Source organism: Gastrolobium bilobum, unplaced genomic scaffold, assembly GCF_033153095.1.
Source record: "Gastrolobium bilobum isolate Gb01-03AN ecotype WA unplaced genomic scaffold, APGP_CSIRO_Gbil_v1 utg36875, whole genome shotgun sequence".
NCBI lineage: Eukaryota > Viridiplantae > Streptophyta > Magnoliopsida > Fabales > Fabaceae > Gastrolobium > Gastrolobium bilobum.
The window spans coordinates 14,557-86,645 of NW_026895557.1; the positions used below are offsets into that span (position 1 = coordinate 14,557).

Sequence of the window (72,089 nt, forward strand, 5' to 3'; positions counted from 1 at the left end):
TGTGTGATTTGGCCCAATACATATTGGCCAGCCCATATTGTATTTGGTCTGATAATTGGCGCCGTCTGAGGGAATCTTTCATTTAGAACCCACTCTTCTCTTAATTTAATAACATGGTTGATACCAGAAGCAAGTCCCAAAATGGCTCCAAAGGAAAGCGGAAGGAGATTCCAGCTTCTCGTGAAAAATCAACTTCGTCGGTGGCACCACTTTCCATTCATTCAGATAACCCACCGACGAACCAGCACTTGCTGGACCTTATCACACAGCAGAATAAAAGAATTTCCCAATAAAATCGAGATCTAGCTCGATTGAAAAAAGTACAAAAGGCTAAAGAAATAAATCAAGGAAAAGAAAAAGAGCCTGAGAATTAAATAAATCTTGAAAATTCTGGTGACAGTGAGCCGGTGCAGGAACATTCTACGGGCGACCCTGGACCTTCAAGTCACAAAAACAAAAAAAAGGCGAAGAGATGAAGGATACTAACGAGAATTCTCATGGGAATTCTAGGACAGTTTCTCGAATTCTCCACCCGTTTACTCTATGTATAATGAACATCCCAATCCTTAAAGATGTCAAAATTACAACTGAAAGTACAACGGGAAGGGAGATCCGCAGGAACATCTGGAACAATTCCAAACCAACATGATGGCACAAGATGTAGCTGAACTAATAGCATGTCAGTTGTTCCCAACAACCTTAAAAGAGACAACACTGAGGTGGAATTCCACGCTATCACCTAATTCAGTACATAGTTGGGAGGATTTAACCAGCCAATTTCTTATACGGTTTGCAACAAGCAAAGCGCAATACAAATCCACGCATGCGTTGAAAATAGTGCTACAAGGACCAAACGAAACATTGTGCGATTACCTCAACAGATTCTTTGATGAAGCACTCTTAGTTAAAGACTTGGATCCACAAGTCTCTTTACATCTCATTACTGAAGGACTACTAGAAGGCTCTTTTTCTATGTCGTTAGCCAAACAGCGACCACGTACCATTGAAGAATTGCGTGCGCGATCAGAAAAATTTATTAATCTAGAAGATTACAAGCGGTCACGTGAAAATTCCAATACCAAAGCAGACATGAACAACTTTGAAAGAGATGCCCAAAAGAATGTTCAACGAAAGTTCTGTGAAAAAAGAAAATGGGAAAGATATGACAATTATACTCCTTTAAACACATCCCAGAGACGAATTTTTAAAGAGGTATTTCAAACAGGTTATGTACGCGTTAACAAACCTTCCCCAATGAAAAAAGGAGTACAGCGCGATGATACCAAATTTTGTGAATTCCATAATGATACAGGGCATACAACTGATGAATGTTTCAATTTGAAAAATACCATCGAAACACTTATAAGAGCTGGTAAACTCCAGGAATTTATCTCCAGCTGCAGAGAATACAAGGCGCAAAGAAGACGCGATAGAAGTCCAGATCGCGATCAAAATCCTAATCAACAAAGGGCATACCCCATGAGGGATTACAATTCTGCCCGAAAAATGATCGTAGGAACGCGTGGGACGATGCTACTGACAGACGCCAAGGAACTCCACCGCGAAATAGACAGCGCACCGTGCAACAGCAACCGCATCAGTTACCCAATAATGAGGCAGGCGTGTTGGCCACCATCGCCAGTGGAACAGCAGGAGGAGGCGCGACCAGTTCCCAACGCAAAAAACATTTAAAATCTGTAATGACAGTGCGCGATCATGCTCGCCCCTCCATCTCTCGTGTCCAGAGGCAGGCCATAAGTTTTGACGATGATGATTATGGCGACATCATTCCAGACCACGATGACCTGTTAGTAATCTCATCTTGTATGGCTAATCTCCAAGTAAAACGTATTATGATTGATAATGGCAGTTCTGCTGATATTATTTTCTGGGATGCTTTCCGCGCGATGCACATCCCAGAAGAACATCTAATCCCTGGATGTTTAGATTTAATTGGTTTTGCTGGAGAGTGCATACAACCCAAAGGTACCATTGAAATGTGGGTAACCTTTGGGATCATGTCTCTGGCTCGTACTATTAAAGTACGGTTCTATGTCATTGAATATCCATCAGCATATAACTTTATCTTAGGAAGACCAACCATTTCCGCATTAAAGGCAATCATTTCTATGCCCCATCTTCTAATCAAATTCTAGGATTCGTCTGGTGCGGTAGTTGCCATTAGGGGTGATCAAAAAGCAGCGCGTAGCTGTTACAATACCAGCCTGCGAGCAAAAACTCCAGCCAAGCGCGACGAAAAAGGAAAAGCATCGGTCAATATGACTGATCTTGACATGCGCGAAGATTTGCGTGATACACGCCCTCAACCTGATGGCGAATTAGAAAGTCTCCAAATTGGACCGCTACCCGAAAACATTACTAAGATTGGACGACATCTACAGAAGTAGAAAAAAATGCATTGGTGGCGGTGCTGCTCAAGAATAAAGACCTCTTTGCATGGACAGCAGCCGACATGCCAGGAATAGACCCGAACGTAATATGCCACCATTTGACCTTGGATCCAAAGGCTAAACCCATCGCGCAGAAGAAGCGCAAAATATCCCCGGAGAAACAACAGGTGGTCGAAACTGAAGTAACAAAATTGCTTGATGCATGAGTGATTAGAGAAATCACTTACTCTACCTGGCTTTCTAACGTTGTCTTGGTCAGAAAAGCCAATGGGAAGTGGCGCATGTGTACGGATTACACAGACCTTAATATATATTGCCCAAAGGATTTTTATCATCTCCCCACCATTGACAAATTGGTTGATAACTCCGCGGGATATCAGATTCTATCCTTTATGGATGCTTATTCAGGGTACAACCAGATTCCCATATTTAAACCAGACGAGGAAGCCACAACCTTTATTACAGAAAAGGCCACTTATTGTTATAATATGATGCCATTTGGCCTTAAGAACGTTGGAGCCACGTATCAACGTATGATGAATAAAATCTTCAGCCAACAGATTGGCCAAATGCTCGAAGTATACATTGATGATATGATTGTCAAAATAATGACTACTTCACAGCACCCTCAAGATTTACAGTAGGTATTCCAACAAATTCGTGAATTTAGATTACGGCTTAATCCAGCCAAATGCGCGTTTGGAGTTCCTGCTGATAAATTCCTAGGATTCATGTTAACACATCGCGGTATAAAGGCCAATCCTGATAAATGTAAGGTCGTCCTCGATATAACATAAAGGAGTTACAGCAATTGACCGAAACAATAACTGCCTTAACTCGATTCCTTCCCGTTTCAGCACAAAAATCGTTACCAATGTTTAAACTGTTGCGAAAGCAAACAGATTTTAATTGGACTCCTGAGTGCGAAGCAGGGTTTGCGGCCATCAAGGAACATCTCGCTAAACCTCCTGTCTTAGTGAAACCTTAACCAGATGAACCTTTTGTTTTATACCTCTCAGTCAGCAATGAGGCCATTAGCGTCGTCTTATTGCGCGAGGATTCCTTGGAACAACAACCAATCTACTTTGTCAGCAAAGCCCTCCAAGGACCAGAGTTGCGCTATCAACAGATAGAAAAAGTGGCTTTCACGCTTATTCTAACATCACGACGTTTGCGCCATTACTTCCAGGGGCACACTATCAAAGTTCGAACAAATCAGCCCCTTCGACAAGTTCTAAGGCAGCCTGATCTGGCCGGTCGAATGATTTCTTGGTCAATAAAATTATCTGAATACGATATCGTTTATGAACCGCGTTAGACAATCAAAGCTCAAGTGCTAGCCGATTTCCTCGTTGAAATGACTCACTTACAACAGGCCAGGGCAAATGAGGATTGGACTATTTTCGTCGATGGATCCTCAAATGTTAAAGGAAGTGGCGCAGGAGCCATTGTGGAAAGCCATCAAAGCATAACAGTGGAACATTCTATCCACTTTGGGTTCAAAGCTTCAAACGACCAAGCTGAATATGAAGCAGTCCGCGTTGGACTCGCAATGGCAAAAGACTTGGGGGCAACAAGAATAATCCTCAAAAGTGATTCGCAACTAGTAGTTGCGCAGGAACAAGGGAATTACCAAGCAAAAAAGGCCTTAATGGTAAAATATCTCGAAAAGGTGAGGTTACTATTAGCAGATTTTGAAAGCTTCAAAATGGAGCACATCCCTAGAGAACAAAATTCGCGAGCAGATATTTTATCTAAATTAGCCAGCACAAAGGGACCAGAAAATAATAGATCAGTCATCCAGCAAAGCGTCCCCAATCCTAGCATCATAATGACCGTAACTAAACGAAAAACCCGTCCATCTCAGAGTGTGCGATCCATGATTGAGGATGATATGATGCCACCAGATGATGAAGAAACTTGGATGACACCAATTTGAAACTACTTGACTAAAGGAGTGGTGCCACCAGAACCCCGTCCGGCAAAGAAACTAGGGCGCAAGGCTTCATTCTATACTGTCATCAATAACCATATGTATAAAAAAGGATTTTCTTCCCCTTTGCTTAAATGCCTAGATCCCCAACAAGCTCGATATGTGATCTCTGAAGTTCATGAAGGGATTGGCGGACACCACATGGGAGGCAAATCCTTATCCCGAAAGCTGCTTCGAGCAGGATATTTTTGGCCCAGTATGGAAGAAGATTCTAAGCAACACGTGTGGCATTGTGTCAATTGTCAAGAGCACGCAGATTCGCACCATGGTCCCCCTGAGGAGTTGTCTTCAATGATATCCCCTTGGCCATTCTACCAATGGGGTATGGATATATTAGGACCATTCCCGATTGCAGTCGGGGGAGTGAAATGGTTACTAGTGGCGATAGACTATTTCTCCAAATGGATCGAGGCAGAAGCTTTAGCCACAATAACGGCCAATAAAATTCGCCGATTCTTTTATCGAAAAATCATATGTAGATTTGGCGTCCTTAATACCATTATAACTGATAATGGAACGCATTTTGTGGATAAAAAATTCAATCAAATACTGCAAGATTTGCACATCAAACACATACACTTTTGTTGAACATCCACAAACGAACAGCTTGGCAGAAGATGCAAACAGAGTCCTGAAACGAGGATTGGAAAGAAGATTAGAAGCAACTAAAGGAGATTAGCTGAACAATTGGACTATGTGTTGTGGGGTTACAGAACTACCCCACATTCAACTACTGGGGAAACCCCGTTCTGCATGGTTTATGGTAGTGAAGCCATGATTTCGGTTGAAATTGGAGAACCGTCATGGAGAATAATGTCCATAAATGAAGAAAGAAATTCGCAGGCATTACTGCATAACTTAGATGCAATTAATGAAATGCACAAAATTGCTCATGTCAAGGAGGCGGCATTAAAGCAAAGAATTGCAGCGCGCTATAACTTAAAAGTTATTAAGCGAAGCTTCGACGTAGGAGACTTAGTCCTATGAAGAGCAGACATAGGAAATAAGAACGCGCGACAAGGTAAACTAGCCGCAAATTGGGAAGGTCCATATCGCATCCAGAGCAAAACTGAAAAAGGTGCATATGTCATTGAGACGTTGTCTGGACTTACCATCCCGCGCACATGGAACACGGATAAGCTTAAGATATTTTATAGTTAAGTCTTTTCTGTTTGTGGAATAATTGTCTTTCCAAATTATCAAATAAAGATTGCGGATTTTTACATTATTAATATATACATTGCGCACATTCATACATGATTAATATATTCATCGCACATAAAAAATAAGTGAATATGATCAAACACGATCACACTTTCCTGAGCATAAAGGCGCAATACAACAAAGCGCGATGGATTCCAAGTGAAAGGATCCTATAAAAGGATCATCCAAGAAAAAGGATCCTATAAAAGGACCCTCCAAGTGAAAGGATCCTCCAAGAAAAAGGATCCTCTAAAAGGACCGTCCAAGTAAAGGGATCCTATAAAAGGACCCTCCAAGTGAAAGGATCCTATAAAAGAATCCTCCAAGAAAAAGGATCCTCTAAAAGGACCCTCCAAACAAAAGGATCCTCTAAAAGGATCCTCCAAGTAAAAGGAAGCTAACAAAACTCCCTCCAAAGTTCCAGCGCGATGATAAAAATGAAAGGAAGATAAAGCCTTAACTGGTTAAAACTTCCTCCAAAGCGCGACATTTCCGGTAAAATCAAGTGCAAACTAAAGCAACATCAAACTTCAGAGCATGCACAAAAGAAAGGTATGCAAAATATATACATTATGAATTATATCATAATGCAGGATACAATTATGGCTCTCAAGTACCATATGAGATACAAATCCTTGTTCCAGATACAGGAACAAGCCCACTGCATTTTCCAGACTGATACAAGCATCGCGCACTGAAAATCAGGAAAGAAAAACAATGATTTCCAAACACACACAAAGTTCCATAGCACGGTACTGGGGAGACACCCCAATATCCTCAGGAAAAGCTTCAAGGAAGAGAAGAAGGATGAGGAAGGTAATATTCCTCAAAGGTTATCAACTTTTGAAGAAATCTCATACGATTACACCCAAACGTCTTATGACGGTAAGGTACGCGGGGAGTATTTTTATCCCTTCATCTAAAGAAGATATAGCTACAACTATTCTATGAAATGATACATGCATGGTATCCAATCATAACACATGTTTCTGCAAGAAAGACAAGATATATTGGAGTCATCGCGTAGAAAGTCATCGTGCATACATAAAACATATATCTTTAAAACGAAATTAACATTGTTTAATACAAATTGGGACTAATTCCTTACAAACCGAAGACCAGATAAGACAAAGCATCACAGAAAATCAAATAGTCTGAATGGACATGTCTTGAGGACCCTCATTCACTTCTACGCGATCCTCACCTTCAATAGCTGGCCTTTGAAGGGTTGGTTCTTGCATAGATGGCACGATAGTCTCTGTATTCATAGCGCTGATTAACTCCACTAGAACTTCTTCATCCTCGTCATTCAGCGTCATTAGTAGGCCATCCTTGATGTAGTAAAAATAATGGGCGTTGTCCAACTTGGCTGTTGGGTTGAACAAACGCACTTTCTTCATGATATTAGTGTAGGTTTCCTCCGCTTCTTTCTCAAACAAACCTTGAAATTTCTTCACCTCATTGGTCAAGTGATTTTTTTCTTCTTCCCATCCATCAACATTTCCCTCCAGTTCCAAGACACGCTTGGATAACTCAATTTTTTCTGTCTTCAATTCTTGGTTGGCGGTTTTTATTTCCTTCAAATCTGTGTCCTTCTCCTCCAAATTCTGTTTCATCTTCGCCATATCATCCTCAGCCTTCTTTAATTTTTCTTCAAGCCTGCGCGCTGTTGCGTGATCTCACCCTTCAATTCATCAATGCGTCCTTTCAAGAAATCCACAGACCCTGCTACATAGAATATGTTACCACAAAGAGATTGATATCACATTTTAAAAGATACAAAGCGACAAATAGTTACTTACCAGGCACGGACATGATAAATTGATTCGCTATACTTAGCTTCGCAGACGTCCCCAACCATTTTTCCCTTGGTAGCGCTTCAATGCGCGAACCTATTTCTCTGCCCTTGGCAAACATCTCCTTATCGAACTCCCAGCCATCTCCGAAATAAATGAGGTCTGGGAAACCTACATTCATTTCCTCAAAAGTCCTCTTTTTCCCCTTCGTGGCACCTTCTACCTCCTTTTCAGGGGGGATAACATTCACGGGGGCAGTTGGAGGACCTGGAGATTTCATCAGTGACTTCATTCGCGCGTTGGCATCCTCACTTGATTCAGCAACAGTGATGGTAGCAGACATAGAAGGCTTGGTAGGAATGGAAGGACCGGCGTCCGCAGCACCGCGCATGGCCGCTATCTTCTCCAACCTACTTAAAGAAGCCGCCATTGAACTATCTGCAACAAATTGAAAAAGGAGTTCGTGTTAGATATATACAAAATCTATAACATAAACTACACAAAAATCTTTATACATAAACTCAACAAACGAATAAAGTTCTAAATTACCCAAAAAGGATCGAATATCATCATCAGTATATTCGTTCAAAATTGTATACGTGCTCAAAGAGCCTGTATCTGAAGCCTCACGCGCAATATTACTTAGCGCGGTCACAGTCTGCTGTTCCAGATCGCTCAAATCATCAAAATTATAAACCAAATTTTCCCCCTCAGCAGGATGCTCGGTCCAATACAAAGGAAGGATGTGAGTATTATCTTCTCCCAAGAAAAAGGGGTAGCACCTTCAGCAGGATAAATTTTGAAGTATTCTGTGGTCCACTTGTTAATCTTCCGGCAGTATGATTCACAAAACTTCACCTTACTTCTAAAAGACACCCAGCTTGAATGAGGCCCCATCACGCTAAACATGTATAAAAATGACTCTGGAGATTGAAAGAGATTATAGGCCTTGCAGACCATCTCGTATACCCTGATAAAATCCCAGCCATTTGGGGTCAACTGTGAGGGCGCCACGTTCAGATGCGCCAGCAACTTACAGACGAAAGATGAAAAAGGAAGGCGAACTTCTATTGACAAGAAAAAATAGGCATACATCATAAAGAAATGCCTGGCAGAACCTTCTGCGCGCGATGAGCAAACACGCTCGTTTTTCGGCACAACACCAATTTCCCACTGATCGTCAAAAGCTTGGTTAGGGTAATGTGGATGGCAACTCTTACTTGCGCTAGCTCTTCTGGCGAGCAGAATATAGAGGAAGTATCAAGCACTGTATCTGCTACCCAATTTAGGGATTTTTCATCCTGCAGATTACGCTTGACTGGAGATTCTCCTTCGGGATCAATATATAAAACTTTCTTTTTGGAATCGGGATTCAGTTTTTGCTTCTTCTTATCACCAGCACCACGTCTCGCCATAATTTCCTTGATTTGAGGGGAAACAAAATCTGATTCAGAAGAAGAAGAATCAGTAGAAGAAGACGAGTTAGAAGAAGCAGAGAAAACAAATGCAGATTTATAATCATCAAAATTCTTTTCTTAAAAGGATACTCTGCTGGATATATTACATTTAAAGGTAAGGGACTTGGACTCTCTCGACCGCGAGAATCTTGCGCGATGGGAGACGAAGTATCGCGCAATGTATTTGGAGAAGAGGGTATAGGGTTTACTGTATTTACAGATCTATCACTACATTCAGATTTTGAAGAAAAATCACTTGAAATCAAAATAGGACCAGTCATTTTAAAGGAAATCTTTGGGAACAACGACGAACTCTGTTGAGAAAGAGTTTTCGCATTTTCGCGATTCAAGGGTTCGCGAAGACGAACCAAGTCCAAACCGTCTACTAGCAGGAAAACGGCTATCATTTACAAAAATGTTAGAACAGGGAGTGGCACACTTGTCAGTAAGCCATACTTCCCTAGTTCCCAACGAGCTTGATCTAGGTAGTGATTTAGAGGGAGGACTGGACGAGCCAGACCGTTCGGTTAATCTGATGAAATTCACAAATTTGCGATTATCAGACATATCCCAAACATAAACAATGAAGCAGATGAGGTAATAAAGCAGGATGAAGAACATGCCTGAGATTTATACTTCGGATAAACTAACCACGAGCAGGACGTGTCAACACCGAAAAAGCAGAAGAAATCAGCAAGCACTAAGGAACAGAGGATCTCTCACAGTCTCAATGAAATATTTTCCCTCTAAACCGAAAAGCTTAGTACAAATATGAAAGGTTATGTCAAACGGATAGTTCGAAGGTCACAAAACGTGTTGTGGTAAACGGTTTTACAGGGACACGTGGAAAGAAGGTAAAACGTTTACACTTCAAAACCACCCACGCTTACCAGTAAACACCCACGTAATCTCCATAGCATTTAATGCTTCTGACTGTTAACGTCTAATCCACCGTTTTTAAGCGGCTAAAATCATGATGACACTTTAACATGATTACCGCAGCTATCAAAAAAAACATGCAAGATAGAAATATCGCACACAAACACATATATATACCTCACAACTTTGCCACATGACAAAACTGCAAGCTAGGGGGCAACTGATCTGGATAAAATATAGTAGGCCCATTAGAGGCCCAATAACATACAAGGAAGCCCAATATAATGAAGGATCCAGAGCAAAGCGCGATGGTCAACCTCACGCACAAGGCCAGGCGTGATGTCCCCATTGCGCATGGCAAGACGCGATGCTCCTATCGCGCATGAAACCGCCTTTTGATATAAGATCCATAAATAAGGAAGCTAACTTAAGAACCAAGGCAAGCTCACTGCACCTTTGAACTAATAAACAGAGGACAGCACCAGCTCGTCGCGACTTCATCAAGATAACCTGATACTAAGTAGATAAGGCTACTTAGGTCCTAGTCTGACCTGCAGCCCAAACATGGCCAATCAGAAGCCATACCGCCTTATGAAGCGGCATCATAACTGCTATATAAGAAGAGGGTACACACCCAGGTACATCTATCTATTTCATTATTCATATACATACACATGCCTCTGATACTGACTTAAGCATCAGAATGTTTTCGCAGGTACCCCCCATCTGGACTCACCGTGCTAGCAAAGGACAAAGGCATATTGTTCCTATACAACAACTCCAGGCCAAGATAAAGAACATCATCCCCGTTTCAATCGTGTGTGATTTGGTCTCATAAATATTATTAATAATTTGCTAACCAAGCTTCCTGCTATAAATATTGGGATGGATTGTTAAAGGAAGGCATCCCATGAAATCAGCTTAATATAGAAGAGAAAGCTGAGATTGGGTTCCAGAGATACCGCTAAAAAAGATTAGACAAGAAATGACCACAGTCTAAGATAAAAAAAGAGCACCGCAGAGAGCATAAATAAAAGTAAACCAGAAAGATAAGATTACTCTGACAATCAATTATCATACCCCCATCATCTGAGACAATCAATTTTATGTTTTACTGATTTGAATAATTCTGTTCGTATTATTTAATGAATTGGGTTATTGAAAAATATTTTTTGAGAATAATTTGGATATTATAACCCCCAATTTGTATACCATGAAGAAGTTGGTTCTCTCAAGATGGATGTGAAGAGAGGGGTGGGTTTTCCTAGACGAATCTCAGATAAATAGAAGAACGTTGAACACAACATTTCCGTAATTAGTGGTAGCTTTGTTTATTCTATAATGGTTCATACATGCTATAATCAAATTATATTTTAAGATATTTTTTTTATTGGAGCACCACTCAATTACACGAAGGCCTTTATAAGAATTTAGCAACTAATGATATAATTATATACTTAATACTAATAAAATTATTGTTTTTTATAATATATTCTTATTTTCTAGCAATCTTATGGTACCGGAAAGCTAGCATTCCATCTTATGTCAATCGTCATTATAGAAAAACTAGTTTCAACAACCTAGCGTTATTTATGATTTATTTTATGGAATAATATGACGAGATTGAATACATTAATAAGCATTAAAAAATATAAAGATTAAACAATGATATTACGAGATCGTATACATTAATAAACATTGCAAAGTATAAAAATTAAACATGTTCATATTAAATTACGATTTGGTTCAGTTCGTTATTGCATATTCTACCACATCACATGCAGATTAACTAGAAAGGATCATCATCTCTTGCATCCTTTTCCAATCTATTGTCAAGGAATAAAATACTTTTTTATCTCAATAAAATAAATTGAGACCTTGTTGAATATCATAGATACAAGAGGAAATGATAGTAATCCTTGTTGTATTAAACTACACAACATTTGTGCTATTATATAGCAAACCAATTGAAGAATACAAAGAGACACACTCAATGTGGGACTTCTACACTATTAACACTAACACTTTTAACACTCTCCCTCAAGCTGTAGCATATAGATCATATGCTACAAGCTTGATACATAAATAATACTCCCATTAGGAACCAAAAAACAACAATGCTACATCAACGAAATGAAATGACTAAGTGCAACAAATCAACTGGAATGACCATCAGTCTGAAGAGCTGATAAAGAGACAGTGCTGGAATGGACATCAGAGCATGGATGGTGCCAGAATTATCATCGACAAAGACAACTGAGCTGACCAGGACATCAGCATCAAGATCCCTCTCGGACATTTCATTTAACAGTTGGTGAGCAGCCGTGGTTTCCCCTTGACTATGCTACAAGCTTATTACAAGAAAGACCAAGTAACATAACATCAAAATAAATCTCCTAAATGAGAAACCAAAAATCAACAATGTGCTCAAAATGAACATCAACATGGAAGATGCCGGAATGATCATCGACAAAGACAATTGTGCTGGAATGACCATCAGCAACATGGACAGTGCTCCCCCTCAAGAGGAACTTTTAAACAGTGCCGAAATTATCATCGGCAAAGACAATTGTGCTGGAATGACCATCAGCAACATGGACAGTGCTCCCCCTTAAGAGGAACTTCTAAACTGTGCCGGAATTATCATCGGCAAAGACAATTGTGCTGGAATGACCATCAGCAACATGGACAGTGCTCCCCTCAAGAGGAACTTTGGTGTCGGAATTAACATCAGCGGAGACAACATCAGCAACTTGGACAGTGCTCCCCCTCAAGATGGATGATGAATAGTATAAATACTCCATCTTAGGAAGAAAGAAGATTACAGAAAAACAAAGCTTCGTGGAATCGGAAAAGTCGTCGGAGACGACGGTGGGTCGTCGGAAAAGTCGTCGGAGACGGTGGTAGATTGCCGAAAAAGTCGCCGGAAAGTCATCGGAAAAGTCACCAAAAAAGTCGCCGGAGACGGCTGTCAACGGTGGACGACGCGGTCAACGGTGGTCGGTCAACGACAACGGTGGTCAACCCAACAACTTCCCAAGGATCATTCTTGTCTGATGTGACAGATCGGTCTAAGCTGCAGTCACAGAACATACTAAGAAAAACCCGAAAAAGAAATAGCAACAGGAATCCCTCAAGGAGGGTGATATCTCTCTATAACATATTGAAATCATGGAAAATAGAACTAAGTTAAACGGATTAAGATTCCTCTTGTTAGGCTCTGATACCATGTTGAATATCATAGATACAAGAGGAAATAATAGTAATCCTTGTTGTATTAAACTACACAACATTGGTGCTATTATATAGCAAACCAATTGAAGAATACAAAGAGACACTCAATGTGGGACTTCTACACTATTAACACTAACACTCTTAAGACACCTCCATATTTACTTGCTACCTCAGCAACCTATTGATTTGACCTACATACACTTGCATCCTAATGAAGAGCGTTGGAATTTTTATTTTTATTTTGCAAGTACATCCCCTCTATTGTTTGCTGCAGCACAAGGAGTCATAACAAGCAAATGATGAGATACTACGAATGCAAAAAAGAGAAAAATATGTATTAAAAATCATCATTAATTTAATTACATCAAACTGCAAAGGGCAGCTTTACAAAGCAAATTTCCAAATAAACTGGGTCTAGACTTTTGACTGGAAGCGACCATTTATTTCTAACCAATCCAATATCTACATTCTAAGCTTGCAAAACCATGATAGAGCTATATTGTATACCCCATATATTTTGCATAGTGACTCTATCATGAGACCAAGGGAACCAACAATAACGACTGTCTTGCACATATCACCCCTTGTATCATCATGCTTTTTTGACCCTGCAATGAAAAAAAATCAAGGATTGCTACAACCGAGTATAATTGCCTACCCTGAAGAAGTTATACGTGAGGCGGTTCTGGGAGAAACTAGAACTGGTTCATTGCTTGCAGCTTTCATGGCCGCGATTTCTTCCAAACGCTTCCATGAGGCCTCCTGCTTGGACTTTATAGACTTCTCTTGTGCTTCTTCTTCCTGAAATTTGTGCAAGCACTCCTCATAGAGTTCAGGATCGGTATCAGAGAAGATCTTGCGTACATTTATTGTCAAACTCTGGACTGCCTGGTTCCAGTGATTTCGAGCATTTTTCTCCAGAGCAGGTAAGACAATAGGAAGTATTATTTTGCGGTTCTGCTTGATCAAGTTCTCAATGTGGACATTATTCCACAAGAACAAAGCCCTTTCTGCTACCTGCAAATGAACAAAAAATCATATGAGAGACAGAGACTATAAAGCATAGAACCACGGTGACAATAAAAATATCCAGAATCCAGGGTAATGCTCTCATCATAACATTGTCAACGAGTGTCAATTATAAAAGCCTGCCATGAATAAAGAATGCCAACTCTATAAAAATAAAGTAGGAACATTATGAAATTAGTCTTTGCTCCATGTTTCCGGAAGGATGTTGACATACAAGGTCAGAAGGAAGAGGAAAAGACCAACAGAAAGGGTCAGAAGGAGTACATATTTTAAATAATAACAAAAAGTTATATTGCTAGTTAAGTAATCATTGATCGGTATGATTTATCACATAGTGACTACCTCCTCACACTCCCCTATGAACTATAAGACAAGTAGAAGGGGAAAGGTCGTCATTTCTTTTGTATAAGTTCTCCAATTGTTTTCACATTGTATAATTCTAAATTTTTACATTCATGTGACGCATGAATAACAGCTAGTATTTCTTTTATTGATGGAAGAAGTAGCATCTTCCCTTGCAATTTGGGAATATCAAACTGATACAAACTTTGGGAGAACCTCACCCCAAAAGCTACCTCAAGAGGTAAGAGAATCCAAAGTCTATATAAATCCCACATTAGTCACCCATATAACCAATGTGGGACTCCAAGTCCCATACCTTGGAGTAGGATCGTAACACAAACACTGCTAATTATAATGAGAAGTTGAGAACAGATATGAAAAGTTCATGTGTTGAAAGAGAAAGCTGAGGAAATGGCAACTTTAGAAGGATTACATTTCAATAAGATAGCAAACAGAGAATCAATAATTAGCATGGAAAGGTTCCCTCAACAGGATAAGTACAGAGCACAGAGGTTGTATTTTCAATAGAAGTCTTGGAGAATGATTTTAAAGTTGAAATAACTGTTTTTTTTTTTGTATATTTTGACTCCTCGAACTATGTATGATTTTGCAGAGCAAAATAGGAGTACGGTTACATTTGAAACCTCATTCAAGAAACTCAACTAAATTCCCATTCCTTGCCAAATTTAATAAAACATCAGAGACTTTGCTGTATATACTCCAACAGCAACGAAAACCCTTTGATGAGCATCATCACACTCCCATTACCACCATAGAGTATGTTGCTACTGCAACCACTTAACGTCAATGAAATCAAAGCATTCAATGAAATCAAAGCATACACTTTACATTCCAGAAATGATAGCTACACCTTTCTGTTTAAATACTAAATTAAAGGGCAGCCTAGTCATTGAGGTCTAGGGAGTGTGACATGTGACATGTACACAGCTTAGCCCCTGTAATCGAAGAGGTTGTTTCCTGTGAGGCTGTGACTAGAACTCGTGAGGCAGCAAACCTACCATTGCGCCAAGGGTCATCCTCTAATTTAAATATTTGAATACTCAAAAAAATTAAAAACATTGTACACTTCAATGAAAAGTGCTACCACTTCTAAGCACCACCACAATTCAGAACACTTCCTAATCAATTACTATTTCAGGTAACGCAACATTTCTAATATGCAATGTCTAACCAGACCATAATAGAATCCTCGCGAACACAGTTTCTACCACAAAAAATAGGCAACAGGTGCTATCATGGTACCATTTCACTCACATCCCATACTGAACAGACAGTGCTATCAAGGTACCATTTCACTCACATCCCATACTGAACAGACAGCTAATAGCCCAAGTTACCATCAGAAGCCAGCATAGGAGTCCCATGTCACAGGGATAATCCATCATCTTACTTCAACAATTGACACTGCATTGTGATGCACTTGAGTCACCATAAGTTATTATAATTGCAGACGTTTTAGTTTTAAGGCCTTTTATAATTTTAATAATTGCAGACGTTTTAGTTTGCATGACTTTATGTTTGGTTTATGGTTATTTCCGTTTTGTATTAGTTTTAAGACCGTTGATGGTCCTTTATTATCAGTTACTTTTTGTATTGCCTGATTAAAAGGCTTGTTAGAAGGATGTGAAAAGGAGACTTTTGATTGTTAAGGAATAATAGATAGCAAAAAACTTCTGCATTTTTCTGAAAGCCTATTTTTCCTATAATTTTGCATCATTTGGTATCAGAGCTCAGGTTGCCTTAAAGATGGCTGAGCAGGAAAATTGTGGAGGTCGTGGTCGTGGACGAAGAGGTCGTGGCGGCAGAGGACGCGGTCAACCTACCGATGACGATTATTATAATGATGCGAGAGATGCTGAAATTGAGGAAAAGGACAGACGGATCCAAGAACTCGAACAACTGCTTGCAGAGGCACAGTTGCACGGGTCAGAAGGGAGACAAGAATCTGAACTGTCATCTCCAGAGGAAGAGGAGGATAAAAATCCATTTTGGAACCGCGAAAGACCAAGGAGAGTCGAACCGGTAATCAACCCTTCACATCCAATTTTGGGATGAAGATCGAGATTCCAGAATTTGAGGGATCAACTCACCCTGACGTATTCATCGACTGGTGATACACCGTCGAGAGGGTTTTTGATTTAAAAAACCTCACAGATGAGCAAAAGGTGAAATTAGTGGCAATCAAATTGAGGAAGCATGCCTCAATCTGGTGGGAACATGTCAAGAAACAAAGAATCAGAGAAGGAAAGTCTAAGATTCAAAGATGGGACAAGATGAAGAAATTGTTGCAGCACAAATTTTTGCCTGCTCAATACAGACAAGAGGCCTTTATTGAGTATCACAATTTCAGGCAACGTGACCTTACGGTGGAACAATACACCACTGAATTTGATCGTCTTCGAATGCATTGTGACATGGTCAAAGAAGATGAACAAGTGATTTCTCGATATCTAGGTGGATTGCGGGATGAAATTTCTGATGTTGTGTACCTACAACAGTATTGGTCTTATGAAGATGTGTGCAAACTGTCCTTGAAGGTGGAAGGACAATGTAAAGGAAAGGGTGACAGTTCTAAGTTTCAATCAAGATTTCCTAGAAAGGAATTCGGAGCTAAATCAGTGAGTTCATCAGCAACTTCAGCTGCTGAAGGGAGTTCTACGCCTCAAAAAAATATTCCCAACAAGGAAGGGTCGAGTAAAGGAAGTAGTGCAGGGAAGAGATGTTTCAAATGCCAAGGAATTGGACACTTTGCTGCAGATTGTCCATGTCCAAATAAACAGATTGTGACGTTTGCAGATGCTCCAATTTTTTATGAAGAACCAATCTATGACAATGTAGATGAACAAGAAGAAACGGAATCTGAAGAGGTAGAGATTGTCTATGCTGATACCGGAGAATCACTAGTCAATCGAAGAGTCTTGAATGAGGATTTGGTGAATGATGAAACGTGGCTTAGGCACACCATTTTCCACGCCAAGTGCACCAGCGGGGGAAAAGCATGCAGTGTGATTATAGATGGAGGGAGTTGTGAAAATGTGGTTTCTACCACTATGGTAGAAAAATTGGGGCTAAAAACAGAAGCACACCCACAACCTTATAAGCTTGTATTGGCTATAAAAAGGGAATAAGGTAAGGGTAACCAAAAGATGCCTCGTGTGTTTTTCAATTGGAAAAAAATATTCAGATGAGGTATGGTGCGATGTCGTTCCTATGGATGCTTGTCACATTTTATTAGGTAGGCCATGGCAATTTGATAGGAAGGCAAAACATGATGGTTTCAAAAATACTTACACCTTCAAAAAGGATGGTCACCTTTAACACTAGCACCTTCAAATTGGAGGAAGGAAGCAAAGGATTCTCTGCTGTCCAAGTCAGAAATTTTAGAACTGACAAAATTCGCAGATGCAATGCCAGAAGAATTCCTGCTTGGATTACCACCTGAAGAAGTTGACGTCAATAAAGACGACGTAGATTCGATGGCGAATCTTTTCGTAGCGAGGGAGGATGATGCACTTGAGTCACCATAAGTTATTATAATTGCAGACATTTTAGTTTTAAGGCCTTTTATAATTTTAATAATTGCAGACGTTTTAGTTTGCATGACTTTATGTTTGGTTTATGGTTATTTCCGTTTTGTATTAGTTTTAAGACCGTTGATGGTCCTTTATTATCAGTTACTTTTTGTATTGCCTGATTAAAAGGCTTATTAGAAGGATGTGAAAAGGAGACTTTTGATTATTAAGGAATAATAGATAGCAAAAAACTTCTGCATTTTCCTGAAAGCCTATTTTTCCTATAATTTTGCATCACATTGCATTAAGATTAATTTGTGGCTTAGCCTGCAAACTAATCTTGCAGTTTTGTAATGAGATTAACAGTATGCATAATTAATCCATTAACAAAGAAAATCACTCAAAAATAATCCTCTGTAAAGCAACCAATTCAACCTAAAAACTTAATTTGTTAGGTGAAGGTCATATTAATGGTTTTATATTCTTTTTTTCTAACACATCCCGCAACACAAGAGTCCATTAGGCTTGAAGGATGGACAATCCACAGGCCCACCTACCTATATCAAGAAACTCCATAATATTTAATTATTTCTTAGTAGAACGAGACGGTAAGGATTAAACTCGTGGCCACTGGGTCACAGGGACTCTGATACTATGTAAAGCAATTAATTCAACCCGAAAGCTTAGCTTAAGCTTTTAGGTGAAAACTCTAGTAATGATTTTATATTATATTTCTCTAACATCCTCATGAGTCCTAACATGTAGACCTTGTAACTAAAACAAAAAAAGACAAAAAATATTATCAATTCAATCAAACTAAAAAAAGCCAACAAGTGTAACCCATAAGCTGAGCATTAGAGCAATCAATTTCTTTATCCAGCAAATTGTATACGTTGGATTTCTTGTTTTGATAAATTTTTGTAAATTGCAACTTTTCCCATAACTTTTCATTATTTTCAAATGTCTACAGCTCCTATGAATTTGATCATCCACTAGTCCCATAACAAGACATTGTCCATGAAAGACACCTAATGTGATTGCCATAGTTCTGTCTAGCTATCCTTTTAAGGAATATGCACCAAGTCAACAGATTAACATCTACTATCTAGGAAGTTTGTAATACAGTTGGTGAATGCGCAAGATAAATAAGATGTTCTTTCTCAATGAGATTCCCTACATGGAGAAATATGTGCACCATATTATCTGCAGCATAAACAATAATATTTTCATGACATTTGCATTCTCAATAATCAACTGCTAAATTTCTGGCGCAAACTAGGTGAATCCGTTGCCCCTATACTATAAAACTTACCTAATTCTGTAACAAACAATCCAAATGAAATGACCACACATATGGCATCGCATGGACATCAAATTGTCAAAGCAATAACAGACCACATATCTTTCAGCAAAACCTATGTCAACACAGCTAAAAATCTACCAGCAAAATTAAAAAAAAAGTAACTAAGACAAGGTCATAAGACATTAGAATACCATAAGAGAGTCCAGCTTACCATTATCCTCCATCAATGTTTAAAGTGAACTTCCTAGAAATCAAAGTCAAAGGTAATTTTATGAATTAAAAGTGAAAGCAGCTGCTTCTTGTATCAGTCATATTAATCCAAATGTCAGATTATCTTCAGAGACATTCTAGTTTATAGACTTAGGCAAATCTTTTATGTCTTAACACAAACAAAATTAGGATGCTATTCAACATGCAAAGCAGTTTTCTGCACCAAATTTCTATCACTCCTAGTGAAAAATACGCCTCGACATGTAATCTTTCTATTTCTTTCTTGAGCAGTTGAGAAATTATATACAAGAAAACAAAAGAGAAAGTAGAAACTGATGGGAACTACTAACGTTACCAAACCTGGAAATGTGAACTGCTCAAACAACGACTTATTCGGCGGAACAAGGATACCATGCACCGTTGGAACTCTGCAGGTTGAGTTGCTTCCAAAACTTCCTCCAGCTCACCTAGAAACATAACCTCCTTGGAACTGTTTGTAATTGGCCAATATCGTAGTAATCCCTGAATAACAGTATCAGCAAGCTTGCAGTCTTTTTCCACAAACTGCGTGATGCAGTAAGATAACTGCTGGTGGTACACCAGTAAGCATTTCGGTTTATGAAGAGGAATAAGCACTCGCACAAGAAATAATTTGTGTTCTTCTTTCAGCGGCAAAGCAAATCCATTGATTATACTCCCCAAAATTTCTAGAAGTTCTGCAATCCCATTGTGTTTCTCAGTTTCAAAAATGAATCGATAGAATATATTGTTGATTGCTTTCCTGATGAAAGGTCGGTGCACCATAAATTTCCCATATATACGATGAAGAACTGTCTTCAAGTAATCCCGCTCCCTAGGATCCTCTGAATCAAAAAGGTCTAACAATCTGAGAACAAATGAATGATCAACATATCTTTTTGCTAACTTTGCATCAGTCTCAGGTGATGCAACAAACCTTACAAGGAATTCATATACAATTTGCAAGTGAGGCCATGCAGGGTCCATTGAAGGCTCTTCCTCTTCCACATCAAAGGCTTCTAGAACTTTGTTTTCACTGGGAGGAGAAGTCAGCGTCCTGAACAAATTTATAGAAACCATCTTCACAATTTCTTGCATCGTAATTTCTGTAAACTTGCCATTAGCTGAAGAAACATAATCCACAAGTTCAACTAATGTTTGTCGCTTAATGTCCTTCTCTTTGAGGTTCTTTGTAGGGTCAGCAAAGTCAAATTCAACACAACACATTTGCAGCTTTCTTATAAACATATTCTGCTTCTCTGAACTTGGAACATCTCTAAAACTTGGCAAGGCTTCATAAGAGGAAGCTATGAAACACCCATTAAGCTTTGAATTCACATCATGGAGAAACTTGTCACCATGATTTAGTCCAAGACTTGAATTAGAATTAAAGCCTGAAAGAGGAGAAGCAGTTGAATTTCCATTCCGGTAACCTGCTAAATCACTGCTGCTTCTTGAACTAGTAGAAGCAGTTGAAGAGGCTGTTAATGTTCCTCCTCCTTCACGATTATCAACAGATTTTGAGGGCTTTCGAGGGAGCCTATTTAATATCTGTTTGATCATAACTTAAAATCTATTCAACAAAAAAACTATTGAAATGCACTTCAGAGCACACTACTCAGCGAAACTCCTCCAAATCAAACAAAGCAACAATCTCTAGTGGCAAGCTATCCCAATTGCATTAAGTTCAACACCAGGCAAAAAATGACACCCAAGTGAAACAATAACCTTATAACTTCACTTCCGTCCCAGCCATCAAAAGACACTGATCTTCAACTAAACTTATCAACAAGCCATTTATTTGGGGGCAGCTAGAACCAGAGGTACCCATCCTTCTTCAATTGGGGGAAAATTCTGGAATACAAACACATGCCGAGCTCAAAATTACACCAAAACTCCCAATACAAGACACACACACACACACACAAACAAAAATGCACTATACTTTCCCTCTTACAACAAACAAATTTAGAATAAAAAAATGAAAGGAACAAAAAAAAAAAAAATTAAAAAAAATCCTAAAACTGTTTATTGATACAAAAAAAAAAAATCTAAATCTAAAATTGTCTGAAATATGAGAAGCCTGCAACAACAGTTACCTTCTCCTCTTCCTTGTATGAGGATTTCAGCAGCAAATATAGCTGGATCAGACAGAAACAGGATCTGGGTCGGATCCCAAAAGCCCATATAACATCCTAAGCAGCAGTGCCCTTCAAAGTTTCGACAAAGCATGAAACACAAACATGGAACAAACAACATTAGTAATAGGATTTTTGTTAAAGAAAAAAAGGGAGGGTGCAGAGGAAAAGAGAAAAATCCAAAACTTGAAAAAGTAGAAAGAAGAAAAAAAAGGAAAAGAAAGGAAGTCAGAAAAAGCAAAAGAAATTTCGAGAATGAAGCAGAAGGACAATATTCTATACCGAAAGAGAAAATCGAGGCACTCCATCTTTGGAGGAATAGAGAGAGATTGCCTTGCTGAAAGATTGAAGTGGGAAAACAAAGCAATCTCTGCGTGAAGTTGTAGCAGTTATTGTGGTTTTGTTACCAAAAAAATCAACTCGTTAATTATGTTGTTGATATTGTTTATCCGGTGGATATTTTAGGTTTTTAGCCTCATTATTTAATTGATTACTTTTAAATCAATCTAAAATAACGGTTAAAAAAAAAAATTATCGTTAATTTTAAATTAATCCAATAATAATTAATTAAATAATAAGAATAATAAAGTTAAAAGTATAGTAAGTATAACGTTTATCAGTTTCTATTATATGTACTATTTCTTTTTCCTTCGTAACTTTTCTTGTATTGATTCTGCATCGAAACCCTTCTTTCTTCCATAAAAATTATATAAATATTAAATTTATTTTGATTTGTTAAATATAAAATTTCTTAAAAAGTTTATCATGTGTACTACGGAACCAAAATTGAAATATACATTTATTTAATGAGCATCAATTATCTATTGTGTTATTTAATATGATCATATTAATTGAGAGAATTATAATTATTCATAACAAATTAACAAAAGTGAGAGAAAAGACACATAAAATATGTTAAAATAGAAAGTGTCAATCTTACGATCATTGATTTATTTATGAATGATTAAGATTCCTTTTCATATTAAATAACATATCATATTATATCAAACCTCCTTACCCACTTATTTTTAAACAAACTGGAAAGCTAAAACAAAACTACATAAACTACCATCGCCTAACCAACAGGAACACTGATCAAAGTATCACTGTTCATCAATTTTTTTATTTAAATGTCACGCGAACTGTCTTATTTCTCAATCTGTCACGGGGGCAAGTTCGCTATCCAGTGTAGCAAACTCGGTTTGCTGACGTGTACATTTCTAGTGGATAACAAGTACCAAATAAAAAAAAGGTTTGAAGGTCGCTACATAGGGTAAACCAAGTTCGCTACCCCGTGTAGCGAACTTGGTGTACACTAGAAACGTGACACGTCAGCAAACCGAGTTCGCTACACCGGATAGCGAACTCGCCCCAGTGGTAGATTGGGAAATAAGACTGTTCGCGTGGCATTTAGATAAAAAAGTTGATGAACAGTGACATTTTGATCACTGTTCCCTAACCAGCACACTACCTAGGGAGAGCTACTCCCGCAACATTATTATTATTATTATTATTATTATTTGTACACAAAATGGAAAAAAAAAAAAAAAGACAGAAAGAAACAAAATAAACTAAGCACAAAGCCTAGGCCAATGAGTTTTCATGAAGTCACTATGTAACTGATGCATGCACTCCAAAGAAGAAAGATCCAATAACTGAACATTTCAAGATAAGTGCTCGTTTGGTGGACAGATGAGCACCTGATTATCAATCTGATAAGATTATGTAGAAGAAGAAAGAAAAAAGAAAAAAGAAAATATAATGCAATAAATACAAATATATTGAGTAGCATGGGAATATATTGGGTAGCGTGAGGATATATTGGGTATCCAATATTGTTATCCTATCATGTTGAATCCTAACCCAGCTCCCCCCATAGGATAAGAAATCATGTATTGGATAGGATAAAATGAGACAATAGGATAAGCTAATCATATCTTATCGACCCACCAAACAAGAAATAAAAATAGGATATGATAAGTTATCTTATCATATCTTCTTTATCAGGTGCTCTAAATAGGCCCTAAGTTGCTAGCATAAGCAGCTAACCAATCGGCCACTGCATTCCCTTCACAATGGATATGAGAAATAGTAACATTCTAATCCTTGGCCCGAAATTCCTTAATGCGACTAATCAAAGTAGAAGATGGGTGTGAATGACTACATCCCATAAGGACCAGCTGTTGAGCCATCTAAGAGTCTCCTTCTATTCACATATTTCTAAAACCTTTGCTCCAAGCTACCTCTAGACCAACCAATAAGGCCCATAATTCTGCGTTCAAAGCTGTTCATATACAAAGTTTTCCGATGATACAATTACATTTACATCAACTATCAAATTTAACTATTACATAATCAATATAATATCAAATAACTTAGATTCTTTACTTGAGATGGGTTTCACTCAAAACTCCATAAAGTTTGATACTTTATCCAAATGAAGAAAAAACATAATATAGAAAAGAGCTTTATTAATTTCAGCGAAGCTTTCTCATGCTATAAATATAATTATATGTGAAACTCATTTACTTATAAAAAGCAAAATAAGGAAATAAGAGAGACAAATATTCTTCAGTAACATAAGAATATATTTTTTCTATAAAAAAAAGGCAAAACAGGGATGATTCCTAATGGAAAGAAAGTTGTAGCCACTATTGACAAGTAAAATGTAGAGGGCAGCAGATGCTCTGCTTTATGCTTGTATGCTTGAAAAAATGTTTCTGTTTTTATTGGGAAAAAAAAATTCCTATCACAATCGTATAAAAACGAATGAATCATATTGGAGAACAAAAAATTAACTGGACACACCGAAACAGAAACATTAAGGGTCTGTTTGATTGTTGTTTTTAAAAACAGTTTTTTAGTTTTCAGAACAAAAAAATTAAAAAAACTCATTTGGTAAAGTCTGTTTTGTAAAAAATATTTTGAAAACTATAACTATTTTTTTGTTTTTAGAATCAAATTTAGAGAACATGTCTGAGTTGTTTTTGTTTTCTGTTTTGATTTTTAACTTTCAAAAATTAAAAAATATAAAAAACAACTATTTCCATAACTATTTTACAAAACAGTTTTAAGAACAAAAAACACGATCAAACAGACCCAGGCTCTCATTGATTTTTGTTTTTCAAAACAGTTTTAAAGTTTTAAAAACAACAAAAAAAAAATTGTTTGGAAAAAGTGTTTTCATTATATTTGTTTTCAAAACAGCATCTGATTTTTTGTTTTAAAAATTGAAAAAGGAAAACAACTAATAGATGTTTTCAAAAGTTGTTCTTTTATTTTTTTTTTTTGTGCGGTGATATTCCTATAAATATAGGATTTTATTAATGACATTTTCGTAATTAAATTGACTTTTATTTTAATTTTAAATTATTTTACGGTGGCAAACTTATAAATACGAAGATTCATTAATGGTATTTATGTAAATAACTACAACTAACTATATTCAAATAAGTTTTATTATTTTTTTTACTCTAAAATCAGTTTTCAAAATTTATCCTCCAAAGATTTTAAAAGAAAAAAAGTAAATACCATTTTTGATCCTTAACAAATTTCATAATGCCCGCTTTAGTCTCTAGCAAATAAAAAAGTTTATTGTGATCCTTAAGAAATTCAAAATGGACTCATTTAGTTAAAATTATGGTCTTTCACAAATTTAAAAAAGACCCATATTAATCGCTAATAACACTAAAATAGATCCATTTTAAATTTTTCAGGAATACGGGCCTTTTTTATTTTCTAAGAAGACGTGCTGAAATAAATGGTATTTACTCCAAAAAAAAAAAAAAAAAAAAAACACATTCTACGAGAGAGGGAGAGAGACAGAGGAATCGGGTTGTGAGAACATTATACAACCCCAGAGAAAGGAATTTTCTAATAGAAAAACGAATCAAGTAAGGAATCAAGTAAAAATTGACTTTGAAGAAAGAAAGGCTTCTTGGGTTGAATTGGTTAACTTATTTATATGAACAAGTATGGATTTGAAGGCACAATCAACACAACCACAAACTTATATCCCAACTTTGTTTCTGCTCTTTTGTGATTAACATGGTCGACCCATTTGTCTTCGGTATTGCTGAATCACTGCTTAAGAAGCTTGCTTCTCATGTTTACAAAGAAGCTTATAGAGCCTATGGTGCGTATGACGATCTGCAAGGAATCAAAGACACTTTGTCAATTGTCAAAGGTGTCTTATTGGATGCTGAGGAGAAGAAGGAACAAAAACGTGGCTTGCGTGAGTGGCTGAGGCAAATTCAACACGTATGCTCCGATGCTGAAGATTTATTGGATGGATTTGAATGTCAAACCTTGCGAAAGCAAGTGGTCAAAGCTTCTGGCAGCACCAGGATGAAGGTAGGCCACTCCTTTTCTTTGACTAATCCTCTTGTTTTCCGTCTTAGGATGGATCATCAAATCAAAGATGTTAGGGATAGACTGGATGAGGTAGCTGATGATGGGACCAAGTTTGGTCTTGAGAGGATTGATGTTGATCACAAACTTGTGCAAAGGAGTGAAATGACTTATTCCCATGTTGATGCTTCAAATGTGATGGGAAGGGAGAATGATAGGGAAAGAATTATCCAGCTTTTGATGCAACCTCATCCTGATGGTGATGGTGATGAAAGCCTTTGTGTTATTCTCATAGTGGGTATTGGAGACTTGGGGAAGATCACACTTGCAAAGTTGGTGTTCAATGATAAGAAGATGGATGGACTTTTTCCATTGAAGATGTGGGTTTGTGTCTCTGATGATTTTGACATTAGGCAGATAATTATTAAAAACATCAACTCTTTATTATTCTGCTTCAGCTCCAACTATTGCTCTTGCTCATGAAGAAAACATCAAAAACTTAGATATTGAGCAGCTACAAAGTCATCTTAGATATATGCTTTCTGGTCAAAAAAATTTACTTGTCTTAGATGATGTATGGAATGAAGTCCATGCCAAAGGGATTGGGTTGAAAGATTTAATAAAAGTTGGTGTAGAGAGAAGCAAAACCATAGTGACAATACGTTCTAACTAGATTGCTTCAATCATGGGAACTGTTCGCCCTTATATCATACTTGTATATAGTTTATCCTTGTTTGTCAAATGGGCATTTAAAGAAGGCCAAGAAAAAGAACATCCTGATCTAGTGGAGATTGGAAAAGAAATTGTGAAAAAATATCGAGGGGTTCCACTAGCAAGTGAAAACATTAGCAAGTTTCCTATTCTCAAAATTTGATTTAGATAAGTGGGAATTCAAAATAGACAATGACATATGGAATTTAGAACAAAAGAGCGATGACATTTTACCAAGTCTTAAGTTATGATCAAATACCATCTCATTTGAGGCACTGTTTTGCTTACTTTTCCCATTATCCCAAAGATTTTGGCTTAAATAATATTGAAATTACTAATCTTTAGGCTGCACAGCTGGATGGAAGTCAAAAGCTAGAGAATATTGCTAGACAATATATAGATGAGTTGTATTCAACATCATTTCTTCAGAATTTTCAAGACTTTGGTGACTTTTACTCTTTCAAAGTACATGATTTGGTGCATGATCTTGCACTACGTGTCGCGAAAGAGTAGTTTCAAGTGGTAGACTCCCGTACTCGCAGTATACCCGAGCATGTGAGGCATTTATCAATTGTACAAAATGGTTCCTTTGGCCATGCTTTGTTCTCCAAGTCCAAAAGAGTGAGAACTATATTGTTTCCCATGAAAGGAATGGGTGTTGATAGTGAAACTCTTTTGAATGCATGGGTATCAAGATACAAATACTTACAGGATTTAGATTTACATTATTCTTCATTTGAGACTCTACCTAATTCAATTGCTGAGTTGGAGCATTTGTGAATCTCGATCTTTCCAATAACTGCAAAATCAAGAGACTTCCTCATTCAATATGCAAACTCCAAAGTTTGCAAGTTTTGTTAGTCAGAGAATGCATGGAGCTTGAAACATTTCCTAAAAGATTAGGAAATCTGATCAGCCTTCGCCAACTCTATATAACCACAAAACAATCTGTTCTATCACAAAATGAAATTGTAAGCTTGAGCAATCTTCGAAGTTTGAACTTTGTAAATTGTGACAATTTGGAGTTTTCATTCAATGGGGCACAACTCATTTCCCTTGAAGCATTGATTGTTAAACCATGTGGGAACCTTAAGTCCTTACCTCCTTATATTCTCCCCAAATTAGAGGCTCTATCAGTTGAAGACAGTCCAATGATGAATTCTCAAGTGCTACAACTATCAATGAACAATGAAATTCCAATGAAATATCTGCATCTTGAAAATTTTCCAGGGTTACAGACATTGCCTCCATGGATTCGAGGAGCCGCAAACACTTTACTGATCTTGTTCATTTTTAATTTTCCAACTCTCAAGATGCTTCCTGAGTATCTGACAACAATGACTCATCTTAAGATTCTATATATTGGTGATTGTCCTGAACTGTTATATCTTCCAAGTGACATGCATCGCCTCACTGCACTTGAAGAATTGGTCATAGATGGTTGTCCGGAATTGTGTCGAAAATGTCAGCCACAATCTGGTGAGTGCTGGCCCATAATTGCTCACGTCAAACGTATTTATATTGGAGAACCAAGAGGAAAGAAGGAAGATGAAGTCGTCAACCTCTAAGGTAAAATTATTATTCTGTCACTAAACTTCCACACACTTTGCAATTATATCCATTTTTAGAATATGTTTGGTATGTAGCAAGAGAGATCAATGGTTCATCGTTTGTAAAGCCATTGTTAATAGATATTTGCAATTCTATCCGCATTTAGAATATGCTCGGTATGGAGCTTCGGACAATGAATTGCTACTATATATAAACACTACTTATTCTGTGTTACTTTAACTCTTGAAGTTGAGTTTCATTTTCATCAATTGAATGAGATCATAGAATTCCAATAGTAACATAGCGTGAATTCTCGTGGGAAGAAAAAGTTTAATGAAAAAAAAAAATAGAGAGAGAGAGAGAGAGAGAGTACATGTTTGTTGTATCAGTAAAAAAGAAGATTCTTTGTGTGTAACCATTCCTTCATTTTAACAGGGCAAGGTAGATGATGAGGCTGGAGCCAAGCATGGACCAGGGAGATGCAGGGGCTGCAACAACATTATGAAAGGTCACAGGCAGACGAAACAGCTTAGGGAATATAAGAGTTGTGTGTTCAGGTCCAGCAAGAGAGAGCAGGTCAATGTTTGACATTAGATTCTAGGAAAGGAATCATGGTAATGGAAAATGATTGTTTCCCTCAGCATGTTTAGTCACTGTTTCGATCCTCTTAATTTAACTGGCATGATAGTGCCCGACATGATAAGCGCGGACAAATTGCATAAAAAGCATAAATAAGTTAAACTGTATCGCCATTCAAAATAAAAATAAATATCATTGTATCAATTCACACTATAAGTATAGCAAACTATTAAATCAGTTCAAAACCGGTTCAAGATCATTTCCAAGCCGATCCAGATTCAATTCAAAACCAAATAGGAGATGAATCAATTCTGAACCATTTTTAAATCAACCGGTTTTGGAACTGGTTCTGAACCAGTTTGAAATCAAAATTGGTTCTAAACTGATTCAAGAAGAGAAAAACCAATTTATGAAAACTAAAACCAGTTCGATTTGAATAAGCAAACCATTAAAATCGGTTTGGCTTGATTCTGAATAAAAACCAAACCAAACCAACCGCTGTACACCCTACTACCCAGAATGGCCTTTAAATAATCGTAAAGAGACTGACTTAAAAAGTGCAAATATTATGTATTTTGTTCTGAAGCTTATGCTTTGTATTCAGAAGAATGGAGGTTCCAGTGAACACGTAGACTTAGTCTTCTTTCGAGGTACATCAACTTTGACATACTAGCTTTGTAATCATAAGCTTTATATTTAGAAGATTGCTGATGATGACTTGCAAGATGTGCTGAGACAACAACAAAAATTCTTAAGAATCAATATACACATGAGCTATGACAGGGAGGAAAATGAAATGGTAGGTCTAATAGAAGGAAATCTCCTGTTGTAGATACATTATGAACATTATATTAGAAAAAGACGTAATTTTTCATTCCTGATATATTAATATTTGCTAGGATACAATACCTAAATCATGCCATACACAACTATACAATACATAAATTGTTGTCCAAGAATTGATCACATTTGACTGAAAACAGAAGCCATCGGAATGCAGAGTCACAGCAGAAAACCTAGAACTCCATTTTTCAACCCACCTTATTTTTCACCATGCCACGTTTGGGTGTCAGTTTCCTCATCAAAGGGAATGAAAACGTGAAAGAAAATTCAAGTCCACACTGCAATTATTTGGTTGAAGACAACTTCACCCTCCAAAAAACAGCTTGTACCTCTCATTTTTAGCATCTTCATCTCAAATTAAATCAACATGGGTGATTCATGGTTCTCTCCGAGCAAAATGGGGCATCAAAAGAGCAAACAGAATGATAAAAATATACCACACAAGGATAACAGAAATCATACAAGCATCGTGTCGCAAGACATGAAGGGGGTGAATAACCCAACAAAGAATGCATAGAACCCACCATAGCAATCATGTCATTTCCTCAATTATGTATCAGAGGTTGACCATTAAACATTTCAGTGCTCCATCAAGGCCGTTTCAGTCTCTGAGAGAGGAGCTGCAGCAAACACAATTCCTAACTCATTATTTTACCAACATAATATAAGTCATACAGAGTTGCTAAGGTTAGAAGCTTCTAGGATCTGTTTATGCATTTGAAGCACATATATTTATTTACCCACATGCATAAACTAATATGCATACGTTATTTCTTCTGTAAACACAACACAAAGAGGACAACCCTTTAAGAAAGAGAAAAAAACAAAACTTCAAAATGAATTCCACATCTTGCGAACATTGGGTCCAAGTACAAGATCAGTACCAAAACTTTCCTGACATCCAATTAAGTCCTCAAAGAAAAGTAAAACACTGCTATGTATCCCCCTCCCCCACTCCGTATCATATATTTCAAACTAGCAAAGAAATTAACAGCAAGATGTCATAAAGTGATAAAAGAACTGAGACAGATTACGATAGCAAAGCACTTTGTTGCAAACTCAACATACCCAGCAAGTCTTCAAATGAATCTGCTAAAAGTGATGAGTCCATTAGTAAAGGTGGTGAGAAGACTTGATCCTGAGCATCCTCAAAGTCAAAAATCGATCCTTGTGTATCAGAAGTTGCATTTGAACCAGAAAATGTGAAAAACCCATTTACATGATCGTAATCAGAAAGTCTTTCCAAATTATTCAACATATCTGGAAATTCATCCAACTTGCTTTCCCCATGTCCATCAGATGCATGACTCTCTAGCAAGGAATCATCCATCTGATATACAAATAACCTTTTACTCCTAGATGAAGCGGCTCTTTTTACTGCATCTAAATGAGAAAACCCAGTTTCTGAAAGAGGGGCAAAGAAGCATTCGGAACTTCTACCTGAATGGCTGTCTTGTGACGATTCAGAATTGCATGACCCCAATGACAGTGCCGCTTCTCTTACCGACCTCTTCAAACCCTGGACATAGGAACTATCGCTACCTGCAGAACATAAAAAAGGAATCAAAAACTACCAAATAGAGCCATTATCAGCCACTTTAATTTATAAAACACTCATGAAATTCCATCCAAAAAGAAATGAGCTTCAATATCATGAACCACATAAGCAGGAAGGAAAAAAAAACAACAAACCTTCTACTAAAGTCTCTTCTTGACTACTTAAAGGAGGATTCAATGATTTCCTATCACGAAGATTCTCAAGTGGGCTGGCTTGAGGAGCTGTGCCATTCCGCTTTTGCAAATTACCAGTTTTTCCAGAAGAGGGTGTCAAGCTAAATAATTGAGGGAGCTTTAAAGTAGGAGGACTGACAGAAACCTTGTCAAGATGAACATTTGATATTCTTGAAGTCAACTCCCCAACATCATCAGGGCTACTATCCTGAATAGAAAAAAATAAGGGACAAAAACAGATCTCGTATTTTTAAGGCATCAAAAGCAATGTTTACAATATTATACTATAACCGGGTAAACAACACCAACCTCCCCATCTTTGGAAAAAATAAACTAGATCTTCCTCTTATTTCAAAAAACGCTTCACTACATCACAATATTATAAGAGAATAACCACATTTACAGATCCAGGAAACAGCCTCTTTGTTATTATGCAACGGTAAGGCTGCGTACAAGGATTTCCTCCACCCCACACTCACTAGTGGGTTTAATGGGGAGTCGTTTCTTACTAGATAGAGCTTATAGTATCCAAAAATAACAGGAAGGAAAGCATAATTTCACCCAAATATAAGGTAGATTAGTATTTAATGAAGAAAATCAATACACGATGATTACCATCCTCCCACTACGTTGTGCTTGAATAGGTGACATTGTTGACCCACCGTGATTTCTGTTAATCGGAGGTAGATAGGAGCTTATGCAGTTCACCTTTTCTTTACACTCTGATATGGACTTTTGTATTGTTGGAGCAACTTCCTTGAGTTGGTTAATAAGCACCTGAATATGAAAAATGAAAGAATGTGAAACTCCCAGAGAGGAATTATTTTTAATGTAAAACTCCTAGAGAGAGGAATATTTTTATTCAGCATAAAATACTCAACACCTACTCATAAAGACAAATTAACACAATTCCCTTTGCTGGGGATTTCTCAAAACAAAATCAACCTAGTGTCAAAAATCATTCAACATTATTTCTGCTTCAGAATCAAGCACCACATAAAATGAAATACGGGAAAAGTAATTAAGGTATAAAAACTCCACCAAAAGTAAATAACAAATTAAAAAATAAAGCTTCTTATGGAAGCATGTTACGATCCCTAATAATAAAAGGTGTTGAGTCAATAGGTGGTTAGTTATGGGAATAAAATTTCCTTTTTCTGTTAGGGGTGTGTTTTGTGAGGTGAGGTTGAAGTTGCTATATAGAGGGTAAGGAATTATTGTAAAGGCATCTAAGATATCTTGGGACTTGGGCCGGAAATTGGGAGAGATCTGAACCTCTACAAAGTTCGGGAATATTTTACTTACTATCATTTTCCTTTTCCATTATTGTAATATTTTCCTTTGTAATTTGCTACCTCTAGTGTAGCTTGTCATTTTCTTTTCCATTAATCTATTGTATTTCCATTGGGGACAACCAAACTCCAATACGAATTCCCTTTTCAGTGTTAATTTCTTTTCCTTATTCTTATGAGTTCCTATCAATTGGTATCAGAGCTTCCACTATATCTCCCATTTGCAATTGAACGGCGCGACTAGTGACGCTGGCATTGCATTGTTTGCCCAGAGCTAGTAAAAAAACTAGCGCCAAGTCAGGCCACATTGGCATCGGAGCTGCGGACCGTGGTGAGATGTTACGATCCAATTGTAAGGTATGAGACTTGGAGTCCCACATCTGAAACATTAAGTTCTGGTGTAGTGTTTATATGGATTTTGGGCTCTCCTACCTTACAAGCTAGCTTTCGGAGTGAGACTCTCTCAAGGTTTATATCAGTGAGATATTACGTTCCAGTTGCAAGGTGTGGAACTTGGAGTCCCACATAAGAAACATGAGATTGTAGTGTAGGGTTTATATCAATTGGCATCAGAGCTCTTATCTAAGAGTTGTGGTATTAGTTAAAAAAAAAATTATGGTTCCAAAATTTTTTAGACATGGAAATTATGCTTGGGGATGGCTAATCCATTCTTAGCAATATTTTCGGACAAAGAAAACTCAAGAAGAAAAGATGATAAAGGCTCAATCCTAATGCAAGTTGGAAGAAATTTGAGACAGCTTTCAAAGAAAAATATTTACCTGAAATTTGTTTGGTAGATGATGTAGAATCGGAACATAAAAGCCTAAAACTCAACAAAAATTTGAGTTGGAGAAGAAAGAAATCATGGAGGCCACGAAAGAGATGTAGGGAGTAGGTTCTGCTATGAATAAACAAGATATTGATGAGGTTGAGATCATAACCGAAAGGGAGGGCGGAATCAAGGAAAAAATGTGGTGGCAAATGAAAAACAGCCATGATTACATTGATGGGGCATGGGAAAGAAGTGATTGTGAGGAAAGGGCAAGGAGAAGAGTTTAAGAAGATTAAAAAGGCTCTGGTTGCGAAGGTGTCGTTGCTGCCACAACCACTGGCGATGGTAGTCCAACCACTACCACTATCGGAGCTACCGAATTCAGGCTGTCGTGAGGGGTTGGCACATAGTAATTGAATAATAAATTTGCAACAAGTAAAAAGGCAAAACAGACAGAGAAGAGACCTAGAGAACAGATGGAATTGGGCGAGTTTTTGTGTCATGCCCAAATTACCATCAATTTGATGCAAGCCCAATCTAGCGATGTAAGACTGTTCGCAAAAAGTTTGACCCAAGCTCACATTTAGCACCCACACTCCTTCTTGGGTTGCTACGCCAACACTACCAAGTTTACATACAAAGTCGAGGATTGCGCAACACATCTCAAGTGTTACACTACGAAAGAGGCAAGAACGAAATCGCTGCAGACTATCGATTAAGAGGTCGCTGAAAGGTTATTGGGGATTTGGATAAACTGGGTCAAGAGATAATTATAGAGGGGAATTGGATGGAGAGATCTCTTCGCGAGTAGCGTGTTTGGAGAGCATGGACGAGGAAATGGAGGCCTTGAGATTGCTGACCTTCCTCTTAGAGACTCTAATGCAGCAGCACAAGGATGCAAACTTAGATACTAGCAAAAGGACGATGCACAAGGGGTGAGGCACTGCACTATATAATTTATCCTCTATCTAAAAGAGAAAGTCGCAAGGGAAAATGAGTTAGTGCAATTATGCGTAGCTTCCAAACATATACGTCATCTCATCACATCGCTCATTTGCTACTCCCAGTCATACCTCATGTTAAATTTATATACGTCACGGACGACTCATTTTTCGTGGATGAATCGGAACAAGGTCCTACCATCCTATGGGGTCGAGGCAACAATAGATTTGAATCACCTTGGTTTTTTGGAGAATTAGACATGCATAGAAAAACAACTCGGGGATCAAACCTTGCTTCTTTAGACTGAGTCAGGAAGGCGCTCTAATTACTTGGACTGATGAAAAGAAAGAGTGTTTTTCTGTATAACACTATTGATTGATTACATTGAGAGACCCAATAGGTCCTATTTATATTGAGTACAAAGAACAATGCTAATAAATAGCAACAGTAAACTAAGAGGCTTATTTACAATAACAAGAGACATTAATAAATAAGGGAACAAATAGCAAGGAAGTAATAAATGATAATCTAGAATATTCTACACTCCCCCTCAAGTTGGGAGATATATATTGATCATTCCCAACTTGCTGATCAAATCCTCAAAGGTCGGCTTAAGTAAACCTTTGGTGAGAATATCTGCCGTTTGTTCCTTAATAGGTATATATGACAAGCATACACTACCGTCTTCTAATTTTTCTTTGATAAAATAACGATCGACTTCCACATGTTTTGTTCTGTCATGATGGACAGGATTTTGAGCAATGCTGATAGCAGCTTTATTATCACAATATAATCTGATAGGTAGGGAATAAGAGATCTTCAACTCTTCCAGAAGCCTTCTTCCTTCACAAATACCATGGGCTAAAGCCCGAAAATCCGCTTCTGCACTGCTTCTTGCAACAACAGTTTGTTTCTTACTTCTCCAGGTCACAAGGTTTCCCCAGACATAAGTACAATATCCTGAAGTAGATCTTCGGTCCATTGCAGAGCCAGCCCAGTCTGCATCTGTATAAACTTCAATCATCCTTTTGTTCCCCTTTTTAAAGAGAATTCCTCGACCAGGGGTGTTTTTGAGGTACTTGAGAATTCTATAAACAGCACTAAGGTGTTTTTCCTTAGGAGAATGCATGAATTGGCTAACCATGCTCACAGCAAAAGCAATATCAGGACGAGTGTGAGACAAATAGATTAATTTCCCCACTAGTCTCTGGTACTGCTCCTTATCAACATCTTCCCCGTCCTCAACTCCCATCTTGATATTAGCTTCAATTGGAGTCTCTGCTGGCTTGCACCCAAGCATACCTGTTTCTTGCAACAGGTCTAGAATGTATTTTTTCTGAGTTAAGGAAATTCCTTCCTTACTTCAAGCAACTTCCATGCCAAGGAAGTATTTGAGAGATCCAAGATCTTTTAGTTCAAACTGATCAGCTAAACATTTTTTTAAAGAGGCTATCTCCTCGGGTATCATTACCAGTGACAATTATGTCATCAACATAAACAATGAGGATAGCAATTCTACCTTTGTCAGAGTGTTTAAAGAATAAAGTGTAATCAGTCTGAGCTTGGGTGAACCCTCTTCCCTTAACAGCTTGAGTAAATTTCCCAAACCATTCTCTGGGAGATTGTTTAAGTCCATAGAGAGACTTCTGCAACTTGCACACAGAACCATCCCCTTTTTCAAAACCAAAAGGTGGATCCATGTAAACTTCCTCATGTAGATCACCATTCAAGAAGGTATTCTTGACATCTAACTGTTGCAATGGCCAATCAAGGTTGGCGACAAGAGATAGCAGAACGCGAATAGTGTTAAGCTTGGCAACAGGAGCAAATGTCTCCTGATAATCAATCCCATGAGTCTGAGTAAATCCCTTAGCAACTAATCTGGCCTTATACCTGTTGATGCTGTTATCTGCATTAAATTTTATTGTGAACACCCACTTGCAACCAACAGTTTTCTTTCCTTTAGGTAATGTCACAAACTCCCATGTTCCATTTTTTATAAGTGCATCCATTTCTTCTAATACGGCGTTCCTCCATTTTGGGTCATCAAGTGCTTCTTGGATATTTTTGGGTATCCTGGTACTATCTAACATAGTGTTGAAAGCACGAAAACCTGGAGATAACTTCTCATATGAGATATAATGGGAAATAGGATGAGCAGTGCAAGATCTAGTACCTTTCCGAAGGGCGATGGGCATATCAATGTTGGTTGTGCTAGTGCATTCAAGTGGGTTGCTAGAGCAAGGACTCGAGTCAGGATCCTGGCAGTCTAGAGTCTCTTGATGTGTTTTGCGCCTGCTGTAGAATTTTCCCCATTTACCAGGAGGATCACAAGGACTGGGAGGATCATTAGACTCAGGTATAGTTGCTCCCCCTGTTTCCTTCCCAATAACTCCCCCTGTTTCCAAAGGCCAAGGTAAGACAGCAGCTTCATTTGGTTTCCCAGGCTTATCTTCATCCATACCAGTAGACTCCCCCTGAAGAGAAGTCGGGGAAAAAAAGGATTGTGTCTCATAAAAGGTAACATCCATGGAAACAATGACCTTACGGAGAGAAGGTGCGTAACACTTATAGCCTTTTTGATTAGGGGAATATCCTATGAAGACACATCTAATAGATTTAGGGTTAAGTTTGGACCTTTGATGTGGAGGAATATGTACAAAGACCACACAGCCAAATATTTTTGGAGGAAGAGAAGAAAGAGCACAGAAAGAAGAAAAAGATTTAGTAAGACAAGATAAAGGAGAATGAAAATGTAGTACCCGAGAAGGCATTCGATTAATGAGATAAGAAGCTGTCAAGATGGCTTCCCCCCACAGATATTTAGGGACATGCATCGTGAATAAGAGAGCTCGAGCAACTTCAATTAGATGTCTATTTTTCCTTTCAGCCACCCCATTTTGTTGAGGGGTGTTAGGACAAGAACTTTGATGAATAATTCCATGCTGGTTTAGGTAATCTCCAAGAACAGAATTAAAATATCCAGTGCCATTGTCTGTTCGCAGAATTTTGATAGGAGTCTGGAATTGAGTTTGAATCATAGCATGAAAATTTTTAAAAGTGGATGCCGCATCAGACTTGTCTTTTAAGAGATATACCCAACATACCCTAGAATGATCATCAATGAAAGTAATAAACCAACGAGCACCCGAGACATTTTTTTCACGAGCAGGTCCCCAAATATCACTATGAATCAATGTAAAGGGAGAAGATTCATGATATTTCTTAGAAGAATAAGTGACACGAGAATGTTTTGCAAGCTGACAAATATCACAAAGAAAGGAACTTGGCTTTTTATTGATAAATAAGTTAGGGAATAACTTCTGAGGATAAACAAAATTTGAGTGCCCTGACCTACGATGCCATAACAAAACATCATTACAATCATCTGATAAACATAGAGAGTGGTTTGAAAAAATCCTCCTTTCACAAAGATCCTCCTCCAAATAGTATAGCCCTTCTTCCTCTCTAGCACTGCCAATCATCATCCCCGAGTCCTGCTCCTGAAAGATACAAGCATTTGCAGAAAACTTAGCAACACAATGCAACTCAGCAGTAAATTTGCTAATAGAGATGAGGTTACAAGCAAGGGAGGGAACATGAAGGACTGAGTTCAAAATAATATGTTCAGAAAGTTTAATGGATCCCTTGCCCGCAATAGTGGAGAAATTTCCATCAGCTGTTCTTATTCGTGACGGGTGATAGTAAGGGGTATAGGAGGAAAATAAGGTTGCATTACCTGTCATGTGATCAGAGGCTCCTGAATCAAGGATCCAACGATTACTACGTTCAACATGGAATGCCATACCTTTTTGAGCAACATGACTAGTTGCCTCAGCAGGTTGAGACATCAATTTCTGAAATTGCTCATACTGGGCCTTAGAGAGGAGAACACCATCGGGGTTTGAAGGGACATGAGACCCCTCCCCCTTATCTTCAGAAGATACTTGATTAGCACGATTCTTGTTCTGTCCTTTTGGTTTCCAGTTTGGTGGTTTGCCATGAATTTCCCAACATTTTTCACGGGTGTGACCACCCTTATTGCAGTGAGAACACCAACGGTCAGAACGTTTTGAGTCCCCAGAAGGACGAGCAGTATTCTTTGTTATAAGGGCTGACCCATCAGAGGACTTAGAGTCCTTATCACCCAACATTACCTTTCGGCGAAGCTCCTCCCTTCGTACCTCAAAAAAGGCAGTGGCAATGGAAGGTAATGGGTTTTGCCCCAAAATTCTTCCACGAACATCATCCAGATCAGAATTAAGGCCAGCAAGAAAATCATAGAGACGCCTTTTCTCTATATAATTTTTCAATATTGCATTAGCGTCTAAACCTTGAAGGTCTGCTTTATCATAAAGATCCAACTCTTGCCACAATGTTTTTAGAGCAAGGAAGTATTCAGTAACAGTCATCCCTCCTTGGCGTAAATCTTTCACCTTGGTGTTGAGTTCAAAAGCCTGAGAGGCATTGCCCAGGTCAGAGTAGTATTCTTTAACAGCTTCCCAAATTTCTTGAGCCGTATCAAGGAATAAATAAGTTTGACTGATATCCGGTTCCATAGAATTAGTCAGCCATGTCATGACCAAAGCATTTTCAGTCACCCAAGCATCATAGCCAGGTTCATGTTCTGCTGGTTGAACCTTTTTTCCATCCAGATACCCGATCTTCCCTTTGGCCTGGATAAACAACTTAACAGATTGACACCATTGCACATAGTTTCTACCGTTTAAACGGTGATTGGTGATCTGCATTGCTGGGTTGTCTCCAGAAGACGAAGAAATGGGAAGGGGTGAGGTTCCGGTCGAAACTCCAGATGAATTTTCAACATTTTCAGTGTCCATGACTTCCTAACAACAATACCCAAAAAACAAAATTCCTCCAAATATGATTTTGACCCTCAAAACAGGAAGAGGGAAGGCAGACGATCAGAACGGGGTATGACCCGCCGGAAAAAAATGATGGGAAGGCGGTGCGTGGACCACACGCGCCGGCGAAGCTGAAGGATGTTGGTGGCGCGTGGCTGGGTCTCCGGCGACGGGTCTTGTGTTGGCTGGCTCGGAATTTTGTTCTGGACCTAATGGTGGCCTTGGTTTTGTGGTTGGAGGTGTCTAGGTGAAGGTTCTGGCCTTGACAGAGGCAAAAAACGAAAAAAAAAAAAAGAATGGAAGTGAAGTTAGAACAAGGAAGAGACTGGATTTTAACCAGCTCTTGATACCATGATGAAAAGAAAGAGTGTTTTTCTGTATAACACTATTGATTGATTACATTGAGAGACCCAATAGGTCCTATTTATATTGAGTACAAAGAACAATGCTAATAAATAGCTTGAGAGACCCAATAGGTCCTATTTATATTGAGTACACTTAAAGGCTTTGGAGGTTAACTTGTCCTTACCAGGAGTGAGATCATGAACAAAACAGGTACAACCAAAGACATGTGGTGGGGATAGAGGATAGAGAGGAGCATCTGGAAGTAACAAGCTATATGGAATATCATCATTAAGCACAGATGAAGGCATAAGGTTGATGAGAAAACAAGACACAAGGATTGCATCAGCCCAGAAGTGAAGAGGAACATACATGTTAATAAGAAGAGTCCGTGCAGTTTGAATGAGATGTCTATTTTTACGTTCGGCTACTCCATTTTGTTGTGGAGTGTGAGGACAAATAGTTTGGTGTAAAATACCATGTGTGCATAAGAAATTAGAAAAATCAATGGAAACATATTCCTTAACATTATCACTACGTAAAATACTAATAGAAGCACCAAATTGAGTATGAATCTCGGCAGAAATTTTTTTATAAATAGAGAATAACTCATAACGATTCTTCATTAAATAAATCCAGGTACATTGTGAAAAATAATCAATTAAAGTAACAAAAAACCGAAACCCTAAAACAGACAAACTACGACTTGAACCCCAAATATCTGAATGAACAATTGAAAAAGTAGCATCAGCTCGTTTATTGACTCAATTGGCAAAAGCGGAGCATATGTGCTTCCCTTGCTGACATGACTGACAATCTAAAGTCTGAAGACCAGATAAAAGAGGAACCATCTTCTGCAATTTTGAAAGATTGGGATGACCGAGGCGACTTGGATGAGTTGTAGAGATTCTGTGAGAGAACAAGCAACTCAAGGATGAGGCACAACCAGGTAGAACAGACCCCGTGACTCACGGCCCACTCAAATCGTCTTCCCCGTACCCGGATCCTGCACAGAAACATAATGGTTTGAGAAGGTAACAGTTCAAGTAAGAGAGTTGATCAATTTACTAATAGAAATTAAATTATAAGGGATGTCATGAATGTAATAGACAGATGTTAAGGTCAAAGAAGAGGTTGGACAAACTTGTCCAATCCCAGGAACAGGGGCTTTAGTGCCATCAGCAAGAGTGAAAGAAGGTAAATGATCAGAATAAGTAAGAGATGTAAAGAGTTCCTTATTACCACAGAGGTGATCAGTAGCACCTAAGTCAAATATACAAGGACCAAGGGATCTAGAATGAGAAACACAAGCAACAGGATTACCAATTTCTGAAGCAGAAGGCTGAGACTGACGAGAAACCTTCCTGAGAAGGGTCTGGAGTGCTGCATAGTCTTCAGAAGAGAGAGAGATTGTACCAGTTGAAGCAGTATCTAGCTGAGCTATATTAGCAGCATAAGAAAGTCGCAAGAGAGGATACTTTGTGTAACAACGCTCCTCAAAATGACCAAGTTGCTGACAATAATGACAACGAGGTCGCTGACCACGTCCTCCCTAGCCACGACCACGACCACCTCCACTGTTCCCGCAAAAGTCAGTACGGGAAACAAGAACAGTGGAATCAACAACAAAAGATGATGCAGGAACAGATTTATTATTGAGGTTCAGAAGGCGCTAATATGTCATTGATAAATCAGGATCCCCACTAGTCAAGATAGTATCACAAACATTATCATATTCTTCGGGAAGACCAGAAAGTGTGGCAACCATAAAGAGACGTTCCACCTATTTCCTATACACAGAAGCATCAGTAGGGTAAGGCAACATATCCAAATATGCCTGCATCAAAGATCGACTTTTGCCAACATATGTCTCCATCTGAGTGTCAGATGATTTGCGCAAATCCATAAACTGAGACATGATGGAATAGAGTTGTTGAACATCATTAGTGTACATGTGTTTTGCTTTCTCCCACACTTTATTGCATGTTTGAAAAGAATAGAATATATCTAAAACGATTGGATCAATAGATTGCCAAAGGATATTTGGAAGCTGGTTGTCAATCCTTTCCCAATCAGATTTTTCTTCCATAGAAATATCAGTAGATATAACTATGAGATGTTGCCCATGTCTTTGTCCAAAGAACCAGACTCGAACAGAGGTGGCCCAATACTTGTAATTAACAGAACCCTTCAGTTTGGAGGAGGTAATGGGCCCAACATTGGTGGAGATGATACTGGAGAAACTTTTGGCAGGACGAGGAGGGGCATTGATCTCCGAGTGAACAGGAGAAGGGGTTGCCATTAAAATAAATCACAAAGGTACAAAACCAAGTGAATAGAAACTAACCTGATCGCCAATCAAGAAGAGCCACACACAAAAAGTGAAACCCACGAAAAACCAACCACAGATCTGGAAAGAGGAGGAGAGGCCGAGCTTGTCTGTCCTGGAACGGCCGAAAAAGGACGGCGGAACAGTGCACACGCGCTGGTGGAAGGAGAAGCGTAAGCACCACGCGCAGAGGAAACAAACCGCGCGTGAGGGCGCGTGGAGGCTGAGATGGTGGTGGGTCTTCCATAGAATAGGTCGCCGAAGAGAGGAGGAGCTGATCGCAGGTGTCCCGGCTAAAAACGTCGCCGAAAAAGTTCTCCGGTGACTGGAACAGTGACGAATGGCAGTTCCGGTGGCGGACGGAGGTGATGACAAGTACAAAAATCAATCTGAAAGGGCTTATAGCTTAGATGACTTGCCGAAAGGACACACGGCAAAGAAAAAGAGAACACCTAAGCAGTGGGCTTAGGTTTTAAAGCGAAAACGAGGTTTTAAGCGAAAGCGAGGGTCCCCAGGACAAAAGAGCTCTGGTACAAACTTGAATATAAAATAATATGTTGTGTATTAAACTGATACAAAGAGTTACAATATATAGAGACCCTAATGGGCTTAAGTGAGAAGCCCAGACCTAACCCAAATCCTAAATAGGAAAAGAATATTTACAAATGTTGAGATATATAAAAACCATTAATGTAGCCTCACCCAACAGCTTAAGCTTTTGGGTTGAATTGGTTCTTTACATGGTATCAGAGCCTCGATGTACCGGATTCGCTCCTCACCTCCCCCCACTTTCTTTCTAGTGGAATTTCTTTCTTCGCACAGGTAGGTGGGCCTGTGCATTATCCACCCTTCAAGCCCAGTGGGCTCTCGTGTGAGGGGGCGTGTTGAGATATATAAAAACCACTAATGTAGCCTCACCCAACAGCTTAAGTTTTTGGGTTGAATTGGTTCTTTACAACAAATAAGAAAGCAATCTATACATATTATATTTCCTATTCTAACAGTTACGATCCCTAATAATAAAAGGTGCTGAGTTAGTAGGTGGTTAGTTATGGGAATAATATTTCCTTTTTCTGTTATGGGTGTGTTTTGTGAGTGTGGTTTTGTGAGGTGAGGTTGAAGTTGCTTGTAAAGAACCAATTCGACCCAAAAGCTTAAGCTAGTGGGTAAGGCTACATTAATGATCTTTATATATCTCTAACATGCCCTTCACAAGAGAGCCCATTGGGTTTGAAAGGTGGATGATGCATCAGACCCCGCGTACCTATACTAAGAAATTCCACAAAGAAAATGGAGAGCGGCGAGAATCGAACCCGGGATACCGAGACTCTGATACCATGTAAAAAACCAATTCAACCCAAAAGCTTAAGCTAATGGGTGAGGCTACATTAATGCCTTTTATATATCTCTAACATTGTTATATAAAGGATAAGGAATTATTGTAAAGGCATATGGGATATCTTGGAATTTGGGCCGGAAATTGGGAGAAACCTGAACCTCTACAATGTTTAGGAATATTTTACTTACTGTCATTTTCCTTTTCCATTAATGTAATCTTTTCCTCTGTAATTTGCCACCTCTAGTGTAGCTTGTGTCATTTTCTTTTCCATTTATTTGTTGTATTTCCATAGGGGGCAGCCAAACTTCAATACAAATTCCCTTTTCAGTGTTAATCTCTTTTCCTTATTCTTGTGAGTTCCTATCAAAGCACTTCACCCTTGGTAGGATCTAGTGAATGTAAACATCTTTTAATGCATTACCTGAAAGCTAGCCAAGTGTTGCTGATGCTCTGCAAGGGTTGCCGCTAAAGACTCAGCATGGCCACTTGAACCACCTTCTTGTGCACTTTGCAGTATATCTGGACCCTCTCCGTCATTTGCTTTGGCCTACAGATCAAAGCATGGTTAGTAGTTCCTACATCAAAAGAATAAGAGTGAACAGTGTCAACATATAGGTCTTTGTTATTCAAAATTCAAAATAAAAAAATAAGAATGAATGTAGAGCAATGAGAAAATATAATAGAATTGCATCCACAAACCCAATTACCACGCATTTTTTTTTCTTTTTTCTTTTTTGAACAGGTTTACCCTTTGGGTCTGAGATTAACTCCTGCTTGAGGTAATGAGGCCATCTTGTAGAGGCCCCTCTAACGCCAAGCTCAAGCTTGCTTACCACTTGAGCCACCCATTGTAGTTTAATTACCAAGTATTTGGTGCAACACAAGTTGGATTATCTTAGTTTCAAGAGTTTGAATTATAAATAAGGATCAACCAGGTATTGCTAAGCAATAGAAGAAGAATGTCTCTTGAAATAAAATTTATTTTAAAATAAAAAAAATTAAAAAAATAAAATAGGACAACCAACATAAAAGATTAAGAAAAAAAATCTATCATGATTTTGGTCTTACATTTCTGTCGAGTCTTTAGTGCAGAAATGGATCACTTGAAAAAAAGTAAAATGCCAGCTGGTAAGATAAAGATGAAGTTATGCCCAAGGTTTGACAAAATTAAAGATAATTGAAAAAGAATATATAAAAAGCCTTTTAGCTAATGTAAAATTTGAAAGATGGAGGTACAGACACGTGTTAGAAACACAAGCAATAGTTCTAAGCAACTTATATACATCACACATTCACATCCCATGCAATTGTTATCTGATTTATAAACCAAAGCATACCATAGTATCAACACATTGAGATACTTACCAGGACTAATTAGAAAAATATAATAGTGCACAACTATTTGGAAACTGAAGTTACTTCTATATCCGTTCTATTTTTGCTTTTGGTACCATACATAGAAAGTTCAAATTTGCTAATGATCTCTGAGTTGAAATGCAGTTGAGGGCTCCTGCCTCAACCCCAATTACAAGTTAGAATTAAGTACTTAGCAATACACATAGCTAAACTGGTAAGATACTGTGTTTTACTTTCTTTTTCTTTTTTTTTTAAATAATACTGTGTTTTACTTTAAGCTGAACATATTTCAAAAACCCCCCTTCCCCAAAAAAAACACACACACAAACCAATTCCCCAGAAAAAGACAAGTAGGGCGAAGAAAGCAATGTTATCAATGCCAGCTGCTATGGCAGAATAGCAAGACGTGGGGCTCTAGTTTGGCAGTGCCGTGGCGTTGAAATCGGCACAGACCACCCCAAAATAATCTTAGATGCAGTGTTCAGGATTGGCTTCAACAAGCAAATGCCAATTCAAATTTGAGGCAAGCCTTATCGAGCTTGAAAACTGATGGCACCCAGAAAAATACACTACTGAATTCATTAACAATGGAGACTGTAGAATATTCTAGATTATCATTTATTACTTCCTTGCTATTTGTTCCCTTATTTATTAATGTCTCTTGTTATTGTAAATAAGCCTCTTAGTTTACTGTTGCTATTTATTAGCATTGTTCTTTGTACTCAATATAAATAGGACCTATTGGGTCTCTCAATGTAATCAATCAATAGTGTTATACAGAAAAACACTCTTTCTTTTCATCATGGTATCAAGAGCTGGTTAAAATCCAGTCTCTTCCCTGTTCTAACTTCTTTAAGTCTTCCTTCCATTCCTTTTTTTCGTTTTTTGCCTCTGTCAAGGCCAGAACCCTCACCTAGACACCTCCAACCACAAAACCAAGGCCACCATTAGGTCCAGAACAAAATTCCGAGCCAGCCAACAAAAGACCCGTCGCCAGAAACCCAGCCACGCGCCGCCACGCGCCACCAACATCCTTCAGCTTTGCCGGCGCGTGTGGTCCACGCGCCGCCCTCCCATCATCTTTTTCCAGCGGGTCATACCCCGTTCTGATCGTCTGCCTTCCCTCTTCCTGTTTTGAGGGTCAAAATCATATTTGGAGGAATTTTTTTTTCTGGGTATTGTTGTTAGGAAGCCATGGACACTGAAAATGTTGAAAATTCATCTGGAGTTTCGACCGGAACCTCACCCCTTCCTATTTCTTCGTCTTCTGGAGACAACCCAGCAATGCAGATCACCAATCACCGTTTAAACGGTAGAAACTATGTGCAATGGTGTCAATCTGTTAAATTGTTTATCCAGGCCAAAGGGAAGATGGGGTATCTGGATGGAAAAAAGGTTCAACCAGCAGAACATGAACCTGGCTATGATGCTTGGGTAACTGAAAATGCTTTGGTCATGACATGGCTGACTAATTCTATGGAATCGGATATCAGTCAAACTTATTTATTCCTTGATACGGCTCAAGAAATTTGGGAAGCTGTTAAAGAATACTACTCTGACCTGGGCAATGCCTCTCAGGCTTTTGAACTCAACACCAAGGTGAAAGATTTACGCCAAGGAGGGATGACTGTTACTGAATACCTCCTTGCTCTAAAAACATTGTGGCAAGAGTTGGATCTTTATGATATAGCAGACCTTCAAGGTTTAGACGCTAATGCAATATTCAAAAATTATATAGAGAAAAGGCGTCTCTATGATTTTCTTGCTGGCCTTAATTCTGATCTGGATGATGTTCGTGGAAGAATTTTGGGGCAAAACCCATTACCTTCCATTGCCACTGCCTTTTCTGAGGTACGAAGGGAGGAGCTTCGCCGAAAGGTAATGTTGGGTGATAAGGACTCTAAGTCCTCTGATGGGTCAGCCCTTATAACAAAGAATACTGCTCGTCCTTCTGGGGACTCAAAACGTTCTGACCGTTGGTTTTCTCACTGCAATAAGGGTGGTCACACCCGTGAAAAATGTTGGGAAATTCATGGCAAACCACCAAACTGGAAACCAAAAGGACAGAACAAGAATCGTGCTAATCAAGTATCTTCTGAAGATAAGGGGGAGGGGTCTCATGTCCCTTCAAACCCCGATGGTGTTCTCCTCTCTAAGGCCCAGTATGAGCAATTTCAGAAATTGATGTCTCAACCTGCTGAGGCAACTAGTCATGTTGCTCAAAAAGGTATGGCATTCCATGTTGAACGTAGTAATCGTTGGATCTTTGATTCAGGAGCCTCTGATCACATGACAGGTAATGCAACCTTATTTTCCTCCTATACCCCTTACTATCACCCGTCACGAATAAGAACAGCTGATGGAAATTTCTCCACTATTGCGGGCAAGGGATCCATTAAACTTTCTGAACATATTATTTTGAACTCAGTCCTTCATGTTCCCTCCCTTGCTTGTAACCTCATCTCTATTAGCAAATTTACTGCTGAGTTGCATTGTGTTGCTAAGTTTTCTGCAAATGCTTGTATCTTTCAGGAGCAGGACTCGGGGATGATGATTGGCAGTGCTAGAGAGGAAGAAGGGCTATACTATTTGGAGGAGGATCTTTGTGAAAGGAGGATTTTTTCAAACCACTCTCTATGTTTATCAGATGATTGTAATGATGTTTTGTTATGGCATCGTAGGTTAGGGCACTCAAATTTTGTTTATCCTCAGAAGTTATTCCCTAACTTATTTATCAATAAAAAGCCAAGTTCCTTTCTTTGTGATATTTGTCAGCTTGCAAAACATTCTCGTGTCACTTATTCTTCTAAGAAATATCATGAATCTTCTCCCTTTACATTGATTCATAGTGATATTTGGGGACCTGCTCGTGAAAAAAATGTCTCGGGTGCTCGTTGGTTTATTACTTTCATTGATGATCATTCTAGGGTATGTTGGGTATATCTCTTAAAAGACAAGTCTGATGCGGCATCCACTTTTAAAAATTTTCATGCTATGATTCAAACTCAATTCCAGACTCCTATCAAAATTCTGCGAACAGACAATGGCACTGGATATTTTAATTCTGTTCTTGGAGATTACCTAAACCAGCATGGAATTATTCATCAAAGTTCTTGTCCTAACACCCCTCAACAAAATGGGGTGGCTGAAAGGAAAAATAGACATCTAATTGAAGTTGCTCGAGCTCTCTTATTCACGATGCATGTCCCTAAATATCTGTGGGGGGAAGCCATCTTGACAGCTTCTTATCTCATTAATCGAATGCCTTCTCGGGTACTACATTTTCATTCTCCTTTATCTTGTCTTACTAAATCTTTTTCTTCTTTCTGTGCTCTTTCTTCTCTTCCTCCAAAAATATTTGGCTGTGTGGTCTTTGTACATATTCCTCCACATCAAAGGTCCAAACTGGACCCTAAATCTATTAGATGTGTCTTCATAGGATATTCCCCTAATCAAAAAGGCTATAAGTGTTACTCACCTTCTCTCCGTAAGGTCTTTGTATCCATGGATGTTACCTTTTATGAGACACAATCTTTTTTTTCCCCGACTTCTCTTCAGGGGGAGTCTACTGGTATGGATGAAGATAAGCCTGGGAAACCAAATGAAGCTGCTGTCTTACCTTGGCCTTTGGAAACAGGGGGAGCAACTATACCTGAGTCTAATGATCCTCCCGGTCCTTGTGATCCTCCTGGTAAATGGGGAAAATTCTACAGCAGGCGCAAAACACATCAAGAGACTCTAGACTGCCAGGATCTTGACTCGAGTCCTTGCTCTAGCAACCCACTTGAATGCACTAGCACAGCCAACATTGATATGCCCATCGCCCTTCGGAAAGGTACTAGATCTTGCACTGCTCATCCCATTTCCCATTATATCTCATATGAGAAGTTATCTCCAGGTTTTCGTGCTTTCAACACTATGTTAGATAGTACCAGGATACCCAAAAATATCCAAGAAGCACTTGATGACCCAAAATGGAGGAACGCCGTATTAGAAGAAATGGATGCACTTATAAAAAATGGAACATGGGAGTTTGTGACATTACCTAAAGGAAAGAAAACTGTTGGTTGCAAGTGGGTGTTCACAATAAAATTTAATGCAGATAACAGCATCAACAGGTATAAGGCCAGATTAGTTGCTAAGGGATTTACTCAGACTCATGGGATTGATTATTAGGAGACATTTGCTCCTGTTGCCAAGCTTAACACTATCCGCGTTCTGCTATCTCTTGCCGCCAACCTTGATTGGCCATTGCAACACTTAGATGTCAAGAATGTCTTCTTGAATGGTGATCTACATGAGGAAGTTTACATGGATCCACCTCCTGGTTTTGAAAAAGGGGATGGTTCTGTGTGCAAGTTGCAGAAGTCTCTCTATGGACTTAAACAATCTCCCAGAGAATGGTTTGGGAAATTTACTCAAGCTGTTAAGGGAAGAGGGTTCACCCAAGCTCAGACTGATCACACTTTATTCTTTAAACACTCTGACAAAGGTAGAATTGCTATCCTCATTGTTTATGTTGATGACATAATTGTCACTGGTAATGATACCGAGGAGATAGCCTCTTTAAAAAAATGTTTAGCTGATCAGTTTGAACTAAAAGATCTTGGATCTCTCAAATACTTCCTTGGCATGGAAGTTGCTCGAAGTAAGGAAGGAATTTCCTTAACTCAGAAAAAATACATTCTAGACCTGTTGCAAGAAACAGGTATGCTTGGGTGCAAGCCAGCAGAGACTCCAATTGAAGCTAATATCAAGATGGGAGTTGAGGACGGGGAAGATGTTGATAAGGAGCAGTACCAGAGACTAGTGGGGAAATTAATTTATTTGTCTCACACTCGTCCTGATATTGCTTTTGCTGTGAGCATGGTTAGCCAATTCATGCATTCTCCTAAGGAAAAACACCTTAGTGCTGTTTATAGAATTCTCAAGTACCTCAAAAACACCCCTGGTCGAGGAATTCTCTTTAAAAAGGGGAACAAAAGGATGATTGAAGTTTATACAGATGCAGACTGGGCTGGCTCTACAATGGACCGAAGATCTACTTCAGGATATTGTACGTATGTCTGGGGAAACCTTGTGACCTGAAGAAGTAAGAAACAAACTGTTGTTGCAAGAAGCAGTACAGAAGCGGAATTTCGGGCTTTAGCCCATGGTATTTGTGAAGGAATTTGGTTAAGAAGGCTTCTGGAAGAGTTGAAGATCTCTTATTCCCTACCTATCAGATTATATTGTGATAATAAAGCTGCTATCAGCATTGCTCAAAATCCTGTCCATCATGACAGAACAAAACATGTGGAAGTCGATCGTCACTTTATCAAAGAAAAATTAGAAAACGGTAGTGTATGCTTGTCATATATACCTACCAAGGAACAAACGGCAGATATTCTCACCAAAGGTTTACTTAAGCCGACCTTTGAGGATTTGATCAGCAAGTTGGGAATGATCAATATATATCTCCCAACTTGAGGGGGAGTGTAGAATATTCTAGATTATCATTTATTACTTCCTTGCTATTTGTTTCCTTATTTATTAATGTCTCTTGTTATTGTAAATAAGCCTCTTAGTTTACTGTTGCTATTTATTAGCATTGTTCTTTGTACTCAATATAAATAGGACCTATTGGGTCTCTCAATGTAATCAATCAATAGTGTTATACAGAAAAACACTCTTTCTTTTCATCAGAGACATAGCCTCTTTTTACATACACTAATACAATATAAAATGCAGAAAGTAAACCCCTAGAGACCTCAACTCCCAGAGATCCCCAAATTTCCCCACTAACCTATTCTGAATACATGCATGAAGAAACCCCACCCTAAACATCTCTATATATACTAATTCCTAATTAATGGGCTTGGTTACTTTATTGAAGGCCCATCAATACTCCCCCTCCAAAATTCACCTTATCCTCAAGGTGAGGGAAGAGGACAGGTAATGTGAGATACATTCCTCCTGGGTCCCATAGCTTGAAGCATATTGACCAAGTTATGATTGAAGTAAAAAAAACTACCACTGCTGAATTCTATTACCCACTTCCTCGATGTCTTACTCCATGTCTTACAAGCAATGGCCTGTAGATCATTAGCGTTCTCTGCATGTCCTATTCCAAGCAATCTCCACCCCTTTAAAAATTCACCAGCCCCTTGCATTTGACGTATTACCTCTATGATTCTGTGCACGCTCAACTGCATGACCCTGTCATCCCCTCGATCGAGGTGCGAAAGATCTTCTTTCCCCAAATCTGCGAATTCGCTTCTCGCCCGCAATAACATCACCGAAAGTTGTTGATTACCGTATACGTGGCTCACGGAGAAGAATGCATCGGACCTAGAACCAAGGTTCCTCCTCCCTTGTTCCATCACGTTCGGTGTAAGTCGTCAGCATCTTGTTCCCCACCTCTCGCCTCTGTACATCGCTTCTGTGGCGTCTCCATATGAGGACTGGGTCACTGTGTTGGTGTTCTGCGTGTTGCTGCCATGCACGTTTCCAATCGTTCTGCACCGCCGTCGATCCTCCATTTTCTCCGCCCTCGGCCATCGGAAACTCGCGCTCTGGTTACTGTAGTTGTCGTTTTCCATTAACCTTCCTTGTGCAGCCCTTTGCCCCTTGCCCATGGCAACTGAACCCTGCCCTAGAGTAAGACGGGTCTCATTGGGCCCTTTTTGTGGCCCAACACTCCTATTTCCTCCAGTAATAGAATTGGGCCCATGTTGTAGAGCACTGGGCCCATTTCGTTTGCTTGGCCAATTGCTTCCTTTAGTAACCATTGTGGTCTGCTCCTTTAGTTCATCAGGATTTCCAAAATTAGGCCTTGCACCATTATCAGATGGGGCCCCATTGTATGGTTCAGCCCCATACCCAAATTCCCTAACCTTTTCCTTCTCTCTGATTTCATCGTGTTCGTAGCTTTCTTCAATTTTTTCTGTATCTTCTTTTTTCTTTTTTTCTTCTTCCGTTTGTTTGAGCCTCTGTGCTTGGGTTGTTGTAGCAAACGGTCTTCCTATATGTTTGCTTCCAACCTCGTCTGCCTTCTCCTCCCAAGTATGCCGTCGGAATCCTACTCCCTGCCGCTCGCTGTCGTACGTCTCTTCTATCGCACCACTGCGCGAAGACTGGGCTGCAGTCCGACGATCGTTGTCTATTTCGTTTCGCTCTTCTCCTTCCTTTATTTGCTCCATTTCTAATTTGATTGTTGATTTCTTTTGAATTTCTTCTGTTTTTCTGTTTGGATTTGAGTTGCAATCTTCCTTCTCTGTTTGCTGTTCTTCTTCGTGTAGTTCTTTCTTTTTCTCTTCTGCAAAACAAGGATCGATGTGATCTATTAACGTCCAAATTGTTTTCTGAAGTTGATGAAAAGTGTCTTCAACTCGACCCATTCCTTCTTCCAAACGATCCAAGCTCTTCTCCATTCTGTTCACTTTGTTTTCCATTTTTTTCTTTTTTTTTTCTTTTTTCAAATCTGGATCAGAAACACCCCCTGATCGGAAGTGCTTTGGTACCAAATTGATGGCACCCAGAAAAATACACTACTGAATTCATTAACAATGGAGGCATAGTCTCTTTTTACATACACTAATACAATATAAAATGCAGAAAGTAAACCCCTAGAGACCTCAACTCTCAGAGATCCCCAAATTTCCCCACTAACCAATTCTGAATACATGCATGAAGAAACCCCACCCTAAACATCTCTATATATATTAATTCCTAATAATGGGCTTGGTTACTTTATTGAAGGCCCATCAAAAACCAAGCTCAAGGCTCAATGCAGCTTAATCTGAATTATAATTGAAAGTATATTTAATTTTTACCTAGAGGGATAAGGCTCGGTTGTTGTATATTTTTATAATTACTATGACTTCAGAATACTAATTACATCACTACAGTTTTTTCAATAAAAATTATAATTTTGCTAAATATGAAATAAAATATTAATATATATATATATATAATTAATCAAGCTGACTTGCAAGATTTGGAGCCAAAAATCAGGGTGTTTAAACTTGGCTTGATTATATAATTGAGCTTCTTATCAAACTCAAAAGTCAATATAATAAAGATTCAAATTTTGCTGAGTGAAACTTTCATCAAGCCAAATCTACTCAGCGAATCGAATCACTCACTTTAAATTCCACCAATCCAAGTTCATTTCCATAATATCTTCTTAAATGCCAACAGACCACTGGTTTTTTTTTTTTGTTTCAGCTGAAATGTGTTTGAGTTTTGTGATAAATTTTTCAAGATATATGATATTAAAATATCTCATTAACCTTTTAAGAGTACATTTAATAAATTGTTAAGAAAATGCTGTGCCTTAAGTAAGGCAGCTGCCACACTATCCAACATGTTGCCTAGGAAGTTTTGGTGCTTGCTGTCAGTGGCAGTCATACACTACACCATCGACAACACTGAAAGAAAGGATCCATGAGAACAGAACATGATACCATCTTCAAAGTACAGCTTATAAAGACCATACCAAATGAAGTGATTGTTTATGGATACGTTGCAAAGCATGTGTCCATCGCCGTATAACCTCTGCTACATCAACAGTTTGGTAGACTCTTCCGTTTCTATCATCCAATTTTGCAAATGTCTCATTGATAAGATGTGATCCATCATTGTCCTCTATGTTATCCATGTGCATGGCAGGAAAGTTACCAGGTTGAACAGATAATACATCTGAATATGGAGCCTGAGAACTCTGGTCCATTGCTGCAAGCAAAGATGATCCAGAGATTCGATACCTGAAATTTGTGTATCTCAAAGTGAGTTGGTACAACATTGTCTACAAATATTGGAAAGGTAAGGCAAGCTTCATCAATATATTACCTATGTTCCCGGTGAGCTATCAAGTCCTCAATTGGGCCCAATGCAAGAACTTCATGTTGACCTGTACGTTAATATTAATATAAAAAGCAATTTCATCAAGTGTCTTATTGAGGAATAAAAAATAAAAGATAAAGTGTGGAGCCTTCATAATAGAATGGATGCCAGCATCAATGGTTTATCACAAATACTCATTATTTTGTGCAAAAACATAGTGAACATGTATAAGAAATTTAAAGGAAAAAAGAGAATATGATAATTTGAATACTATATCTATATTAGACTACAAAAAGGGGGGCAAATATATCATTAATCATCATATTACTAAAGACCGAATTTGTAAAAACTAAACAGAATCTCATATTCCCATCCCTCAAAACTTATAATTAATCATCTTGCCCCACCTAACATAGTAACATAATAAGAAATGAAGAAACTAGAATTAAATCAACTATTAGACAAATGCATAATAATAACGAAGCATTGATCTTTGCACTTACTTTTACGAGCTAATAAAGACTCCCATAGGCAGGTCGCTTTTGAAACTAAATGGGAATTCGGACTTGAGCTGGTAACAAGGTCATTCCAGAGTTCTCCTTCCAACTTCACTTCATTCCTCAAGTCATGTAGTTTTTCCAGCTCTTGTTGCAAATAAGCCTGAATGCAGGTTATAATTACTCGAGAGAAAAATCTGTAGAGAATATTGATCGAGGGGAGAGAGGATAAGGTGCACTGCATAATAGCCAAATTTGGCAAATAGCCTTCAGTTATTGATATGCCTCCTCGGCACATAAGCCACGAAATTCAGCAGTCATTTCACGAGCCAATTTCAACCACATATCCTGCTGTTGTTCAGCCATTTGGGCATTTTTAAGAAACTTCCTTCTTTCAAGGGCTATTTTACCCTGTTTAAGAAAAAGAATCAATCTATTTACTTAACAACAAGGGATGTTACGATTGAAAAAACTGTTACATAAAATATAAATTTGTCTAGATAGCAGAGATCAGATCATAGAAGTTCAAAGTTGAAATTCATTTCATTATACAGCAAGCATGCTGATAGAACCTGAGTCGAGAAAACTCAAGTAGGAACAAGGAAAATGAGTAGTATTATGTTAAGCTTACTGATATCAAGGTGAAATCAGAAGCATGTATGTAAAATTACAGGATAAAGCAGAAGAAAATGCTATCAAGCTTTCGAGAGGCCTGTCTCTCCCCTCACAAACTTCCCATCTTAATTCTTGATTAACCCCCTACCACTCTCTATTAGGTATTATCCCTCTTCCCCCATCCTAGTGTTCATACTTTTCCTTCCAAAGGAGGAGTCATACTCCCCTTGCCTTGAGTCGGAAGGAGTGTGCCTTGAGTCACACTCCTAAAGTACACTCTACTAATGCGGATTTTGGCTTCGAAATACCAACACAATTATTTTGGTACCAATGCCACATGCATATATTGATAATCAATTCACCCCTTCCGAAACCTTTTATAGATTATCGATAATACCTTTGTAACTTGAAGTAGAGTAGTAGCATGTGAGAATGCTACATCAGTCAACGGTGTAGGCAATGGGTTAGAAGCTGTGTCAGCAGTAAACGTCCGTCTATGAACCTCTCGCAGAGCATGCATAGAAAGCTGCCATAACAGTTCCACAAACCTACACCATGTACATCCAAATAGTGAGCTTCCATACGCACCTCACACCACGTGAGACTACCTCGTGGCATTGTAATAAACATTAGATTTTACAAATTACCAGTTACTCAATAACAAGTAAGTCTGATACACTCACTAGATTCCAACTGTCCATCAATTCCCCTGACTTCCCAATTTCTATTCACTAACTATAAAAACCCTTACATATTAAGAGACTGTTTTCGAGATTTAAACTCGTAACCTTTCGGTCACAAAGAAACAACTTGACCACTACTCTAGGTTCGCCCTCTTCTTCTCAGTTCTCACCAAAACCGTACAATTTATATCAACAACACATTTATCTCAAACAATATACAATTTATATAACAAACTAAAAAGCTAAACAAGTAAAAAATTTAATGTTCGTATCAATATCATATCTATCTACTCATTGGGATCAAGACAACTAAAATCCACAATCAACTGAAACTATTACAACTAATTTAATAGAACTGCAGCAGATTTTGCAACCATTCCCAGCATTCAAAATCCTAAAATTTTCTAAACGAGAAAAATCAGGAGCAAAGAAAGAAATGTGGAGTACCAACCTAGGCCCACAACACGTGGCAAGCGAAGAAACCCTTGAATTGCTGTTGGGAAGCGCACCCTGGGACTCGAGCTCGTTAATAATCCCTTGCACAACCTAGCCAAGAAAACATTCAACTCCACCAATATTCAAAAAATCACAAAAGCACAGGATTCCATAAACCAACAGAAATTAGTATAATACCTTGCGAAAATCACGCGATTGTGCCGAATCAAAAATTGGCCAAACCCTATCAAAATCCTGAAACATCAACAACAACAACAACAACAACAAAAAAGTCACCCAAGCGTAGCAGATCATGCTCAAAACATCACCATTACATTCATCCCAAACTAGTTGGTGTTTCACTCGATTAACCCATAACATATTAAGGAAAATAAGTATATATATATATATATATATATATATATATATATATATATATATATATATATTACTTTGGCAGATTGAATTGGGCCTCTGAGGGAGGAGAGGATGAAGTGGAGCAGCTGTTCCCCCAATTTCGGGTTCGAATGGCGGAAGAGTCCGACCCGAGGAACGGCATTGGATCCTCTCGGTCCGATGATAACCGGATCCAGACCTAACAATAAGCAATTTGTGTACATTGCACTCTCCAGCTCCCTCTCCTTCTCTCTCTCCATTGTCATCTCTCTCTCTATCTCTCTCAGGTAGTTGTTGTTGCTACAACTACCAACAAAGTTTTCTTCTTATTCTTCTTCCTTCTCTCTATGATACTGCTCTATTGTTGTTGTCTATTTTTTTATTTTTATTTTACTTCTGGTTTTTCAGTTGCAGAGATGCATCTTGGTTCATGAATGAATGTCCTTTTTGAAATGTGAGAGGTCCCTGTGGTTTACTGATATTGCGAAATGAACCCTTAATTTGAAAAAGGAGGGGCCGGTTTGTGATTTTGAAAACGCCTTGCTGCTTTGTCGTATTATGTGGGTTTATTTGTGATTGGACGTTGAAGGGGCCAGCCCCGATGGGCCCCCGCCCGGCCTGTTTTCATGTTCAGGCAACTCGAGTAACTCTAAAGAAGCGTTTGGTACAGGAGAAAAAAATTTTGACCAGGGAAATATTTTTTACAGAATATGGTTGAAATTTTTTTTCCGGGTAAATTCAAAAAAATTTGTTTGGTTGGCTCAAATTTTTTCACGAAAAATTGGATGAATTTTACTGAAATTATGTTGGGATGATTGTAAAATATTGATAGGAAAGTAAGGCAAAATTACGAAACTACCCAACATTTTCAATATTGAATTTCCTTGTTATGAAAACGTTAATATGTCTGTATTCTCTATCTTTCTCTCAATGTTCGTTTTTTTTTGTGTGCACATTTGGCTTGACCTCTCTTCCTGTATTAGGTATCAAGGGTGGAGGAGATCTCATCAACACCGCCAAGCTCACATAGTGCTAGGCCTCTACATCCGTCGTCCACATCTTATGTTACTCCTGCACCTAGGGGTGTAAATGGGTCAGGCTGGCCCAGCCCAGGCCCGGCCTTTCAGAAAAGTAGAGTAGGCTTAGGCTTATAAAAAAGCTTTTTTAATAAATAGGCCATAGGCCAATTTTGTCAAGGCTGGCCTATTTAATTTATTAAAATAAAATAATATTTATTTTATGTGGCAAAGACACAAAGTACCAAATACCAATATCTCTTACTTTTTGTGCTATTTTATTTTATGAAACGAAAACTTGTCTAATGTCTCCAAATTTTACATGTTGTTGCAGCTTAATACCATGGAGCAATGGGTACCTTGCTAGATTATGATGTTACTGATGAAGATCTTTCAATAATACTTCTCTTTCCCTTGTCTTGATGGTGGTTTAAAGATTTTTATATGAATGACATTCTCTTGAAGACTTTATTTCAGCATCCAGTAATTGTATTTTTCTTATTTTTCCCATTTCTTTGACTTTATTCCTCTATGATATACATTCTAGAGCTGAGGTATTATGTTGACTCTTTCTTGTTTGTCATTTTTTTTCTTATGAGAAGTACTAGTGCATGCATGAATGGAAATTTCTTTGCTCTATACAATCATTTTTTTTGCTTAGTATATATAGTGGGAGGCCTACAAGGCCTGTAGACCATGTAAGGCTTTCTTATTTTTGAAAATAGGTCGGGCTTGGCCTACAAATAAAGCCTTTAATAGGCCAGTAGGCCAGATGGGCTGAATATTTTTTGACGTAGGCTTGGGCCAGGATAGCCAAAGCCCAGCCCAGCCCATTTACATGCACCGCTAAGTAGTCGACACAAACGCACTCCGGAGCTAAATGTTGTCAGATTTAGCAAGTGTACTAGTCAAACAAGTAATAAAATGATGAGTAAAGATCGTTCCCACGAGGATTTGTGTTCAAGCACTGACTAACCATATATACTTAAGTTGAATCAACCAAAAGATCATTAATTGCATTGATTTCTTGTCACCAGAAATTAAACTGAATTGAATTAAAACTTGATAAACAAATAAAATGTGAATAATACTTTAAACAAGTAGTCAATCATCAATTTCCCTCAAGCATGAATTTATGGATGAACCAATTTGCATAATGAATTACCTATTATGTGATGTTGATCAACCTTTTTCTTATCATCTCAAGATGTAATGTCTTACTACCCTGACAGATACATTAATCAGAAACCCCAATGTCTAGGTGATTCATTTCTTAATACATGCATTAATCACTAAGGTCTTAAGACCACATCAGAATCCTAGCATCAATGTCTTGACTACTAGAACACTAATGATGAAGTTGTCAAAAATAGAGAAATAATGTAAACATGTATGTTCTACACTATTTATCAACATGAAGAATTAATCAAGACAACTTCATACAATCACATAATAGATAAACAAAACATCTAATTAACCATTCATAAATTCAAACTTGAGTTCCATTGAATCAGACTACAAAGGACTCTACTTAGACATAATGAAAATATAAACAAGAGAAGAAAAAAGATCAAACTCCATTGTCATGATAGTTGAGTCTTCAATCTTCAAGTGCAATTACATAGGAAAGTACTAACTATTACATAAACTAATCCTAAGGAATTTGGAAATTCAGAGAGAATGAGGAGTCAGATCAAATCTATGAAAGATCTTATCTGATCTCCCCTCTCCTAGTGTGATGGGAAAGGTCAGATTAGAATCTGAGAGAGAGAATATGTCCAAATGTGAAGGCCCTTGCCTTATATAGAGTTACAAAATACAACTGAATAACAACCAGAGACTGACATGGGCGCTAAAACGCTCATTCTTGGACGTTTTAGCGCTCAACTTGGACGGATGAGCAACCACTTTTAACTGTCTTGGGCGCTAAAACATTCGATTTGGGCGTTTTAGCGCTCAGCACCAGAACCTTTTCGCACAGCAGGGCGCTAAAATGTTCAATTTGGGCGTTTTAGCGCTCAGCACCAGCATCTTTTTGAACAGCAGGGCGCTAAAACTCTTGACTTTGGGCGTTTTAGCGCCCAACACTTAGAATTTTCCCATTCTTCAGAATTTTCTTCCTTCTCTCTTTTGCTTCATTGAGCTTCATTTCCCTAGAAGAACAATGCAAATTTTCAATAAAGCTTCCAGAACTTGTATTTAGGACTTTCTAGGACATTAACCCTCTTTTCTATCAATTTAATCACACAAATTAAACTAATTCATACTTTAAAACCTTATAAACCAAGGGTTTATCACTGAACGATTGTTGTTTTTGCAGGAAACATTGCGAGTTGTGTTGGAAGCTGACAGTTCTCCTTGCATCTCTGTACTTGATAAGTAGGTATTTTCCGTGTTTAGGTTTAGGGTTCCAAAGTATCAATTTGTCACCATGGTGACTGTCCACAAATAACCCCTTTTAGTAATTTAACGATTAGTCATTTTCATTTTAAACGCACTACTTGAAATTGAAAGCTTTTGTGAAAAAAAATTTATTAATGTTTATTTTCAACGTCAGTATGTGGTTTGTGTGGTGATAATAAAAAACGTATGTTGTAACTTATACTGTTGTGGCTCTCTGTCTCACCCACATAGCTCTTATCAAAGGTAGAATGGGGGGAGATAGGTGTCAATCTCTATTTTCTGGGCAATCTTCATGTTTGTCATAATCGAATCTGAAGATGTGCAAGTGTGGAGTGGTGGTTGTGCTACGCAAGAGTTGGACCACAAGGAACCCAAGGAAGAAGTTCTTCGGTTGTCCTAATTTCAACACTAGTAGGAACTGTAATTTTTTTTGAGTGGGTTGATGAACCCACATGCCGTAACTGCATATAAAAGGACAATTTGATGAAACTTTCTAGGCAAAAAAATTATTTTAATTATTTTAATAAAAAATTACGCATTTATTACAGTTTTTGAAAAAATTACGGATTTGCTGCATAATGTCAAGCCTAAAATGGGCGTCACATGTGACGCCCAATTTGGGCGTGACACATGCGGCCCTTATGCCCCTTTGGGCGTGAATGAGTCCAAAAACTCTATATAATCCCCAACCACTCTATGCACTCTTCATATCTCTTCTCTACCATCAATTCTTACAGTTTACATACACAATTGTTATCTTTAATTTAGTATTTTTATTGTAGTTCTTATTCCATTTAAAAATGTCTTCACATTCTGATTATGTTCGTGTTGTGTTATATTACAATGGTAGGAATGTAGAAGATCGACAAGGTGTCATGTTTGAAGGTGTAAAAAGGCCGACACGTATCAAACACAACGCAACCATTGACGAACTGCATCAGAGAATTTGTGAGAAGTTAAGTCTTCAAGGTAACCAATGTATAACTCAGATCACCACAAGGTTATGGCAATCTGAACAATACATTAGTTTGCAAGTGGTTGACGATGAAGACGTGGAAATGATAATGGAAGAATTTTTTAACTAGTCAAGGAATGATTTTCTGGAGTTGTATCTGGACATTGCCGGATCGGAGGATGTTCCATTACCAGTGAGGTCAGTTGCTTTAAATTCTCCCTGTCTTCCATCAACGTCTGCCGCTCATGCTTCTCCAATTGCTAACATTTCTGAGGAAGATGAAAATGATCTGACTTGGGAAATGCATGACGAAGACGACGACGATGATGATGAAAATATCACAATGGAAGAACGTCTTCTGGCAGAGGATGCTAGTGCTTCAGAAGGAGATGAAGGTGGTGATATGGGCGCGTCTCAGATCCCAGTATACCATGAACCAGTGGTCGCTCAAATCCTGCAACTGCATGACGTTGCATCCGCACAATTACGAAATCATCATACAGGTAATTTATAGAATTTTTATATACCTGATTTAGGATGTTTGTATTAACATGTTTTAATTACCATATGCAGGGGATGATGTTGTTATCCCTTTTTGGGAAGGAATTCTGCATTACTCGTATATTGATTAGAGTTATCGGAGCGAACAAGAATCGTGCACTAATGGTACGATTTTAGGATCGGGATCAATACAAGGTTCGTGACAACTGGGTGACAAGTTATTTGTGAACCAAGAATTTGCAACAAAAAAAGAGGTGCAAATGGCACTGAAGCATAACCTCATTAGGGAGCATCAAGAAGCAATTGTAATTGAGAGCGCGTCTGCAAAGTTAAGCATGAAATGTTGCGCGTATGATAAAGGTTGCCCGTGGCGCATTAAAGCGATAAAACCCGTGTTTGGTGAAAATTGGAAGATTACCAGATGGGGTGGGGATCACAATTGTTTGAATGACCAAATTTCTCAGGGTCTTAGACAGCTCGATGCCGACGTCATTGCGAAACTCGTTCTAGGTACATATTTTCTCTTAATGAGATGTCAACTGTTAGAGTTGTTTGTGTTATTAAATATGTTGACTGTAATGTGACTGTAGGTTCTTCATTGGCAGGGATGATAAGGTAAGAACCATCCGTCTCAATTTCTTTGGTTCAGGAACAGATAACCTCTAAATATGGCTTTAAAGTTTCGTACAGAAAGGCATGGTATGCGAAGCAGAAAGCGATGGCAATTATGTATGGTGATTGGGAGGAATCATATGCTTTTCTGCTGAGGTGGTGTGAATACATGCTTCGCTTTTCTCCAGGCTCTTTTTATCATATTCAAACAAATGATTTTTCTGTGGAGCATGGCTTAGTTCCTGGAAAAAAAGTGTTTCATCGCATGTTTTGGATGTTTAGACAATGTTGCGATGCCCTTAAATTTGCAAAACCAGTCATACAGATTGATGGCACGCATTTATATGGGAAGTACAAAGGCAAATTGTTGGTGGCCACAACCCAAGATGGAAATGATGAATGTTTACCGATTGCTTTTGCCATCGTTGAAGGTGAAACCTTGGAAGCCTGAGACTATTTTCTTGTTAATATTCGTGCTCATGTTACACAAATGTCAAACACATGCCTCATATCCGATTGGCATCGTAGCATAATATCTACTGTGGAGAATAACCGTAATTGGCTACCACCAAATGCATATCACGTGTTTTGTATTCGTCATATTGCAAGCAACTTCAATCAAAAGTTTCAAAATGAGGGCTTGAAGCGGACATTAAAGAATTTAGGTAAACTTCTATGAACTTTACTTATTTAATTGTTTCCATAGTGCATCTCTTATGTGTGTATGATGATATTAAACCTGTGCAAGGTATACTCCGGCAATGGTTGACTTTGAAAGAGGTCTTGCCATGTTCCATGAAGCTAGTCCTCAGATTGCTGAGTGGATTGATGCTATCCCTAAAGAAAAGTGGTCGCATGCATACGATGTTAAAGGACAAAGGTACGAGCATATGACAACAAACTTGGCAGAATCTGTGAACAAGGTGTTGAAAGGGGCCAGAAATATGCCCATCATTGCTTTGGTTAAGCACATATACAACAGATTGGTTTATTATTTTGTTTTGAGAGGTACATTTGCTGCTTCGCAACTTCAATCTGCACATCGTCATTGCAAAAATGTTGTTGAATTGGTCAAGAAGAACGAAGTTCTAGCAACAGGCCACCATGTGCGTGCATATAACGTGGAACATACAGTATTCGAGGTTGACGCGGGATGGGATCGTTCGTATTCTGTCAATCTCCCACAGATGTTCTGTCAATGTGAAAATTTTAAGGCTTTTAAATACCCGTGTAGTCACGCCGTTGTTGCTGCTTTAAGTGTTCGACAGAATCCTTTCAAGTACGTAGATGATGTTTTCTTGACAACTAACTTGGTCGAGGCTTATTCGTATCTGTGGTAGCCAATTAGTAATAAGGAAGAAATACCACGTAGTACAGATTCACAGCTTATTCCTGACTCCTCTATGTTGCGTGCAAAAGGCCATCCAAAGTCCCCCTGCATCTGTAATGAGATGGATGAAGTTGAGACAAGTCAAAGCCATATCAGGTGTGGAATTTGCAAGGAACGAGGGCATAATCGCAGAGCATGTCCCAATCGTGGAGCAAACGATTGACAGAATAATCGTTGAACTACGATGATTTATATCTTGTTTTACTTTGACGTTATTTTTGTATTATTTGTTGTTATGTATGCTATTTGGGTTTTGCTGCGTGATTAGTTTTCATTAAATGTATGTAGACGTTCCTGTCAAATACACAACATACAACACCTACACATAAATAATAGATATAGTCAGTCAACATAACAAAATACAGTCCAAATACACGTAATTAAACTAAGTAAGTAAATGCAATAACAAAAACAACAACAAAATCACTACGACCACGGTGGCCATGGCCTACGATGTGCATCCCGATCTGGCTGAATACGTCTATCACATGCAGGGTCGCCCTTAGGTGCTGCTGGTGGTGGAGTATGGTAATCATCCATGGCCGCCTGAATGAAATCATATGCCGCTGTGTGACCACTCAAATCTGGAGAGTGGCATACATGAACTGAATGACCGTGGCCAGATGTACTGGCCTGCATGTGGGATGGCGTGAAGCCCTGCGTCTGGCTATCCGTGGCCTCAGTAGCATCACTGTCATGGCTACTTGGGATAAGCCCCGGTGCTGTGTACACGTAATCTGTATCCTCCTAAGTCCACTCCGGCACATCAGCATTAAGACCCTGTGAGTACTGGCCTGAGTACTACTGCTCGCCTCCTGCCATGGCCATGAGACTGGCCTGAAAAACTGGCTCCTGTGAATCCATGTACGAGTGCTGAGACTCGGGTTGGCTAGGACCTCCTGCATACTGTGATCCCTGATGATACATGGGTTGTGAGCCGTACGTAGTCCCAATGACTGGAGGTCTGAACCACCCTTGAGACTTTATCACTGGTCTGGGTCCAACTATGGGAACAGGGACAGCTGGTACTCTCTCACGTGTACGTCCTAATCCGCAACCCTCCTGTCTATTACGTGGAACATCCAAAGACAACTGAGTCTCAGGCTGTGTCTGTGTCGGCGGTGCCTCAGGTCCAGGCTCATCTACCCGTGAAGACTCCCGAAAAATCCCAATAATCCTCCCAATCTCAGTGTGGGATATACTCTAGGCCATAGCTCGGAAACTCCTCAGCAATGGTTGCATGATACAACATCTCTAGCCCGTCAATCTATAAATAGCAATGTATAAACAATTATTAAAATGTACAATAATTATGTTTGCTAAAATAAATATCAAACTCACCATGCGTCCAATCTTTGCTGCCCTCCGCGAAATGTATCTTTTTCCTCTAGCTTTGTACCACTCCATGTACTCATGGTTAGGTGACATCAGCCCGAGTAATGAAGGGGGGACAACGATATGTTGGGCCCTGGCCTGCCATCTAGCTATCCTAGGACGAAGCTTACGCCTCCAGTTCTCATCAACCTTACCGCGCAGGGTATGATCATGGACCCCTTTCAACTTCCTAGACACATCCGGGATGGGCTGATCTATACCAAACTGCCGCATGCACCTGTCCAGTTGACAGGCCTCTACGGTGTGGAAGTAAATAAGGGGTGCGACAGCATACCAAAGATACTGCTGCTGTGGCGTCACGTCCAACCATACGTAATCGGCATATGGTTGCCAAACCACTACATGGAAAACGATAATGAAAATACGTTGTTCATTAAAAGATACATGAATGGTGCACTAAACAGATACTAAGTAGATAAAGCCTAACCTCATCTCTACATAGGGTATCCAAGGTTGCCCTGTAATGTACAACCTCATACGGCTTACCACCTGACCGTATTAAACCTGTCATGAGATACATACATCATTAAGCAATTATACATTGAGTAATTACATAAATCATTAGCGAATACGATTGAATTTACTAAACCATACCGGCATCCATAGTGCGTGCCAGGGTCAGGAGGAGGAGGAAGGGGTGGAGCAATGGGTGGGAATCGAATCCATGCCCAAATCTGTAGAAGTATGTGGCACCCACCCATGTCAGATCGACTGACATCTGTACACTCGCACAAATTCCTGAACAAGTGTGCCAGAATCGCAGATCCCCAGCTGAAACTGCTTATCTCATCAAATCCTCCCCCAAGCAACGAGATTAGCCGACAACCCATGTTGCTACCTTCAGACCTGTCAGGTAGTAACCAAGTCCCTAGCATGTGAGCAATGTGCGCCTTCGTGAAAAATATCTCTCGATCATGATCCCCAGCTGCATCAGTCCACCGGGTATATAAACGATCAAAGAATGATATGCAGATGTCACCCTGTCCACGAAACCCACTGGCCAGGGGCTCTACACCAAAAACGGCAGCACAAATAGCAGGCCAGTCCTCGGATGTAGATCCGGTAACAACATGCCCGTCAGTAGGCAATCCCAGGATAGCGGCCATATCTTGCAAGGTGATAGTCATCTCACCCTATGTCATGTGGAACGTATGTGTCTCTGGTCTCCACCTCTCGACCAGAGCACTAATCAATGGGGCATCAATCTGGAATAAATTAAACAATTATCACATATTAAGTCAATGTATTGAATAATCACATCACTTGTAACGTCGAAAATTGCATACATGGATATGTCGCATGCGTGCAACATGTATAAATCCAGCCTGTGTCAGGTAGTCGACGACAACCTCTGGAATAGCGTCGGTAGGTGGGCCTCCTTGTGGTTTGCCACGCCTGGTCTTCAATTTATGCACATGTTCTGTATTCCACACTCGCTGTGAAATATGGCCACTCTACGTCCTCTTCCGCAGGACCTCCCATCTATACAGCTCAGGTATGATATACATAGTAGGATCGGTAGGCTCTGGATTGGATGTCGAACCCGCAGATGATGATGAATCACTCATGATAAAAAACTATATAACATAAAACAAGATTAAAATTAATCACATGTATCATATAATTTTATGTACACATTAATTAAGCAAATCCCTAATTTATTATCAAATTTATTAAGCATAAACCCTACGTATTTACTACAATCATAATTAATGACATAATATTAATACGTAGTACACTAAACTATTTGTAATGAAATAATAATTAAACTTTGGACACTAATTAAATCATAATGACATAATACTAAACCCTAAGTCACTACTAATTTCATAATTATATAATAATAATAACACCTATGTCACTAAAAAGTTCTTAATAATCTACAACATTCATAACATGATACACAAATTACGAAGTCACTATCACTATTTTTTAAATCACTAATATACGTTAAACCCCAATGCATCATTAAATTATAATAATAATAGCTACGTAACAAAAAAATTACTAAGTCATTACAACATTCATAGCATGGTACAAAATTCCTAAGTCACTATCATTATTTTCTAAGTCTCTAATATACGATAAATCCTAACATATTCGTAACGTAGCACTGTAATTTAAACGTACAAATAGCAGGTATTAGGAACTTACCTAAGTTGGCAGAGCTTCGCTAAGAAAAATTCCACGGACGGTTGAGAGCGCAACTTGGTTAGAGAGAGGTTAGGATGAGAGTGAAATGGTAAAAATGGGAAAATTGGGGGGTTTTATAGGGTGGGGGGTGACGCCCCTTTTGGGCGTCACATGCCACGCCTGGTTTGGGCGTGACCCACCAGGACGTGACGCCTTCTTTGGGCGTGACATGTGATGCCCAAGAAGGGCGTGACATTGTGCAATATATTCATATTTTTTTAAAAAATGTAATAAATGCGTAATTTTTTTATTAAAAAACATTAAATTAATTTTTTTGCCGAATGTTGCATATTGTAAGTGTAATAGTATTTGGGGTAGTAGTTTATACAATTAAAAATGCTTGTAATTTAAAATGAAAGCTGAATTTTGTGTAGTTATAATGATGTAGAAGCATTTGGTCAGCATGGTACTTCTTTTGTTCTTTCAGTTTTATTTATCATGTACCATCTCCTTTTTTAATTCAATGTCATGGTATTATGGATGGTAAAAACAGCACTCCATTTCCAATAGAGGGAAAGTTATCAATTTTTTTGAGCATAATGAGGGAGTCAAATTAATGCAAATTGCAAGGAAAAGATGGGAAGACCACCTTCTTTTGCTAAAGGTGTGAAGATAGGACCTTGGACGTATGTAGAAGATATCATATGGGTGTCTTATATGCAGTAACATGGTCCTACCAATTGGCAAGTTGTTCCCAGTAATACTGGTTAATCGTCATCTCTAATCTTAATTGGTTAATTGGTTGAATAAGTTTTTTTTTTATGATATTGGTATTTTAATTTGTCCTGTTTTATGAGATCATGTCATTTGGGAAATGCTGATTGTTTTAGCACTTTCATCTTTAGTGGTGTCTTGGTTATTTGTCAGGATGCAGTAAATAAACATATGTGCCATATACTTATTTGGTCACCAAAGACATTTTGTTTATTTGTCTGACTGTTCAGCTTGTAGGTGAATCATTTCCATTCTGGACTAGAGGGTCAAGTGTTTATACTTTTTTTTTTTGGTAACAAAGTGTTTATACTTTATTAATGCATATTCATGATCTGATTCAGCACCTTATTTTCTTAAATATAAAATATTTTTAAATATAATTTGACTTTTCAATATTAGTATAAATTAAATTTCAATTATATAATACATATTTAATGTAAGGGTGAAAGAAGTTTAATTTTTTAAGTATGATAAATAATTTAAATAAATATAATTATTACAAAAATTTCTTTGTTAAATTATATATATATATATAAATATATTAAGGCAGAATCTTCTTATGTGAGTGTAGGAATAATAAATTTTATATCAAATTTTAATCGTTTATTTTTATATTATATGACGATGATAATTTATTTGAAATAATAATGAAAATTAAATCCTTGAAATATTTTACATGAAAATAAACTATTTACGTTAAAGCATGACTTGACTCTCATTTATGAACAAATCTTTAGTCCATAAGATGCACAAAAGATTTAATACATCTTCTCAATTATTTTATAACATATATATAAACAAAATATCACGTTACCTGTTTTTTTAGATATAATTATCTTTTTATCCACATATCATAAAATAAATAAACAGATGCACTATGTTTAATGTATGTGATACACTTAGGCCTCGTTTGGTGGACAGGATAGGATAAGGGTAGGATATGAGGCTTATAAGCCTATATCATGTCCTGTGTTTGATGAGCACTTGATTGACAATCTGATAAGATTATGTAGAAAGATAAAAGAGAAAGAAAAAACAAAATATAATGCAATAAATACAAATATATTGGGTAGTGTGGGGATACATTGGATAGCGTGAGGATCTATTGGGTATCCAATATTGATATCATATCCTGTTGAATCCTAACCCAGCTCTCCCCATAGGATAAGAAATCATGTATTAGATAGGATAAAATGAGACAATAGGATAAACTAATCATATCCTATTAACCCACCAAACAAGATATAAAAGTAGGATATGATAAGTTATCATATCCTATCTTCTTTATCATGCAAACGAGATACATGATAAAGAAGATAGGATATGATAACTTATCATATCCTACTTTTATATCTTGTTTGGTGGGTCAATAGGATATGATTAGCTTATCCTATTGTCTCATTTTATCCTATCCAATACATGATTTCTTATCCTATGGGAAGAGCTGGGTTAAGATTCAACAGGATATGATACCAATATTGGATACCTAATAGATCCTCACGCTACCCAATATATCCTCACGCTACCCAATATATTTGTTTTTATTGCATTATATTTTGTTTTTCTCCTTTCTTCTTCTGCATAATCTTATCAGATTGCTAATCATGTGCTCATAGACTTATCAACCCCATATCATATCCTACCCTTATCAGCCCCATATTATATCATATTCTTATCCTATCATGTCCACGAAACGAGATACATCAAATCAAATGAAATCAAACAGTGTAGGTAAAGAATGAAATTATTTAAATTAAAACTCATTTGATCCTACGCTGTGAAATAAAAAAGGAAAAGTGTTTCGTATCTCTCCGCACGGTAAACGACCGTACTACTAATATTTGAAATATGTATATCCAACTCAGAGCAATTTCCAAATGTATCACCAACGTAAGGCAGTCAAACCCGTAAGAATTCCTGACGCGTTCAATCCCGTAGATATACATGACGTGATTGTAGGAAATCTTAGATTTATGCGGAAGCGGTTTAGGACCTAGTACATTGGTATACTTACCGAATCATCCTTGTTTTACAATTACCTCTCGGTGCGCAGGTCTCGTGTAGAATCTTCCCTTGTAGGATTCCTCTTCACGAACAGCTCACCTCAGCGCCGCAGCACGAACAACCTCCTTGAAGCTGGACTGTGGCAGATCTTCCAAACTATCTCTCGAGGAGGAAGGGGAAGTGTGGCACTGATTAGATTATGAGCTTGCCTCTTTCTCACAAAAAAGACCTTGGAGGCTGATGACTTAAGTGGTACTATTTATATGGGTTCCAAGAAACCCTAGCTCATTGGGCTCTAGGTTCCTTGGGCTCTTCTCATACTAATAACCCATTTGGGCTTTAGTAAAAGAGCAAACCCAACAATCTCCCACTTGCTCTTTTGGATACAAACTTGAGTCGTAAAACCCAAGAGCATGTAACCCATAAGTCATCATCTATCCGAAAAATACCCCATCCTTTGTCTCAAGCTAGCTTGGGGATCTACCATCTGTTATTAATCAAGGCTCCTGATAATCAACGAATGATTATCTAATTAGGTGCTACTCCACTAAAAGCCTGAACTTGAACTCCAAGATTAACAACACTTATAACATGAATATGCATCGCCCCTTTGTAGAATGTCTATAATTGATTGACAAGTTTTCTGTAACTCAATTAATTATTTATTCCCTTGACTATGATAGTTTCTCTGATGGATTACATGCACTGGCCAGTGTCTTTAATATCCAAGTACCGAAACATATCAAGGGGACATATCCTACAAATTCCATGTTGTTTATCTCATAAATATCGATAATCAAATAATCTCACTCCCAAAATACCGAGTTATTGGCCGTCAATAGATCGAACCTCACCTGTTGGTAAATCAAAGAATGAAAACTATTTGATTACCTATTTATAATAAACTCAGGATTAAGAGCAATCACATAACTATAGTTAACTGGAGATTTGATACCTTATGACAGAAAAACAACCTTAATCAAATCTCTCCTTGATCCTTTCAATGTGAATGTTAATTCACACCAATATTTTACAATGATTTGGACAAAATCATTTCATAAAATATTGCAGCCTAAATAAAGTGCCCAACTTTATTTAACAGTTGTGAATCCATTCATCAATTGTGAGAACCTATGATCATGTCCTCCATGAACGTATCCACATGATCATATACTCCACAATTTGATCTGGACCTTGATGTTTGTAAATAGTGTGCAAAATAAATAAATAAAACCTTATTTATGAAATTCAGAAAATTATTTTATTGTTTCATCGTCTTACTCCAAGAGCACAATGAAACCAATAACTCCCACTTGCTTAATGCAAGTCTGGGATCCTCCTAAGACCCAAAGAAGTAACATGCCTCTCGAACACAAGTTCAGGCAAACTCTTAGTAACTGGGTCTGCAAGATCCACCTCTAATGCTATCTGAGTTTAGTGAAAAACTCATAGCTCGATGTTGATTTTCTTGAGTCAATATCCACTTTTCAAGACTCCCACTAGAATATACCAGCATATAATCTCTCATTCTCCAAAGATACTTGAGTACATGCTTAACAATAATCTAGTATTCCTCTAGGTTCAAAATGGTACTATCTCACTACTCCAACTGCGTGACAGATGTCTGGTTTAGCGCCCAACATGATATGCATGAGTCTACCTTTGCCAAAGCATAAGATATCCTGCTCATGCATTCTTCCTTCTCAGGAGTCTTTGGTTACTCCTTAGGAAGATGAATTTCACATGTGAGAATTTATAATTCTTCTCTTAGAATTCTCATGTTGAATTCTGGCAAGAGTTTTGTCAATGTAAGTAGCCTGAGGTGATGCCAACAACTTATTCTTCCGGCCACATAAGAGTTTTATACCAAGAATATAATTGGCTTCCCCAGTACTTCCATACCAAAACACTAACTTAGCCAACTCTTTATGCTTGATATTACCTCCACATTGTTTCCAATAAAGAGTATATCATCTACATAAAGTACCAGAAAAACTATTGTCTTCCATTGGATCCTTTACATACAAATACACATCATTCATCAAGGTTCTCTCAAAATCAAAATTTTGATAACATGATCAAAACTGATGTTTCAAGACTGGATGCTTGCTTAAGTCTATGAAATAGACTTTCACAACTTGCATACCGTGTGTTCCTACCCATTTGCTATAAACCCTTTTGGTTGATGCATGTAGATATCCTGACATCCAACTCCCAAAATGAAATCTCATAATTGAGACTTACAGCAACTAAGAGAATCTGGATAGACTCAAGCATGGCGTCTGGCAAAAATTTCCTCCAAGCTAGCTTTGAAGGTTTTCACCTTTTCTGTCCATCCTCTCTTTGCCTTTTATGTCCACATGCACCTTGTGGGTTTTACCCCTCTTGGCGTCTTTACTAGGACCGAACGGAGTTGAAATACAAGTATTTCATCTCATTGTTCATAGCCTAAGCAACACTTGATCAACAACATCTTCTAGTGCATTATCGTAACTAGTAGGATCAATATCACTCAACAAGAGACAACTTGGGAGTTAACAAGGTTCTCTCCCACTACGAATGTACTGCACTAGACCTTGTGTATTATATGTAAAACAAAGAGTGGGTCCAATGATGGATCTTCAATTTCTTGAGGATTCGTTTATCCTTGATATTGTTCCTTTACATGTGATACTAATATTTCTACTAGTTTCACTTATATATTATCATGTTGAATTTCCAATCATGGTTCTCTTGTTTGTTCACTTAGAGATATATCTATCCCCTCTTGAACAATCAAGGGAACAGTGGATGAAGCTTCTAGAGATTCTGGAAATTCTTGATCTGAGATAAATCTCATCAAGAATAACCTAACTTAAGAGCTTATAATTTCTTATCTAGTCATCCTTTAAGAAAATCATGTGAGT

The 72,089-nt window shown here is 38.3% G+C and overlaps 2 protein-coding genes and 1 pseudogene across 2 annotated transcripts; 1 reads left to right on the forward strand and 2 right to left on the reverse strand.

The window, feature by feature from the left end:
* Positions 1-13,289: 13,289 nt before the first annotated feature.
* Positions 13,290-21,933, reverse strand: LOC133316332 (serine/threonine protein phosphatase 2A 57 kDa regulatory subunit B' theta isoform-like). Its single transcript, XM_061518069.1, has 4 exons — positions 21,829-21,933; positions 21,508-21,618; positions 19,751-21,262; positions 13,290-13,990 (listed from the first exon to the last, which is right to left on the reverse strand). Exons 3-4 carry the CDS (start codon positions 20,969-20,971, stop codon positions 13,628-13,630), a joined length of 1,584 nt encoding a protein of 527 aa, XP_061374053.1. The 5' UTR covers positions 20,972-21,262; positions 21,508-21,618; positions 21,829-21,933; the 3' UTR covers positions 13,290-13,627.
* A 3,610-nt stretch (positions 21,934-25,543) lies between these two features.
* LOC133316364 (disease resistance protein RGA2-like) lies at positions 25,544-28,732 on the forward strand (annotated as a pseudogene).
* Positions 28,733-29,605: 873 nt separating this feature from the next.
* Positions 29,606-56,266, reverse strand: LOC133316341 (AUGMIN subunit 6-like). The gene is made up of 13 exons (XM_061518075.1): positions 56,057-56,266; positions 55,803-55,859; positions 55,621-55,715; positions 54,884-55,034; positions 54,157-54,282; positions 53,878-54,034; positions 53,381-53,441; positions 53,028-53,295; positions 43,614-43,739; positions 31,916-32,088; positions 31,273-31,511; positions 30,649-31,122; positions 29,606-30,200 (listed from the first exon to the last, which is right to left on the reverse strand). The coding sequence occupies exons 1-13, from the start codon at positions 56,264-56,266 to the stop codon at positions 30,160-30,162; spliced, it is 2,178 nt and encodes a 725-aa protein (XP_061374059.1). The 3' UTR covers positions 29,606-30,159.
* Positions 56,267-72,089: the final 15,823 nt, after the last annotated feature.

Excerpts from the sequence above, each read along its gene's own strand:
- LOC133316341 (XM_061518075.1), bottom strand. The coding sequence starts at position 56,266 with ATGACAATGGAGAGAGAGAAGGAGAGGGAGCTGGAGAGTGCAATGTAC. Across the intron at positions 55,716-55,802 it reads AATCGCGTGATTTTCGCAAG|GTTGTGCAAGGGATTATTAA; the intron begins GTATTATACTAA and ends TTTCTTGGCTAG. Across the intron at positions 31,123-31,272 it reads AGAAGAGACTTTAGTAGAAG|GTAGCGATAGTTCCTATGTC; the intron begins GTTTGTTGTTTT and ends TATGTTCTGCAG.
- LOC133316332 (XM_061518069.1), bottom strand. The coding sequence starts at position 20,971 with ATGATCAAACAGATATTAAATAGGCTCCCTCGAAAGCCCTCAAAATCT. Across the intron at positions 13,991-19,750 it reads TGAGCAGTTCACATTTCCAG|GTAGCAGAAAGGGCTTTGTT; the intron begins GTTTGGTAACGT and ends GTTCATTTGCAG.